General features: G+C 37.4%; 3 protein-coding genes across 4 annotated transcripts in view; 1 reads left to right on the top strand and 2 right to left on the bottom strand.

The window, feature by feature from the left end:
• LOC129275741 (E3 ubiquitin-protein ligase MARCHF8-like) overlaps nucleotides 1–2,852 on the bottom strand; it is a 9,868-nt gene extending 7,016 nt beyond the window's left edge. Inside the window, exon 1 of the mRNA XM_054912230.2 lies at nucleotides 2,840–2,852. Within this exon, the coding sequence (XP_054768205.2) occupies nucleotides 2,840–2,852 (13 nt within the window). The remainder of the gene's footprint in view (nucleotides 1–2,839) is intronic.
• Nucleotides 2,853–29,632: 26,780 nt separating this feature from the next.
• On the bottom strand, nucleotides 29,633–30,763 carry LOC129275744 (octopamine receptor beta-2R-like). Its single transcript, XM_054912231.2, has one exon. The coding sequence runs from the start codon at nucleotides 30,761–30,763 to the stop codon at nucleotides 29,633–29,635; it is 1,131 nt and encodes a 376-aa protein (XP_054768206.2).
• Nucleotides 30,764–35,414: 4,651 nt separating this feature from the next.
• LOC129276515 (DNA repair protein REV1-like) lies at nucleotides 35,415–60,479 on the top strand. 2 transcript variants are annotated; one of them, XM_064109357.1, is made up of 15 exons: nucleotides 35,415–35,741; nucleotides 40,250–40,418; nucleotides 40,862–41,926; nucleotides 42,643–42,797; nucleotides 43,152–43,271; nucleotides 45,039–45,259; nucleotides 50,757–50,858; nucleotides 51,199–51,372; nucleotides 51,880–52,278; nucleotides 52,639–52,730; nucleotides 53,167–53,335; nucleotides 55,057–55,262; nucleotides 55,546–55,856; nucleotides 58,138–58,240; nucleotides 60,295–60,479. In XM_064109357.1, the coding sequence occupies exons 1-15, from the start codon at nucleotides 35,549–35,551 to the stop codon at nucleotides 60,410–60,412; spliced, it is 3,597 nt and encodes a 1,198-aa protein (XP_063965427.1). In that variant the 5' UTR covers nucleotides 35,415–35,548; the 3' UTR covers nucleotides 60,413–60,479. The 2 variants fall into 2 exon arrangements, with proteins under 2 accessions (XP_063965427.1, XP_063965426.1); XM_064109356.1 differs by having other exon boundaries at nucleotides 53,164–53,335.
• The last annotated feature ends 10,136 nt before the right edge of the window (nucleotides 60,480–70,615 follow it).

Here is a 70,615-nt window from a genome sequence, read left to right as displayed (position 1 = left end):
AAAGACATCCCCCACTGTAGTTCCGAAGTATCTTGCCTGGAAGAAAAACAAAAATGTAAAATTCCTATAACCCAGAAGTTAATCCTTCTATTTCGAAGTAAGACCGTTAGCGTCTTCTTGTCGCACGCTCATTATGTGCTAAATTGACGCTTGATTGTTTTGCGTTACGGGACCACTTATTAGATTGTTAAATCAGAAAGATTGGGCTTGATCCCTACTGAAAAGAACAAAGGTGTCCCACCAGGCGCGGATCCAGGGGGCACAGGGGCCACGTGCCCCCCCCCCCCCTTGAGAGAAACCGAGATGTGCCCCCTCCCCTTTTGAAATTGAAGACCTTTTTTTCCCTTCTTCTTGCTTGTCAATTTTTTTCGGTACGAAATATCCTTCATTTGTGGTTGAAAACCTTTTTTTGGTGTTTATCAAAATAACTATTTTTGCTACTCGCAGGTCGGCCGCACACGCAGAATCGCACGCAAGTCTGACTTAATTACAAATGTTTTGAACATGCTCAAAACATTCACTCGCAACTCACCCACAAGGCTTGCACGGAAACGAAGTGACAGAGCCTTTAAATTGTAGCCTCTTGTCGAGGCTCTGTCGGCTGCTTCCCGAGCGAAGCGAGGGATAGAGCGAAGCTCGGGTCAGGCCTAATTCGCTTCGCGAATTAGGAAATCCCTCGCTTCGCTCGGGAAGCAGCCGCCAGGGCCTCGACAAGAGGCTATTAAATTGGGACTTTGTGAGGTGTCAAGTTTTTTTTCTCTCACACGGTAGTAGTCACAATGCGGAACATTGAAATCACATTCACGCTCTTGTATTTTAACATTTAACAGTGTGGATCACTTTTACGATTTAAAATCAATGCAATATGTCTAGGTGTCCACAGTGCGAAATTATTTCCACACTGTTAAATTTGAACATTAAAACAGTCTGAATAACATATTCAAATACTACACACTCTGTGAACAATGCGAAAATTTTCACACTGTTAAATTTTAATATTTAAACCGTGTGAATTAGATTAAAATTTTCAAATAGTCCACTATGTGAACACATTGTCTAGGTGTCCACAGTGCAAAATTATTTTCACACTGTAAAAATGTTAACATTTTAACAGTGTGCATTATAATTACATTTTCAAATAGTCAACTATGTTAACACACTACCGAAATGTCCACAGTGCGAAATTATTTTCACACTGCTAAATGTAAACAATTTAAGTGTGAATCACATATACATTTCCAAATAGTCCAATAAAAACAAACTGTCGAAGTATTCACAGTGTGAAATTATTTTCACACTATAAATTCTAAAATTCAACAGTGTGAATTACATATTCATTTTCAGATAGTACACTCTGTGAAAACAATGCCGAGATGTGCACACTGCGAAATTATCATGATTATGTTCACACTGTTAAATTTTAACATTTAAATCGTGTGAATCACATTAACATTTTGAAATATAGTACACTATGTGAACACACTCTTGAGGTGTCCACATTGCGAAACTATTTTCACACTGGTAAATGTGAACAATTGAAGTGTGAATCTCATGTACATTTTTAAATAGTGCACTATGTGAACACACTCTCGAGGTGTCCACAGTGCCGACTTATTTTCGCACTGTCAAATGTGAACATTTAACAGCTAAAGTGTACATAACATTTACATTTCCAAATAGTCCACTATGTCAACACACTGTGAACGCACTGTGACACCGATTTTTTTTCCAGCAGGAATGTGTGCAAAGAATAGGCCCTCGTCGATTAAAAGAATTACAGCATTCCTAAAATTGTAGTCCAATCTTGTGAAATTCCCGGGAAGTTCCTTTTCCCATTTTCTTTCCCCATTCTTTAAAGGAGAATAAACTCTCAACATGCTAAACCCCTATTTAAAATGTGCATTAAACCTTCATCGATGCGCACCGATAAGTTTGTTTAGCGACTCGTCGTCTTCCCATTATAATACTATTTTCTATACCCCCAAATAAATCAGAAATGTTGGAAAAATTATCTCCCTATGCAAAAAATAGAATGTTCTATTTAGGTCGAATAACAACTTGAAGTCTTGTATTTGTTGGAGTAGTATTGTTTTTGGTGACTGAAAAATAGAGTAATACAATTCTGACATGGCCCTGGGAAGCGGGGTGCTGGGGGTGCTGAAGCACCCAAAAAAAATTTCCTTGGGGGTGCTGCGTGTGTTATTTTCCATAGGCAGTACCCTGGAAATCTGGTTGGTGTGACGAATGTCAGAAATGTAATAAAAATGGACGTAGCTTTGTAGGACCCCCCCCTTCAGAATTTTCCTACAGCTTCGCGCTCGCATCATTGATTTTTCATAATAAAAACATGTATTTAGAATGTCCTATTTCATATCTAAATCTAAACATGCGCACGCATGTTTATTCAGATACGCAGCTTGTTTTTTATTATTAAAACGTACTTAAATTATAAAGTTTCAGATCAGAATATAAAACATTGTGTGTTTGCGCTTCGCGCTCATATTAAATAATGTAAGAAAATCCTCAATTACCCATCCTTTTCCTGATTTATAAGACATGAATAGAGTGTCCCATTTTTAGGTCGGAAATCTCAATTTTGTTTTCCTCGCGCTTCGCGCTCGCATCAATTTTATAGTTATACACCTATCCTGTTTATGATTGGAAAAGTGCTTAGAGTGTCCCGTTTTTAGGTCTGAAATCTCAATTTTGTTTCCGCTCGCGCGAATCGCATCAATTGTATAGTCATATACCTATCCTGTTCATGATTAGAAAAATGCTATGTCCCGTTTTCAGGTCTGAAATCTCACTTCGCGTTCGCATCAATTGTATAGTTATATACCTATCCTGTTCATGATTACGAAAAGTGCTTAGAATGTCAAATTTTTAGGTAACTGCAAACATTCCTTATAACAAATCCCTTTTCGATCAGACCAGAACGTTAAAAATATCTGCTCGCGCTGATCTCACTAGCAGTAATTATTTGTTACATACGCATCTTGTTCAGGATCACAAACATTGCTTTAAAAAATGTTAAATTTTCAGGACAAAATACACGAAATTTCCAAAAATGTGAGCTCGCGCTTCGCGCTCGCACTATTTAACATCTATGTTCTTTTAAAAGAATCAAGATAAGAAGTGGCTGTATAAATGTGTAGGGGTGTGCCCTTGCATGTGTGTGTGCGTATAAAAGAACAATGGAAAACTCATTTGTGTCCTCATACCATCTTTTAGGAGAGATTCCAGCCCATGTCAACACTCCCACTGAAAAAAAAAATCGTTCCCATGGCCTTCAATTCTGACATTTTTAATCGAAGTTAAGAATATACATACGATTTCTTTGCCAGAAAACTTGAGAGAAGCCTTAGAAAGCTCAAGAACTTTTGTTCTGCTATGTTTACCTTTGTACAATTAGTTTGTTCGGCAAACAAACAATGACTGCATGAACTCACAACCCATACATAATGTATGCTCATACTCTATTGTAATGGCTCTCGCAAATATGCTCGAAAAACATTAAGTTATTCTAACGACTTTTGTTTTATTTTTTCCGTACTCGTTTTCTCGTTGGAACCGGTGGAATGTATACAAGCGATTCTGATACAGAACAGTAACTCATATCTAACCTATAATTAAAGGTTTCATTAAAAAAAAAGAGATCCATATAGATAATATCATGCTGGGTCGACGAGATTAAAAAGAGATGTATAATATATAGAGAGAGAGAGGGGGGGGAGGAGAGAACGGGAATTGGAAGATTTATGGCTATTCAGACCCCCCCCCCCCCTCCTGTTACACCAACAACGGTTTAAAAAAAAGGTCCACGAATGTAAGTATACTCTACCCACAGATGTAAAAAGTTCACCTAGAAATGTAAAAATAAAATAATCACGATTTTTTTTTTGTACATTAAGTTTGTGGGTCAAAATCATGCTTATGTATTTCTTTTTTTTTCTGACGAGTTAAAGGTCAAGTCCACCCCAGAAAAAAGTTGATTTAAATAAATTGAGAAAAATTCAACATGAATAATGCTGAAAACTTCATCAAAATCGGATGTAAAATAAGAAAGTTATGAAATTTTAAAGTATCGCTTATTTTTCACAAAACAGTTCTGCTCAACTCAGTGATATGCAAATGAAAGAGTTGATGATGTCACTCACTCACATTTCTTTTGTTTTTTATTGTTCGAATTAAACAAAATTTTTACAATTTTGACAATTAGGACCCACTTGCTTGAACCACGAATTTTTTAAATAATGGAATTCCACGTGTTCAGGGAGGAATGAAACTATGTTTCACATGACAATGACAAGAAAATCAAAATATTTCATATTTCATATAATACAAAAGAAATAGTGAATGGGTGATGTCATCGGTCCCCTTATTTGCATACCGAACAGGATGTGCATATAACTGTTTTGAGAAATTAGGCGAAACTTTAAAATGTTATAACTTTCCTATTTTACATCCGATTTTGATTAAATGTTCAGTGTCATACTTGTTTGATTTTTCTCTTTCTATTCAAATCAACTTTTTGTTGGGGTGGACTTGTCCTTTAAGGAATCTATAGGACTGGATTGTACATGATGAACATACCGGGTACTTACATCTCACCCACCTGTAGTGTTAATCTTTCTATTTTTACTGTTTAATTGTTGTGATTGTTTAAATTGCATTTGTGTTGCCCGTGTTATACACTTGTTCTATCTGCAAAAACAATGTGAATGACATAACTGACACTGTTGACTGTAATATATATGCGACTCCATTGCACACATCTTGTCTGAATAAAGTAGGACTCAAGATCAATACATATTCACCATGTCCATCTTTCTATAACATTGAAAATAAGCAAGAATTTGTATGTGCAGTCTCATGTTCCTCATGCCTACCTTAATAAAAACGACATTTTGAGGATCTAGAGATGTCTTCTTCTTCTCTACTTGACGAGTCGAATTTTGATGAAGCTTTCAGAGATGATTATAGCTGTAAATAATACTCAATTGACTCTTTTAATAATAGTACATCTAACTTGAACACTTCACCCTTTTCTATATTTTATATGAATGTCCAGAACTTAGCCAAGAAATTTCCATATTGCATGAATTTAGTTTATCACACAATTTTCAAATCTATGGTTTCACAGAAACCTGGTTCAAGAACTCTGTTTCCACTTTGTACAATATTCCTCATTAATAATAATAATCATAACATTTGTAGGGCGCTTAATACAGGTGTTTCTAAGCGCTCAGTTTTCTGCCTATCAACTAAATTACCGGGAAAAAAAAAAAAATTTCCAATCTTAAAAATACCAAAGGAGGCAGACTTACAAATATTCTAAACATGCTGTTGAAATGTGAGATTCTTGTCAATTGTCACCCCAAGATCCCTTACCAACCCATTACACATCAAAATACTATCGCTAGTGCTACTTGTGGTTGAGAGCATTGGGAAGGACTCTGTGTTTCTAAATTACTAGTTTTTACAAAAAATATAGACCACAAAGGAGAGGCGAAGGGGTTTGTTTATATGTATCTGATCAATTCGTGTACAGCACACGCGACGATCTGAATTTTAGTACTGAAAAATTAATACTTCATTGAAATATTATCAGGTACACGTGAAGAGACTTTGTGTATTATAGGGATCATAATCGCGCCCCGACTGTAACCCAGATGTCTCTATTAATGCTATACAACAATGTCTAGCCGTATAACCCTAGAACATAAAACAACCCATATCATGGGTGATTTTAATTTCAACTTACTCAGACCTCATCATGCATCCACTCAAGGTTTTACTGATACACTTGCATCTTTCTCATTCAGACCGCTTATTACGAAACCAACAAGTGTATCAGCTACTTCAAATTTCATGGATTGACAATATTTTTGGCCCGTTTTTTTTTTCTTTTATACGTGAATGATATTAAAAATTCTCTAACACATTGCAAAAACCGTTTTATATGCTGACGACACAAACTTAATATTTAGTAACAAAGACTGCAAAACTCATAGAAGATATCAACAGCAATCTTGCCAATTTAATAAAATGGTTTCAAGATTAATAAACTCTCAATTAATATTGAAAAACATAATTCATGAATTTTGGCCTTAATCGAGAATTAAAAAAAGTATACATCTTAATTCGAATCCTATTGAGAGTCAGTTGTATTAAATTTCTTGGTGTGGTTATTGACCAGAACTTAAATTGGAAAAGTCACATATTAGACGGGTCAATATATGGTTTGACCCGGAACAAATTGCAATAAATGATTTTTCAACTGTTTCTGGCAGTATTTGACCTCAGGAATAACATACTAAAAATCTACCAAAATCCGCACGTGGGAAACTAGTTATTTTTAAGATGGCGTCCACGATGGCCGCCATTCACTGAAAATAACTCACTCATTATCCACCCTAGAATCCTATTTGGATTCATATTCCATGGTCCAGTGGGTAAAGAATATATTGATACAAGTTAGAGTGAATATTAGCACTCCAGGGTACCAGGAAAATCCAAGATGGCGCCCATAATGGCTGCCGCGTAGGCAAACAAATCAAAAATTTATCTATTACTTACTTAAAAGGCTTTAATTTGGTTTTTATTCAATGGTTTCAACGGTGAAGTAGTGCATCAGGACAAGTTACAAGGACGGCCAGTGGTTTGGTGTGTCAAAAAATCCAAGATGGCTTCAAAAAATTGAGTTTAAAATGGCCTTTAATACTTAAAATTGACATAGCTCATATCATATCCACCTGGGAGATATGATTTTGGTGTTCAGACCATGGTTTCAATGGTCGAATATTACATTGGGACAAGTTACAAGGACAGTCAGTGGTCCAATACGTTCAAAAATCCAAGATGGCTTCCAAAAATGGAGTAAAAAATGCTGTTGCTACTTAAAAAAAAAAAAACCTAGGTTGTTCAATATCCGGGAATATGATTGTTGTGCCTATTCCATGGTTAAATGGGTCAAATAATACATTGGGATAAGTTACAAGGACGATGGGTGGTCAAGTATGTCCAAAAGTCCACAGTGGCTTAAAAAAATAGTATAAGTTAGCCGCTGGTATTTACAAATTGGCATAGTTCATTTAATATCCGTCAAGGGAATATGATTTTGATGTCTGTACCATGGTTTTAAAAGTCAGAAAGTCAGTCACAAGGACAGTCAGTTGTCCAGTACGTCGAAAATCCAAGATGGCTTCCAAAAGATCGGAGTCTAAAATGACTGCTGTTACTTTAAAAATGGACATAGTTCATTTAAAATCCACCAAGGAGATATGATTTTGGTGTCCACACTATGGTTCATGGTTAAAAGAATACGTTTGGACTGGTTACATTTATATGCAGTTGTCCATTTCATTTGCCTAAAAATCCAAGAGGGTTTTCAAAAAAAGGCATCTAAAACGACTCATATCACTCAATAATGGTCAGAGTTCTACAACATCTATCTGTAAGAAATAATGTTGGTGACTAGATTGTGGTATGAAGGGTCAAATAATACATTCGGACAAGTAACAAGGATGGTTAGTATTCCATTTTGTCAAAAAAATCCATGGCGGATTCTAAAATTTCATCAAAATGGGTGCTGTTACCAGCTCATGAAACAATATGATAACTTATCCCCATGCATTTAAGTGTAGGCACCAATATTATTTCTTACAGGTGGATATTGTATGAACTATGTCAATTTTTAAGTAACAGCAGTCACTTTAGAACCCCTTTTTTTAAGGCAACTTGGATTTTAAGGCAAATTGGATAATTGCATATCATGGTAATCAGTCACAAAGTGTTTTTTTACCCTTGAAGCCCTAGTGTAGACACCAAAATAATATTTCAAAGTTTATTTTTAATGTTCTTTATCCACTTTTAAGTAACAACAGTCATTTAAGACCCCTATTTTTAAAGCCATCTTCGATTTTTGGACATATATGACACCTGACTGTCCTTTCAACTTAACCCAATGTATTACTTAACCCTTTAAAGTCTAGTGTAGACAGCAAAATCATACCTCCAATGTATATTTCTAATGAACAATGTAACAAAAGTCAATTTACACCCCATTTTTGAAGTCATCTTGAATTTTTTAAACATACAGACAACTGACTGGTCTTGCAACTTACCCTAGTGTATTACTTGACCCTTTAAACCATGATTTAGACACCAAACTCATATTCCCCAGACATATATTGAACAAACTATGTCCTTTATAAGTAACATCAAACATTTTTAAATCCATTTTTGGAAGCCATCTTGGAAATTTGGACATAATAGATCACTGACTCTCATTGTAACTTGTTCTAATATATAATTTGACCCTTGAAACCATAGTTCAGACCCCTTAAATCATATCTCACAGGCGGATATAAAATGAGCTTTGCCACTTTTAAGTATCAGCAGCCATTTTAGAATCAATTTTTGGAAGCCATATTGCATTATTGGTCATACCAGACCACTGACTGTCCTTAAAACTTGTTCTAATATATAATTTGTCCCTTGAAACCATAGTTCAGACCCCTTAAATCATATCTCACAGGCGGATATAAAATGAGCATTGCCACTTTTAAGTATCAGCAGTCATTTTAGAATCAATTTTTGGAAGCCATATTGCATTATTGGTCATACCAGACCACTGACTGTCCTTAAAACTTGTCCTAATGTATATTATTTGACCCTTGAAACCAGTGGTTTAGACATCAAATCACTTCTCCCAGGCCAAAATGGAATGAGCTATGTCCGCTTTAAGTATTAGCAGCCATTTCAGAATATATTTTTGGAATCCATCGCGAATTCTTGCACATACCAGACCACTGGCTTTCCTTGTAATTTGTCCCAATTTATTATTTGACCCATTTAACCCGCCATGGTATAGACACAGAAATCATATTTCTAGATATTGAGCAAACTATGTCGGGGTTTTTTAAGTAGCAACAGCAATTTTAGACTCCATTTTTGGAAGCCATCTTGGATTTGTTAACATATTGGACCACTGGCTGTCCTTGTAACTTGTCCCAATGTCTTATTTGACCACTGAAAACATGGTCTTGACAGCAAAATCATTATGTCCCAGGCGGATATGAAATGAAAAATGTCCCTTTTAATTATCAACAGCCATTTTAAACTCCATTTTTGGAAGCCATCTTGGAGTTTTGGACACCATCTTGGATTTCTGGACACACCAGACCACTAGCTGTCCTTGTAACTTGTTCCAATGTACTACTTCACCGTTAAAAGCATGAATAAAAGCCAAATTAAAGCCACTTAGATGAATTGTGGATTTTCAGCCTACGGCAGCCATCAACAATTTTAACCCCCTAGACCATTGAATATGAACCGAAATATGATTCAAGGGTGGATAATGAGTCAGTTGTATCCATTTACAGTGAATGGCGGCCATCTTGGACGCCATCTTGAAAATAACCACTTTCCCGGATGCGGATTTTGGTAGATTTTTAGTATGTTATTCGTGAGGTCAAATAGTACAAAATACCGTTGAAAAATCATTTGTTGCAATTTGTCCGGGTAAGGGTATTTTTGTTCGTATATTGACCCGTCTATATACAGTCTTAATCAAGTTTAATCAAGAAAATGAAGAAATTCTGGTATTATCTATAAATTGTCGCATGTGTTACCTGAAAAAAACTTCATCCGCTATATAATATTTTGTTCTTGCCATACTTAAATTATGGAAACATATTATGGGGCAGAGCATCTTCCACAGCTTTGAACCATATACACTGATCCTCCAAAACTAGGTCATCCGCACTCTGGCATGCAGATTTCCATGCGCACACACCCCCTCGATCTAGATCTATTTAAGCAGCTGAATATTTTATGACTTCCAGACATTTTTTAAGACCAAACGGCTTTATTCATGCACAAATACCAAAAAAAATCTACCTCATATTTGTTTACATGTTTTCTAGAGCAGACTCCTTTCATTCTTACTGCACTAGACGTAACAAAAAATCTCCGCACCCCATTCCTGAAATCAAACATGCTCTCTTCAAACTCGATAATACGCTTTCCTACTTAAAGAACTCACCCTTCTTTAAATATATTTAAGACATATTACAAGTCCTTTCTACAAGCTCACATTGATAATTAGCATAATACATCAGGGTATATATGTATGTCTGTATGTAGTTGTTTTTGTGTTGGGGGCCCGGGTTTTTCTTGATTAAGGAATGTCTCCTTTAATTATATAGTTGTATATTTTTTCCAGTCTCTCTTGCTCATCTTTTCTACTCTGGAGCTGATCTTATTCTTCACTTCTTTCCTATCTTTCACTTTTCTTTCCTTTTACCTCTTCTCTCTTCTCTTTACTTGACCCCTTTTTTCAGCCTCTTGCTCCAAACCTGTGTTCTTCTCTTTTATCTATAGCTATCTTCTCTTATTTAGGCTCCCTTGCCTGCAGGCCTCTATAGGCCTTTTTATGTTTGCCTCACAAGCCTTTCAATGTTTTTAAAACACATTTTTGTATTTTTTCTTTCCACTGTAATGTTAAGTTCACATGTATTTTGTTTGCAATGCATTATGGAACATGTATATAGTTTTGTGTGATGAGCTGCTCTACATTTTGTTATCTTTGTATTGTTTATTGTATATTGTTTTAAAGAGCCTTTTTAATCGTTTTGTGAAATAAAAAAGAAATTGAATTGAATTGAAATGAACATGTCCTTTTGTGTGTATAGAGCAATTCTGTTATCAAAGAGAAACTTTCATACATTGAAATGTTTACACATTCCAAACTCCCCCCCAAAAAAAAAAAAAAAAAAACTATTAAATGAATTAGAATTAAAATCCACTGAGCGTGAACAAAATGATTTCACCCAAGACATATTTAGAAATAAATGTGTTTTAGATTATTCATTGTTTTTAAAACATGCTAGATATATTTTACATGAAACCTACTTCATGTGTAGAGGCCCCCACCCCTGCATTCTGTAACATGTATTGGGTTTACACCAATTACGTGCATGGTTTTGTGTGACAAACTTGTGAATTTTAAGTACAAAGTTTGTGTATTTCACCATCTGAGCCAATTTAGCTGAAATCAAACAGTTGATGTAATAGCCTATACCAATAACCAGGTGCGTGACCTAAAGAATATAGTATTAGCCACTAAGTTTTATTCATATCACAGTTGTCTTTAAATCACATCGAAATTAACTTTGTTTGGCTACTTCATTATAAAAAAAAAATGTGGTTGGTATGACGGTGTATAAAGAAACAATTGATATGAAACATTGCGATTTTTTTTCTCTTTCTGAAATTTATTTTGCTTATGATATGTTACTGATGTATGAATAATTGGTCACATGGGGCCCACTGAAAATCATATTTGAAACGTTTAGGACCTAACCGTGTAATAATACAATAAAAGTAGCTATCGATCTATCTATATGTCTGTATTTAGATTGAAAACTTTTCGCACATGGTTTGCGATAGAGTTACAGTTACACTTATGTGAGCACAGTATATATTTATTCAACATTTATACTGTACAGTGCGTCCCAGAAAAAACAAAACCGAGATTTAGCGATGATTTATCATAACTTAATCATAAATAAAATAGACAAATGACCTACCAATGTAAAGCTCAGAATCTCCTCTTTCATCTGGTATTACTTAGATTATTCCTCATTCACGCATGATTGAGCAAAAACAATTCGAAGAAAGGATGCCAAAACTCATTTGGCGGGGGGTATCTGAATTTCAAAAAGAAAATCACATGACTAAAAAGTTCAATATCTTCTCTTTTCTTTGATACCTAAATCACAGAAAATGGTCAAGTAATAAAAAAGTTATGATCCTCGAAAACATGCTTGTATTTCCATAATTCATTAAATAAACGTGTTTTCACCGGTTTCCCACTGAAGCTAGCGCACGGTAACAAAAGACTTAATGCATGGCTGATCGTCAATAAAACCAAGGAGCCTCCTTGATAAGCGGAGTGTCGAGTAAGTTTGAACGCTATAGCCTGTAAAACCTCTTCATTTTATGAAATTATTGAAATTCAAGCCTTATTTCAAATAACCAGAACTTTGTTATTTCTTGACCATTTTCTGTAATTGAGGTATCAAATTAAAGAGCAGATATTGAACTTTTTAAAAATGTGGCTTTCTTTTTAAAACCCAGATACGGCCCGCCAAGTGACTTTTTGGTATCCCCTTTTCAAATTGTTTTTGCCCACTCATGCGTGAATGAGAAATAATTTAAGTAATTTCAGATGAAAGAGGAGATTCTAAGCTTTAAAATGGTAGATAATTTGTCTATTGTATTTGTGATTAAGTTATGATAAATCATCGATAAATCTCGGTTTCGTTTTTTGTGGGACGCACTGTATATACAAAACTCTCTTCTTGAAAACCGGGAAGCTTGCCAGAGGTTTGCAAGACGTAGCAAAACTCAATTCCATGTAGCCCTACTGATAGTCTTTTTCAATAGACACAGATTGATGGAACACCTCACCCGTCGGGTTCCACAGGAAGAAAAACCACGTTGCAGGGATCTTGACCTTTTTATTTGTTCAATAATCTTTTATTCTCTTCTCTAATTAATTTGATACCAAATTTGCGACAAACACTTCACGCATTAATGAGCAAGATGAGTTTAAAATTTTAATGTCAAAACCATGTTGCGCAGAAAGTTGGACAAGATTGGTTCGTGATACGACGATGGTGCTTATTCGACAATTGGTCATGAACACTTCTTTTTATTCTTGATCTCTGAAATGAGAGTGGATTCAGATTCTTTATTACCTTTATTACCGGATGTACTGGAAAAATGCAGAAAGCTGCAGCCAAGTTTCCAGGTCTAGCTTTCGTCCAAGTTTAATCTTCTTCCACATGTATAATATGTGTGACAGTGTCCAGTGTACATGGTGCATTTGCAATCATTTTTGTCAAATCAAATCAAATCATTCCCAAGGGTGACTGTACCATTCTTTATTCCAGAACTTATCAAGCCTGGCTTTGAAGGAATTTACAGATGGAGCAGAGACAACCTCATTTGGTAGCGAGTTCCAGTCACACACTATTCTGGCTCCGAAGGCATTTGCTCTTACATCCAGTCTATTTCTTTTCTTGAAGAGTTTATATGGGTGACCTCGGGTTGCCTCAACAGTAATTGACGAGAAGAACATATCCTTGTCAAGCCAGTCAATTCCATGCATTATTTTATAAGTCTGGATCATGTCACCTCTTCTCATTCTGTATTGCAGGGATGGTAGTTTTAGGGCTCGAAGTCTGTCTCCATAGTCAAGCATTGCCAAGGATGGTATGAGTTTTGTTGCTCTTCTTTGTACTTTCTCAATCTCTTTCATGTCTGTCTTGTGTCTTGGGTGCCAAACTGCATTCCCATATTCGAGGATTGGTCGTACAAGACCCTTGAATAGTTTTGGAATTGTATCCCTATCCCTGGTGAGGAAGGTTCTCTTGATGATTGCAAGTACTCGGCTAGCTTTCATGACAGCTGAAGCAACATGTGTGTGGAATTTCAGTTCTGAATCCACGATAATGCCCAGATCTCTTTCTTCTGAAACTTCCTCAAGAGCAGTTCCATCAAGGCTGTAGTTGTAATGCAGGCTGTTTTTCCCAATATGTAAGAATTTGCATTTTGCTATGTTAAATTGAAGCTGCCATTCTTCAGACCATTTGATAAGGTTATCTAGATCAGCTTGCAGGATTTCACAATCAGCATTTGTTACAATTTCTCTGAAGATTTTGGTATCATCTGCATATATTCGGACTAGACTTGTAACTATCTCTGGCAGGTCATTGATAAAAATCAAAAATACTGTTGGCCCGAGGACACTTCCTTGCGGTATTCCACTCTTTACTCTACTCCACTTTGACATCTGGCCATTGATAACAACTCTCTGTCTACGCTCCGTCAGAAAAGCACGGAACCAGTCCTCTAGCTTGCCAGATATTCCATATGCTTTGAGTTTGCTTAAAAGACGTTCATGAGGCACAGAGTCAAAAGCTTTGCGAAAGTCTAGATATATTGTGTCAACTTCATGTCCACTGTCTAATGCTGATGTCCAGAGCTCCATAACTTCCAACAACTGAGTTACACATGACCGGCCAGGAAGAAACCCATGCTGAGCATGACAGAGCATATCATTCTCGCACAAGTATTGGATTACAATGCCTCGAATAACAGATTCTAGAATCTTGCTGATAACAGACGTGAGACTAATTGGGCGATAATTTTCAACAGCATTTCGATTTCCCTTCTTATGCACAGGAGTGATGTTTGCATCTTTCCATGATTGCGGGAGTGCACCTTCCCTCACAGATTTTCTGAAGATGATAGTCAAGGGAGTACATATTGTGTCAGCAGTTTCTTTTAGTATTCTTGGATGAAATCCATCTGGTCCTCCAGATTTAGAACTCCTCAACATTTTGAGTTTATTCTTCACAGTGCTGAAGGTGATGTCAATGTCAGCCAGAGAACTTCCATTGTGTCTTTCCGTCAGATCAGGAATATGATTGATGTTTTCTTCAGTGAAAACACTACAAAAATAACTGTTGAGGAGCTCAGCACGTTGTTTGTCAGTGTTGGCAGTAACACCTTGTTCATTCCTTAAGACTCCCAAGCTTCTACGAGACTTAAGTGAACTATTGGCATAATTCCAGAATGCTTTTGGGTTGGTCTTGATGTTTCTTGTAACATCTTTCTCAAAGTCTCGTCTTAGTTTTCTGAGCATTTTCCGAAGTTTTTTTGCTTCACACTTTGATCTCTCTAAATCTCTCCTGGTATCATTATTTCTGTATGACCTCCAGGCTCTACACTTGAGTTTGTGTTGTCTCATTGCAGTTCTTGTCATCCATATCTTTTTCTTTCTTCTCATTCTAGAGTCTGCCTTAGGAATGTTTTTGTCTATTTCTTTCTGAAGTTTGGATGAGAAGAGGTCCCATGCTTGATGTACATTCATATCCTCGAGCTCTTCCTCCCAGTCAACATCTAGTATGGCTCTGTTTATAGCTGCATAGTCTCCTCTATGGTACCTATATCCTGTTTGTTTTCTGGTTGAAGTATTGGCATAAAGATCTACAGTGAACAGCAAGCACACATGGTCACTTAATCCTAGGTTTGGGAGATAAGTCAAATCACTGATCATTTCCTCCTTGTTTGTGATCAGTAGATCAAGGGTGCTAGGATGCTGCCCATCCCTACTCCGGGTGCTTTCTGTGATATGCTGGTGCAAGAAACAATCACGTAGACAGTCAATAAATTTCCTTTCATCAGGAGAACGGGAGGACCAAAGGTTCCAACAGATGGTGGGGTAATTGAAATCTCCTACAACAAGCAAGTATGATGGGTTGCTGCTTACAGCTTCATGCAGAATTTGGCATACTTTATCAGCACCAGAGTTTGCTCGCATTATAGAGGGGCTGCGATATATACCACCAATTGTCAGAGTGTCATTGTTTTTAAGACGCATATGTATCCATACACTTTCATCAAAATCAGTTTCAAAAAAGATTTCATTGACGGTGGACGCAATCCCTTCTTGTACATATATCATTATGCCTCGTATTCCATTTTTCTCAATGTTTGTATAGGTTACATAGTTGTCTACCTTGTAATTTTCCTCAATAGGTTTCACATTGCAGTTTTTTGGTAACACTTCACAAACAATCATAACATCTGGTTCATATTTATCAGCAAGCAAAGCTAACTCATCCAACTTGTTAAGTAAGCTGTCACTATTTGTATATAGGACTCTCATCCCGTCATTAGTAATGTTTCTATAGGGGGGTCTTTTTCCAGTCTGACATACATCAGCTTCACATTCTTCATCTGAAGTACATGTAGATGAATAGTCTGTATCATTTTCTGATTCACAGCTAGAAACGTCTGACTCATTCCAACTGGATGCATCTTCAGTCAATGAAATGTTTTCTTCTGAAGCATGAACATTTATTGCACTGTCAAGCTCATTTTGAGTCCTATTTTCAAATTCTATTGCACATCCTCCTTTACCACTCACATTTACTACAGATTCACACGTGAGTTTCTGCGCAAATCGTTTCTGATATGTCTCAATACTTATTGTTTTATATCTGACATGCGTGGACGATTTGCAAAACCGTTGGTTACAAATTAAAGATGAGATTCCACTCTTATACCACGAGTATTAAATTTATAGAATAAACCTTGTGAAATCTATATCTGAAAACGGGTTTCCTTTTTTGTGGGACGCACTGTACGTTGGGGACCTAAACTGTTCTCTTAATGTGTACTTCGTTTTGTGTTTCTTTATTAAGTTCACATGTGTTTTGTCGGGGACTTTATTTCCTTTACCCCCAAAAAAAATACTGAAAAGAAGATTTGTAGCAAATAAAGGAGGCAGTGGGGCAAGTACTAGGTGATAATGACTTCTGAAGAATCATGATGCTAGTCAAAGACATAAAGTATTTTTGTGGAAAATGAATAATTATAACAGAAATGAAGAGTATGTGTGAATTGTAAAGGGAAATGGAAATCTGTGTAAATGTATAAAGGTGGAAAAGGCGTCGGTCTTTCTGCATACGAAGGTGCATATATTACTGCCACCATCTAAAATATACCTGACCTGGGGCAAGGATAAAAAAAAACAGACATCAAGGGAACATTTTATCAACATTTTCATCCGACAAGTTGTCAGATCTGACAGTTTTCTTTGATTCAGATTGACTGAGTACCGTTACTATGGCAACTGTCGGAAAATACGTCCTCCAAGTCCTTTAAAGGAGAATGAAACTCTTGGAGCAAGTAAGCTTTTGTGAAAGCAGAAATATCAAAGGATAAGATCAACAAAAGTTTGAGTAAAATAGGACTAGAAATAGAAGAGTTATGAGCATTTGAATGTCGAGATCACTAATGCTATGGAGATCCTCCCATTGGCAATGCGACCAAGATCTATGATGTCACAGATGAACAACTCTCCCCTTTTGGACACTGAAAATATACCCCAAAACATCTCTTTTTGCGTCATTCTAATCATATGACAAACGATTCATCAATGATATAATGTTGTGAAACCTCTGTACTTGTCCTCTCATAAAGAGAACACCTCACCTTGTGATAGACTTTATAAAAGTGAGAATATAAGTGAAATAAGTACTAATAACGTAATGAGGGAGTTGTACGTGTGTGACATCACAAATCTTGGTCGCATTGCCAATGGGAGGATCTACATGGCATTAGTGATCTCAATATTCAAATGCTCATAACTTTCTTATTATTCATTCAATCTTCCTCAAACTTTCAACAATATGTTTCTTTGATTTTTCTCTTTGATATGGATTCAGCTGGTTTCAAGGGTTTCATTCTCCTTTAATGATGCGCTCTCCTTAATAAGTTTGTCACTCCATGTAGGTTAAAAAAAAGTACCTTCGGTACCTCGCAAAGTAGAGCCATAATTTACAGGTGAACCAGTGGACCGAAGACTAAGATTAGAATTTACAGAAAATCAGTCAATAGGTGACTGATCTCTTTTTCAATGTAGAAGTGGTCACTGTGAATAAAATAAGTCTATTGTAAGCCTTTGATAAAAGGTTAAAAGGTTGTTTTCCCATGTTGACTGAACTCTAAATTCAGGAGGCCATACAATACTGGCGAGCGAGTTTTGTACGCTCAAAGAAAATATGGGATGTCACTATTTTACCACTTGATCCTACAGTTGTGCTCAAAAGTAAGTGAGTAAACCCCACCACGAAATGCACTTCTTCGTGCTGAGTATTGAATATACGAAAGTATTTGCCCCCGGGGATTTGCCCTCGGAATTTGGAATACCCTTTTAAACGCATTGTATAGTACATAATCTCACCTTTGCTATCCCACAGGCTTTTGCAGTATTTGCATACGTTCGGGTAGGTAAACTTTCCAAAGTTCTTGATTCGTGGGGAGAATTTTTCGGAGATGACCGAGTTGGCATCGTCCGCACCATCACCTTCAAATGCATGGTTATCGAAAGTTATTGATGGCGTCGCGGTGTTGTTCTTTCCCTTTCCTTTCATTTCCAAACGTTATAGTTTCAGTCTCATACCAGTATCACCTCCAAACCTGGAAGATCCGCTTCACACTGAAACAAACCTCTAAGTATTCGTCGGTTCCAATCGGCGACAATCAATGATCCACAGTATTGGCGCTGATTAAAATCGTGTTTTGGTCTGTTCAGTATTATTCTTTAACAATATATATTGAAACAACCAGTCAGTAATCATGCTGTTGCGACCTCGAAGCTTTTAAGAAGTGATGTTCTGACGCTGGAACGAAGCTATTGATCTAGCACAAATCAGCAGTTAACGTGAAATAAATTTGTTATTTTCAAAAGGAAAGAGTCCCACGGAAAAAAAAGCCGACACACTTCAAAAGCATACATCTCCACTATTAAAAAAAAAACTACGTGCAGACACAAGTGCCTGTTAAATTCAGGTAACAAACGGACTAAACTCACTCGAGTGTAAAGTTTGTATAGGAGTGGCTTAACATACAAATGATTACTCGTGCAGAGATTGAGCAAAAAAAACTCAGAATATTGAGGACAATGTGGGCGATGTTCCGTAAATTGCATAAGCATACTCAGGATTCGTAATGAGACGATTATGAAAGCCTTTCAATTTTCTTAATTCATGCTATCAAGCAACTATTTCGACTAATCTCGTGTGTGTTCTCTCTCTTTCTTTCTCGTGCTCTCTCTTTCCCTCTCTCACATACACACGTGTATGCATCCCACACACACACCCTCACACACACACTTAAAAAAAAAACAATTGTACAAATAGTTACCATGAATGCTTATATCATTTCCATTAAACGCCTTGCTCCCGGAATATGCCAGTCGGTCACGGCACCTCCCCCAAACATGTCACACACAGCCACACCCTCCCTCACACACCCACACACACACCCTCTCCCTCACACACACACACCCTCACACAAACCCAAATTTAGGTCCATGCCAAAACAAGAGGAAAGAAGAAACTGAAAAATATCTGGGAGCTTTTCATCAGATCAGGGCCCCGTTGCATAAAAGTTACCATTATGGTAACCTGGCCATACAAGAATCCTTGATTCTGATTGGCTGCTCATATCAGCGTTACCATGGTAGCTACCATTGGAGGGAAAAGTTACTATAATAGTAATTTTATGCAACATGGCCCTGAGAACATTGAACTTGATTTCGATTTGCTGAGATCATGCTTAATGGATATAATAGTACATGTGATTATCGAATAACATACTTTGTCGAATAATTTCCAGTCCATTAAAGTGGCACGTCAGAATCTGACGTTGCCCATCAAAATTTGTTCCCCTCTTTCCTGACATCGGCGGAAGATGTCAAATGGGCTGTATGCCAGTAGCATCACTGAGCCAAGAGAGGAATGTCAAGCGCCCCACGTGCTCTCTTTCTTTCTATAGCACCAGCGAGTGCCACTATCTCTAACGCGTTCCGAATATCTCAAAACTTTGTTGAAATAATTATAATTATTGTAAATTTCTTATTTTCCCGTGCTCTTTCGGATGTTATAATGGCGAGGAAAACTAATTCACTTAAATACCAGACAGTTACTACGTTACCCATGAGATGACAATTCAAACCTGCACTATGGTTGCACGGGCCTATCAACAATGGGAAGGCAAAATATATTCGTTAGAGTCAAAACATTCTCATTTCTTTTAATTTTGATATAGGTGATTGACAAATTGTATGAATATGATTGTCTATCTAACACTGAATCAATGGAGGGTAACTACTGAACTTCCTGTTCCCATATTGGGAAGAAATATCACCAACTTTGGAACTATACTTTGACTGGCTGAAGGATTAGGGCTATTTTACTGTTTCAGGTAAATGTCGATTTATTTTAGTCAGATATGGATCATCAGGTATATATCCTAGGCCTATCCACTGGGAATAGACATTCGACCCCCGAATTTTGTCCTTGGTTGTTTTTTTAAATGATATTTTAAAGGTCCAGTTCAATACACGAGTCTATGGTATCACAATATTTCTGGTTATTTTCATAAGTGGGCGAGACACAAAATCGCTTATGCCTTCTGTTTGTATCCAACTAATTCTTTCTCTTCTTGCTTGCATGGTCTCCTTCATCTATCTCTTAGTTAATTCTCAGCCGTTTCTCACTCTTTGTCTTTAATTGGTATGACATCTCCCTTCTATGTTGTATTGCAATATATGTTTGAATTGTTTATGTATATTTTCTTTCAATATATTCGCCCAATGTATATGTCGTTTGTGTTTGTATATATACTTTATATCATTTGTATGTACAGCCAGTGGAGGCCAATTTCTTTGTATTTTATCATGGATCAACAATAAATGAATCTGAATCTGATGAAATGTTCTTGGTCCGTGAGACCCTATTCGAGATTTGTGTCACAAATGGATATCCATTTTCAACTTTATTTTTGTTTAATAAACTTGAATTTTAGTTAGTTTATATTAAACCTAAGGTGAGAATACGGGCATTTCTTTTTTATGAAAAAAGTCAGATATATATCAACAAAGAGCATATGTCATGATATAGGTTGTAACAATGCCATGGTTGATGAGTGAACATAATAAAAAGCCAAATGTTAATATATTATTTTGGAATACTCACCTTCTTGACTTTGGAAAAATGATTATTGGCAAATCGGGGAGGAGGATTCCATATCAGATCATCAAATTATATTTTATTAAGCAACATTATATTTTGTTCCATTTTGATTTCATTTCACTCCTAACTAGTTTCTCAACTTGTTCTTTAAGAAAAAAATATGAAAACGCTCAAACCTTTCTGATCGCTGACCATGTGACAGAGTTTGCAAAGGTTGGGGGGAATGAACGGCTGGAAGTGAGAATATTTCCTGGGTTTGAACGACGAGACGAACTTCTCGATGTCGACGTGAGACACATCTTCACCAGTATCCTCAAGCAAATCAGTGATGGTTCGACTTCCAGATCGTCCTGCAGATCGACTACCAGTTCGTCCTCCCTGACCGTATTGTCGATCACGGTAACTTGAATTGGAAATCACGCTGCTTTTCTTCCGTGGAAGGGATGTGAGGGTGATGGGTTCCGTTGATTGGTCTTGACCCATAATGCAACAGTGATCTGTGCATTCATGACAATCAGACAATCATCATTTTGACAGCTTCATTGAAGATCAAAATGTCAAATAAATATATAGATATCAAATATTTATAAATCTTTCTCACGAATATTTCCTCATTTAACGCGACAAAAATACATAGGTGCCATGGGGGGCGTCGAAGATTGCAATACACTGTTTATTGTTCATGATGATGTGGATTGGGGGCACGCAAAAAAATGGTAAATCTATGTCTGAAGAAACAATGCAAACATCCTGAAAATTAAGATGTGGCTGATCAAATATCATTTATTCTCGTTGTTTCAACATGTCATCATAATTATGAACGATTTGAGGCAAAAAGGGGGACATTTAATGGTTGCAGGGACCTTAAATGTAACCCTCAGAACTTAAAAAGGGAATCCTACCTTGGTCATACAAATATTGTATGAGGGAGGAGAAAAATAAGAAAAAAAAGAATGACGAAAGTTCGAAAGAAATTGTAGAAGCAATAAGAAAGTTATGACTGTTTTAATATTTGGATCCGAACAAATATATGTAACTTTTAAAGGTAATTAAATCATGACAAGTGGTAGAGACAACTTTCCCATGCATGGGTCATGTACTCAATTACCCCGGGGGAGGGGGCAGTCAAATGCGTGAACAAATTATTTCCGAACACCCCCTAAACGGGTTTTTTTCTCTGTGTGCAAAAAAAAACCCTAAACAAGTTTTTCGCGGGCTTTATTTACACATTTTGGCTCCTTAACAATTTTTCGCCAGAATATGACCCCAATTAAAAAGCTTGGGGGAAGAAACATACCATAAACACGTTTGGCTAGTGTGTAAAAAAGGCTTTTGAAAAGAAATATACCCAATTACGTTTGACCCCGCGATTGACCATTGACCAGTTTTTCAAAACCACCCTTTTTTCTTGAAAATCGGTGTTTTTTATACCCTTAACAGGGGCGGATCCAGCTCCCGCCAATAGGGGTGGCCGAAATTTTTTTTCACCCAAATTTTCCCCGATCGGCTGCTCATAGATGATTTTTGTTTGTTTCATTGAAGGGGTTGTCTCAGTCGCGTAATGAGCCAAAAATTTTGAAGGGGCTTGATACGGCATATCGCGTAAAATTCATAAGAAGTTGCGAGCGAGTGAAGCGAGCGAGCAAAAATTTTGACATTTTAATTACAAAAATCAAAGTTTGTGATAGATTTTAACATAACATCAAAAAAAGGTATAGGCCTATATTTCACACTTATCTTTTTCCTTTTCTCCCCATTTTCTTGGTCGTGAAAAATGGGGGGATGCATATGTCCTAACAGTCATTTCTTAGCTTTATTCTTATAAAACAACATAAACAATTTAATAATATCATAAACCCTATTTGAATAGTGCGAGCACGAAGCGCGAGCTGAAAATTTTTGGATTTTCATGTATTTTGTCCTGAAATTGAATATTCTGGGCAATGTTTGTGAACCTTAAGTTGCGTATGTAACTAGATAATTACTGCGAGCGCGAGCAGAAATATTTTATATGGGTTCTGGCTTGATCGAAAAGGGACCTGTTAAGGACGATTTGCAGTTAGCCATTAAGACGATCCATATTTCAACTTTTAGATAATGCGAGTGCGAAGCGCGAGCAGAAAATGTTTTGACATTCCGACCTAAAAAAATGAAATTCTTAGCACTTTTTGAAATAAACGGTATATACAACTAAACATTTGATGCGAGCGCGAAGCGCCAGCAGAAAAAAAGAGATTTCAGACCTAAAAATGGGACACTCTATTCATGTCTTGTAAATCATGAAAAAAGGAAGTTCCTACATTAATAATGCGAGCGAAAACTGGATGATTTAAACACGTTTTGAATAAAGATCAAGCTGCGAATCTCAATAAACATGACTGTGCGCGTGTTTTAGAGTTAGACAGAATCTGGGCATTCTGAATGCATTTCATTTTTAATCATGAAAATCAATAATACGAGCGCGAAGCGCGTGCGGAAAATATTAGATATTCCGGTATGAAAAGGGTGAATAAATAGAAACACTATGTGGCGAAATTGTGAAGTGTATGTGGATAGCACTTAATAAATGATGCTAGTGCGAAGCGCGAGCTGATATTTTTATCATTATTTTGACCTAGGACCTGGACATTCTAGGCCTAAGGACATTTTGTCATCATATGAAAATGATGACTATCTTCCTATTCCTCTTCCTAAGCGCGATATGAAACTTGTCGATATTCCTTTCTGAAAAAGGGACAATTTAGTTATTAGGCCTTCATGAAAATTTATCATCACATTTAATTATGTAATAAGCATATTGAGTGAGTGAAATTTGTTGACATTTGAGGCCTGAAAACTGGCGTTGTGGCGTGCGCCTGTAATCCAAGCTATGTGGGGAAGTTACAAATTGATGCAGAGGTTCGAGGTTCGAGCCTTGGTCACGTCTTTCGGATGGTGACGTAAATAATCATATCTGATTGATACACGTCTGACAAAACTCAATACTGGATATTTTAAGCACTTTTGTAATCATGAATAGGATTTATGTGTTGATATATTTTTAACTATTAATGCGAGCGCAAATCGCAAGACGAAATTTTTGATAAACTGTCAAAAGGGGGATTTCAAGTAGTTTTTTTTTAATAGAATTAATATATAAAGAATCTTATGGAATAAACAAAGACAATATGTAGGCCTACAAATAATGCGAGCACACAGCGCAAAAAAGCTGCAAATGATATAAACACCAAAAACGGACATTTTACAGAGCACTTAAAACAAATCAATTTGTCAATCGAACAAAATAATAAAAGCTCGATGTCCGAGCTGAAATGTGTTTGGTATATTGACTTCAAAAACTTGATATTTTAAAAGCTACATATTGATATTAGCTTATTGAGCAAGATATGTATCCCATCGAACAGGCTATGCGAGCGCGAAGCGCGAGCGAAAATTCAATAAAGTGACATGAAACATATATTTTAAAATCAGTTCCAAGTCTTCCCCTGACCTTTTTTTATTCACTCGTCTCCCTCCTCTTATTTTGCTCTTCTTTTTTTTTTCCTCCTTTCTTTCCCCTTCTTTTTCTTTTTTTTTTCTTTCTTTCCCCCTTTTTTCTTTTTTTGATCCGCCAATAGGGGGGGGGGGCGGGCCCCTCGGGCCCCCTGGATCCGCCTATGCCTGTAAACGCGTTTTTTTTTGTCGCGCATATGTACAGTATTATGTTTGACTGCCCCCCCCCCCCTCCCAGGTCAATTACTACCTATTCACCGGAGCAGTAATCAAATTATAACAAAAAGTAGCGCACTGTTTTAGGTTTTCATGAAAGAAAAATCGAGTTTGAAGTAGGCCTATATTTTCCTTTTTTGAAAAGTGACACGTTGGTCATTTTATGTATTGGAGTAAATGGAAGAGTACTTTTTGCTTTACACTAAGACATCACCGTGACAAATGCAGCCAATTTAAAGTCTCCATGAGTAAAGTGATTACCATTTTTTTTTTCAGTTTAAACAAAAAATCATAACTTTCTTATTGTTCGTGACTTAATTTGCCCGATATTATTAAAACTTTCACTCACCTACTTGTCTGATTTTTCTTTTCCCTCTAAAAACGAGTTTTTGGTCTGGTTGGATTCCCCTATACGGTTAAGCTCCACAAAGACAAATAAGCCAAATACAAAGATGTTTAAAAATGATGTTCCCGCATTTTTTTTCCTAGGGAAGAATGAATTTATAAGAATATTTATTTATTTTTTCACCGTACAATCAGGGAGTTATCCACAAGCAGACAAGAGTTCAATAAGTTGATCCGTCAAATTGACCCAGTATAACCATATCGAATAAAAATGAATTATTAAGTTCAGAATTCAAAAGAATATCTAACTTACCCAAACGTGAGAATAAAATAAAGACGATGAAATATATTCTCCACAACATGCACTGCCTTATCTGCATCAGCATAAACACCTAAATATTCCTCGTCGGGTTAAAGTCTGTCACGTTCCTCGATATCGTTTCCCATAGTTGGGACAATTCTTTTTTTCTCTCTCTCTCTCCTTCTTCTTTCCTTTCTTTTCAAGGTCGAAAAATATTGTGTTAGGAACAAAGAATCGCAATGGATCGTTCATTGTTTGCATTACAATTTCATTATGCATTATAAAAATAATCGCTACCTGCCCTGTTGAACAAAGTGAAAACATGTACAGATATTGACAAAGGGCTTGACAATTGAACCTGTCTTTCTCAAAAATATTGTTGACCATGATTATTTCCTCAAATCACTTTTAAGAAACTTTATCGCGGAATATAATATAGAAATGAATTGCAAAGAGATTTTAAATAGAACCCATCTTTATTTGTTTGCGCGTCTAATTTATCAAAAAAAAGTTGTTCCGGATTTTCGCTACAACTGTTATTTATTTTTTTTTTCGGTTCTGAATTTGGTATATATTATGTATAGATGTTATCGGAAGTTTTCAATTAACTCTTATTGTAATGGTAAAAAATTCATGTTTATACAAGTGTGTATTTCGTGTATCTAACATCCCCACGCACATGGATAACTTTTAGTTAATAAAGTCACAGTAAAGCATGGGCTTGGGGCCATGCTCCCTTCCCCTTCCCCAAAAAAGTTTCACGAACAGGAAAAAATAGAATCAAAATAGTGTGGAATATATTTTGTTCTGGATGCTATATGACAGAATCTGTCATAAAATTCAATCATTGTTACAGTATCAATAAAGGTCAAGATTTGGCTCGCTTGCTTCGCTCGTCCGGACCTTCGGACAAATTTCCCCCAAACACGTCTGGCCCCTCGGAATTTTTATACAGTATGCTACTCTTGAGAGGTTTTTAGGCTCAGTGGATAAGCTTCCTGACTTTGAACCCCAAGGTCTGGGGTTCGAATCCCTCATCACAGTAAAAACGCTGTTTAAGATTTTATACAACGCTGTTTACTATATGAACCTTACATTAGTTGTTTAACAGTTAAAAACATTCATGTTTAATTTATTGAAGATTAGATATTGAAAATTAAACTTTGTTGTTTAAGATTTTAAACACTTGTTTAAACTGTTTAAACAATAACTGTAAGGGTCATATAGTAAACAGCGTTGTATAAAAATTTTAAACAGCGTTTTTACTGTGCTCCAGCACCCACTGGCCAGCCTGGAAAGCTCTGTCAGGGATCGGGATGATGGGAGGGGTCAAGAGACCCCCTCCCCCTCCCTCTATCTCTCTCTCTCTCTCTCCCTCTATCTATCTATCTATCTAACTTTTTTTTCATCTGGATCGGGGGTATAGAGTTGGGATAAGTTGACATTCACGATGTGGTTTACCTCCCTCCCAATGTAAATATACCCATTGACGTGTTTCAGTTTAAAATCAACAACAAATTGTTCATGTCTTTGGACCATTTTCAAATTTGAATGAATTTCAAATTTGGTATTTACGTTGGTTACTCTAAATTCTTGTGTAGCAAAAATTCTAGCGTCTTTCTCAAACCACATAGCTCATAATACAAAGAGATGGCAGGAAGCATCGATTACATCGTTGGTAAATTACGTTACAATTACAAATGGACACAGGATAGATCCTTGTAGGACACCACCAAGAAAATGTTTGAGGGTGAACAAGAAAAAAGTATATTAAACTCATGTTTTATTAGCGCCTGATAATTATTTTGTTACAGGCCCGCAAATGTATTTTTTTAAGTTCTCATTCAATAACAATGAATAATATCAATAAATTAGGGCAAAATAAATAACTCAAAACACCCGACTGCAATCCATTACTGATACTATCCTTTCTTACATTGAAATGTTAATGCAATGCCTCATTTTAATTTTCACACTTTTCAATTAAACTTTTCCTTTAAAAATGGTTTGCAACGCCGCCGTAAAACTCACACGTCCTAATGGATATTTCATTGAAGTGCCGTCGTTTTGGAAGCGAGTTTCTCTATTCATGTCATGGTAATGATCCATTAACAATTATCTTTTTCAGGAGTTTGTTGAGAGTTCTTGATTGCTAAACCTTTATTGATATACCTCACGGCACAAGGCTCTCCAGGCAAACTGGCAATTGAATAATTTATTTTATCTTTATCATGCCATTTGACGAAATGGAATCACGTTGTGACAAGTTCAAAGATCGTCAATTGTTAAATCATTCTGAAAAGAAGTCTCATTTTGCCTCGTTTCGTGACTTTGAAATCGTTAAACATATCTCGGTATGTGCCCCTGCTCTCTGACATAATAACCCTGTCCACATTCAGATTTCATCCACAGTCGATGTATTTAACCCAAAAAATCTTTTCAATCAACAAAACAAGTATGCTGTTGCAATGACCAGTTATCTGTTATCACCTTGGTATTTCGTTTATTGATTTGTTGTTATAAAAGATTGATAATCTCTTTATGTTGTACAATTACAATTCATAATTTGGATCTATTTGAATTTATTATGTTGTACTAGTTTCATTTACCTTCAATTTAACTTGGAAAGCGCTTAGAAACTGTATTGTATTAAGCGCTATATATATATAAAAGCTCTATAGTGTTATTATTATTGTTATCATTATTATTGTTATTATTATTTATTATTATCTTAAGATATACATATATGATTTAATGCTCCCCGTTGCAAGCATTTCTCATTGTGATGTCTTATTCTCTTGTATTTCTTTTGAACCAACCCACAACCCACACCCATCCCCTTTATCTGGAGCGTCGTGGCCCAGTGGATTAGTCTCCGGACTTTGAAACAGAGGGTCGTGGGTTCGAATCCCAGCCATGGCGTAATTACCTTCGGCAAGAAATTTATCCACATTGTGCTGCACTCGACCCAGGTGAGGTGAATGGGTACCTGGTAGGATTTATTCCTTGAACGATTTAGCGCCTATTAATATGGCGGCTCAGCTACGGCCGGGGTAATAATAATTATGATACCAAGTATCAAAGCGCATTTGAGTATATGCACATAGTAACTGCGCTATATAAATGGACATATTATTATTATTATCTCTCTTTATCACGTCTATCTCCCCCTATCTCTATCTATATCTGTCTCTCTATCTCTTTATTAGTTTTGTATGTCAAAAAGTCCTTCCCATGACATCTTAAAGGGATGGTCCGGGCTGAAACTATTTTATAGATTAATAAATAGAGTAGAATTCACTGACGAAAATGCCAAAAATTTCATCAAAATCAGATGAAAAATAACAAAGTTATTGAATTTCAAAGTTTAGCAATATTTTGTGAAAACAGTCGTCATGAATATTGATATATAGGTGGGCAGATGATGTCACATCCCCACTTGTTCTTTTGTATTCAATTTATTCAATTTTTATTCAATTTTTTTTCCTCCAAGAACTAGAAAAAAATGGATTGACAACTGATTTAGTGCATTATATATTTATTGCTGCAACTTATTTTATTATAAGGGAGACATGTTATTCACACAAGTATGAAATAATAAAAAGATTATGAATTTATGTAATAACATAAGAAAACGGAAAGCGGGGATGTGACATCATCAGCCCACCCAATGAATATTCATGACGACTGTTTTCACAAAATATTGCTAAGGTTTAAACTTCAATAACTTTATTATTTGTCATCCGATTTTGATGAAATTTTCGGCATTTTGCTCAGTGAATGAAACTATAAGAACAGCTGACAGCAACAGATATTTACAAAATGACAAAAGAGGCAGTTTTGTCAGATATAAAAATGAATTATTAAAGAGGGGTTTTTAGTAGATACCACCTCTTTTCGACTCACTTGAGTTGAAAGGAATATTGTATCTGTATACAATGTACATGAATTGTAATTTTGATTTCATTGTTTTCCTCAATCAGTTCAATCGATAAGTTACATATTATGTACATAACAGCCCTACGCAGAATACAAGACAATGTTACACCAGAATACAAATAATTACATAATAACTTCATCTATACAAATTGCTGTCTTCTATTCACAAAAGGTTGCCTTTATATATCTTCTTGTCTATTCACAATTGCGTTTGAAACAATATTACTTATCTGAGATGTAAACGCAATGACTTAAAATACGGTGAAAATGAGCATTAACAAAAATAATGTATAATCAACATCGATTTTGACAAATTAAGACAAATGCAAGAAATATTTCAATGTCTCATCAGAAAATAATCATAAATAAATATATCTTTTCATTCTTACTGGATAAAACATTTTCATAAATTCATAGCATAATACAAGCGAATGAGTATACATGGTATAGGGAACAACACAGATTAACGATTTCGTTGGGCACAAATTCGACAAGTCCCCCTGCCGTCCTTTAGTTCAAAACCTTCAAAGAATCCCCGAATTTCTATAAAGAGCCCCTGCCTTGGGAAGATGATAACTTTTCTCATTTCTAGACAGAAAATCATGCAGTTGTCAACTCCCTATTCGAGGTGAAAACATTTGCTCGTATTCTCCCTTAAACAAAATCTTTATGAGTGGCATTAATACTTTAGTTACATTTTAGCTGGTAGATTCTTGATCTACTTCACGAATGTCTTGCAGAAGACCTTACGAAAGGCCTTTCTGTACTCTTTTCTTCCAAAGGCGTACACAAACATGTTGATGCTGCAGTTTGAGGCAGCCAAGACGGCCGAAGTCCACCATGTCGTGTCACCAAATGTGGCGCCAGTCGCGGACGCAAAGGTAAACAACACCGTAAGTGGCAACCAAGACACAAGAAAGCATCCGGTGATGATAAGGGGTATGCACATGCTGCGGATGTTTCGTTGAATTCCTTCATGGTCACGCCTCGCTTTGCGGACATTGTCTCTTTTTCGACAAGCCACACTGTTCAGGTTGACATCCAGCTGATTGATGACGTCTCCCATCCTCGAGGCTCCATGTTCCAGGCCGTCAATATGATCAACCACGTCGTTGCCTTGAGCGGCCAATACGTCCCTCAGACGAGCAGTGCTGTTTATCTGAGCCCTTATCTTCTCCGAATGGCGAATGGCAATTTGGAAAATCCTAGCATACATGACGAGGAGCAGGAAGGCGATTAGCCAGACGCTCACGGAAAAACTTCCAATCGTGCTCGGCAGAAATTCAGGAGCGGAAAAAGAGACGAGACACAACGAAAATCCAAGATGATAAGCGATATGGTCAATGGAGTCATCAGCTATTCCTACGAAGAATGAAAGAAATATCAAGATATAGAATGCTGATATTGCCACGGCTACAATGGCCCTCCTTCTGGTGACAAGAACTTGATAGGTTAACGGTCGGGTGATTTGTATGTAACGATCAAGGTTAATCAGGAAAAGAAAAGAAGCACTGGTTGCCGGAGCCAAAGTCGTGATGAAACCCGTTATGTCACAGTACGTGTTACCATCCTTCGAGAGCCATTCGTAGGTGAATATCGACAAGGGTCCATTCAAAAGCATGATCGCACCGATGAGATCGGCTATGGCCAGGGCTGTGAGGACCACCTTGCTCGCAGGACCAAGAGTTGTATCAGGAACTCTTGGGATGACGATTGTGTTGGTGATATTACCTACGATTCCAGTCAATGCCACTAAGGTCACAAACGCTGCTTTAACCACCTTGAAAATGAAGTCCACCGGCTTTTCATCAACGGAGTTGGAACTGCTGCTTCCGTTGAAACTTTCCATGGTGATGTCATCATCCTTTAGGCTTAAATCTGAGTCTAAATTTCTGAAGCATGCGCTTGTATTTTGGGTGATTTTGCAAACTATATTCATTATTTTGAAAGCTAATAATTTCATTCTCCGATTGGAAGCCTTTTTGCGAATCCAGATTCATTGATCAAATCACGTTACCAGACCTGCACGTGACTCGTCCATGGATGTCATAATTATGATGTCTTTGGATAATTTTTTTTATTTACCTGCTCTGTGTACGACTGTTCTTTTTATCATTATTTCTTTATTTGAGTCATTCCGTGTTCATTTAATAGAAAATGGCATCAATTAAAATTGCTGTCAGCAAGAGAGATAGATGTCTTTCATATTTATGCTGGAATTATTCAGGTTCATATATTCCATACCGCACTCTGTCGCACGAATACAACACTTACCATTAACAAAACATTTCAAATTATACGGTTATTTGTATACCGAGTTGAGTGAGAGTCGATACAGGAATCATACAAAGAGTCCTTTACAATTTTTGTTTTCAATTTGATATTTAGCTTTTATTACGAAATCGTTACGAACAGCCCGCCTTTAACAACTCTGCGCCCCCCCCCCCCCTCCTCTCTCTCTCTCTCTGTCCCCCCCCCCCTCTCTCTCTCTCTCTCTCTACCCAACAAGGTATATTGTTGGAATCATATTGCAGACAAATTAAATAATGTTGGTATCGATCCACGGTGTCGCCTTACAATAATCACTATTAAAAAAATATGGGGAAATTAGTAATATAATTAAAGAGTTTTGAGCTCTTAATTATACTAACATCTCCTTCAATCACATACATTTTTTTTCATCGATGATGCATTCTTCCGTCTGATTTATGATTGGCCTACCATTGCACAGCAAGATAGAATTATAATATATTTTGGTAGAGATATATGACTTTTTTCGAGGGAGGGGGGGCATCTCTTGCATCTGAATCAGTGGCATAATGAGCGAGCGTGCGAAATGACCTTTTTTTAACCTTTTTAAAAATTCATTTTTTTGATAGATTTAGAATTGCTATTTACATCAATTTTTTTTACAATTTTTCCTTTTCTCCTCCCCGCTATTTCCTTAGGTTCGTGAAATTTAAGGTAGCCATGGCCCCCGCCCCCCCCCCCTTACGCCAGTCGCGCATGGGACGAGTGCAGACGAACATGGCATATTGGAAGCAATTGTATTCATTGCGAGCGAGCGAAGCGAGGTGGCAATTTGTTTTTACCTGTTTAAAGTAATGATAATTATAAAGGCTGACATAATTATTTTTCATAATAACCTTCTTCGGTTCCTTCTCTTTTTTCTCCCTCCTCTTTTGGTCGCGGAACATTGCTAAAACCAATTACCCTCCCCCCCCAAAAAAAAAAAAATCAATTTTTACGCCAGTGTCGGTGTGACTGTTTGTAAGAGGGTGTGGGTTGCGTGTGTGTATCTGCGCACAGGTCATTTAATTTCACACACACTCAATGTCACATATACTCAAGAAAACATACATAAAATGTTCAAATCATTGTTTTGATGAATCGTGATGTGAGATTATTGTATTTGGTTTGTATCGAAAGTACCCATTTACAACTGCAAGATTTTTATTAATTAATTTTTTTTTTCAAATTTATTTGTACTTTTTTTTCATTTGTATGTATTTTTTCACAATTTTAATTTTGCTCATTTGTAAAGCGCTGTGATACAATCATTATGAAAAGCGTTATATAAATACTCATATTGTATTGTATTGAAATGAAGTTAATCCATGATAACATGCTGATAATAACAAATCATGATGATAATTATAATAGGAACACCAATAAGTTAACATTATCTGCAGAATATCATTACATTTTGGTCTACCTTGAAACCAGAGTGAGGGGTTTGTACATAGCACGGGCCCACACCTGAAAAGAGCACATCACCCCCCCCCCCACGGGTTTCGATCGGTGTTCATTTACTTACTTTGATTTACTTGGATGTATATAGAGACATAAAGCTATAAAGCTTATTTGTCCCTCGTCACGTAGGGTTGTCTCTGGTATGGTGAATATTTTAATGGATGGGATTTCCAGTGCCTCTCGATTGCAGATTTAAATGCATTTAGCAGAAACTGCTACTTCAGGCAAAGCATTCCAGTTATTAATGCTTCTAACTGTAAAAGCATATTGCCGTGTCTGTAATCTACATCTGTATTTCCTGAATTTCATACTATGACCTCTGGTCCTTTTATTATCATCAAGATGGAACAGGCTACTCAGATCTATCCGATCAATACCTCTTGTGATTTTGAAGATTTGAATTAATTCTGCTCTTTGCCTTCTGTATGAAAGAGTAGTATAGGGAGTCCAAAAATTATCAACCTTTCAGGGTAATCTAAATGACGAATGTTGGGAAGTAGTCTCGTCGCTCGTTGCTGTATCTTTTCTAGTTGATCTTCATCTTTTTTTAAGACTGGGGCCCAAGCAGGATTACAATGTTCTAGGGTAGGACGTACAATAGCTTTGTAGAGTTTGAGCCAGCCCTTCTCATTTAGAGCCGTGAAGGATCTCTTAATTATGCCAAGCTTGGTATTGGCTCTTTTTGTAATATCAGCGACATGTTCACTGAAGGAGAGGGATTTGTCGAACACGACTCCTAAACCCGGGGGGCCACTTACATTGACGAGTGGATACCATGCGCGACCAAAAAAACACGTAAAAGGGATGTCTTTTTCACGATAGGGCACGTTACGTACGTAACGTAATAAGGGTGTCAAAAACACAAAAATAATGAAAAAGGGTATCTATTTCGCTCGGAAAATTACGTGTTTAGGGTCGAGTTTGCGGGGATGATAAAACAAAATTAAAATGTTTTTATAAAGGATGTCCTTTTTGCCCCAACACTTCGTGTATAGAGTCCGATTTGCGCGAGGTGTAGTAGGTGGGGTCTTACCGGGGTCTTACTAAACCAAAGAAGGTAAAGCCGACGACCGAAGGACCCGTTACAATAAAACATTCCTGAACTTGTTTAGGGTTTCATTTCAGGGAATATTTGCCAAGATCGAGTATCGATTTGTTTCCAATACTTGTTAAGGGTGGCACACGCCAATACTAATTGTTAAGGGGTGCATTTTCAGAATATGGAAATTACGTGTTTAGGGTGCTTTTCGAGACCCCATGGTCGCGCATGGTATCCACTCGTGAATGGAAGAGCCCCCCCCCCCCCCCCCGGACTCCTAAATCTCTCTCTCTATCTTCTGGTTTGACTTCACATATTCCCTCTTCGGTTGGCATCTGATATTGAAAATTTTTATTCCTACGACCATAATGTACAACCTTGCATTTTGAGTGGTTGAGGGATGACTGGCAAAAATATTGATCACTGTGAATGATTTGTTTTTTCAAGTTTAAGGGGCAGAAGCTTTATGAGTGTAACATTCTAATGACCAGTTTTGGCTTAAAGATCAAAATAGCTGCAAGCGAAGCGAGTGAGCAAACATTTTCGATTTTTTTTTTTTTTTTTTTTTAAATACAAATCTATAGTTTTGTGATACATTTTGGCATACTTTGAAATATTATCATTTCACCGTTATGTTTCCTTTCATTTCCACTTCTTTCTTAGTTTTTTTGGGGGGGCATATGGAACCCTAGCCATATATACGTCTCTCCGACAGTGGGGGTTAGTTTTGAAGACCGAAGTTTCAAGTAAAATATTAGTTTTATTCCTCAATAATCAAGGCTTAGTACTTCAAAGGACTGGATCAATAATGCAAACGCGGAGCGAGCGCTGATCGAAAAACTGACCTGAAAATGAGCCATTTTGAGGACTCATTGCTTCTTCATGAAGACATGCACGTCTATGTGCATAGATCTTACTGTTTGACCGAAATAGTGGAAATTTTAAAATATCATAACTTGCTATTCCTTGTCCGAATTTCTTTAAATCATATTATTACGTCATAAAGTAAAACGCAAGACTTAAGAAAAATTGTCACGGAAGTGCTGCCTATCCCTATTGCCCATTCTTCTCTCTACTGCTTCTGCAAGAGAGACCCCAGCTGTAGGTCCTATGTCATTGTCAACTAGATCCGAGCCGATCGACCACTTTTTCAGGTACGAAATATCCTTAATTTGTGGTTGAAAACCTGTTTTTCCTGTCAAAATTTTCCTCCAAAAATTTGCCCCCCCCCCCTTTGGAAAATCCTGCAATCGACCATTCCACGTCTAGCCTCTAAGAACTGTTTCAGAAAATAAGTTATCACAAAAAAATTGCTATAAGAGTTTAAAGCTAATGAAATCATTCAATTTGATTGGTTGATAGACGGATAGTAAACTTGTTATAGAAGTAATTGTTCTTATAACAATTCTCTTTCAGCGGGAAACGGAACCCTGTCAGGCGAAGAAGTACAGTCAAGCCCATGTAATTAGTATACATCTCTATGGTCAAGCCTCAACAAGTCGCTCGCTCGAATATAGGGAGGCGTGACGTAATACAGCTGACTATGAAGTGCCCAAATATTATTTCCATGATACTTGCGAGGTATGATGAGAGTGTATAGAAAGATTATCTTCAAATAAAGTATTGCATCTTAAGTTACTTTAAAGTAAGATGAGTACAAAAAGTAGTGGATATATTTATAATTTAACTTCAGGAAATGTACTCAAATATTGATGAAAAAAAGAAAATTGGCTTGTCATACATTGATTAAAGATCATTTAATTTTCCGCGCGATATATATACCGATAGAACTCGCTCGAGATCGAGGTAGATAAAAAAAAATCAGAAGGTGGGGCAACCAAAATGCATTCAAGAGGATCTTCAAAGAATAAGTCTAAGTCAGAAAATGAGAATCAAAGTCATGGAGGTTACATGTCTGAGAAAATTCGAAAACTTGAGGAGCAGTTTCGAAGTGATGCACCAACAAATAAGGAGAAGTCAGGAACGTCGACGGACATATTTCGCGGGGTCACCATCCATGTGAACGGTTACACAGGTATGTTCAGCCCGGCGGTTGTCCGAGACTCGAAATAGCTGATCCGTTGGTTGGTGGTCGGTCGCGCACTCTGCAGCTCTGACTCTGTCTCTGACTTAGCTGAGCGCAAGTGTATGCTTGACTGCTTGTGAACTTGTGCCTTGTGGAGGTATTAGATCTAATATTAATAATAGATCTAAAGTCTACCCCGTTAAAAAACCCCAACAAGCTCGAGCTCAAAATCTTTACATAGTCATAGATCCGATTAATTTTCTTAACCGAATCTGAATAGATCTAGGGCCTAACTATTATTATAGTAGGGTGTCTGGAGAAAAAAATTATTTTTCTTATTTCAAGAAAATATCACATTTTCTTTGTGAATTTGAAGAGAAATGACCTTCAGACACATTTTTGAAAAAATTCAAATTATTGGCTGCAAAAAAGAAGAATGAAATTAGGTCAATTTTCAGCATTTCTCTGCCATAGACTAGTTAAGAAATGGACACACACAAATCCAAATTTTCAGCTTCCGAGAGCTGTTATAAATTTATTATTAATGCCAAAAACTTGTCCATAAAGAGTCCAATAGGATTTTTTATGCTCTATCTGATGGTGTGATTTTTATAAAGATTTGGAAACCAGATCACAATGAAAAATTGCGACAAAGTCACAAAGTGAAAAAAATTGTGCAAAACAGAGATGTCATTTTCCCATAGAAAACGCATGGAGAAATGGCAATCTCAACACACACAAAAATAAGGGTTTGCAATTTATCTCTAAATCCTAATTCAAAATGATCATATAAACTTGTCCTTACTGTCAAAAGAAGCCCCTGAATTTTCTCTTTCCATACATGCCAAACACAAGTTAATAATCAATTCAGATCACATTTTTCTAGTAGCCTGAACTTCCCCGAAAAAATGTGCCATATTTCCCCCTAAATCAGCCTGTTTTATGCTGACACTTCTGAACAGTTTTGTTGAGCATCAAATGGCAAAGGTAAAAAATACTAGTTGCAGAGGCAAAAATGGTATTGTAAATATACTAAAAATGGCCATGGCTATAATACTTAATTAGAAGCAGAAATGGCTGAGGCAAAACTGGTAGAGGAGATGAAAAATGGCAGAGAATAATAAGAGGAAATCTTTTGAAATTTGAATTCATTTCCTAAGTAAGATTACTTTTTATTTTATGTGTTATGATAACACATAAAGTAAAAAGTAATCTTACTTAGGAAATGAATTCAAATTTCAAAAGATTTCCTCTTATTATTCACTTCTTCTACTTGAGGTATACTTCCCAACGCCCCAAATAAGAGCCAACACTAAACAGGGCAGTAGACTGTAGGCCATCACTTTTTTTTTTACAAATCTTGGTATAGAGATGACATTTTTTGTAAATAAAAGACTGAAGAAGTTAGGTTTTACTCAGAAAATCTAACTTTTGAAATTAATACCAATAGACATTTCTTAAGTTCTCTTTCATCTTTGCCTTCTTTCTTAATCAGAATAAGGATAGCTTGCCTTTGTGATGTTGACAATTCTCCTATTTCAAAACTGTATAATATCGATTCCATAAAAAAGCTTCTAAATCATTCCAAAAACATAAATAAAATTCCACTGGGATACCATCATTTCCCGGGCTCTTGTTTTTGGCCAAATCATTCAGTACTTCTCTACATTCTTTTTTAGAAATTGGTTTTTCCAACTTTTCCCTTTCTTCAATATTTAACATGGGAACACAAATTTTTTGTAGAAACGAATTACATTGTTCTCCAGCTCCAAACCTTACTTTTGAAGTGTATAACTGTTCATAATACTGCTTTTGAGCAGATAAAATATCTTTACAATTTGTAATTAACTGGCCTTCTACATATATTCCGTAACACAGCTGCTTTACATTATTCCTCTTTTCTAATCCTAGAAAGTACTCATTACTCTTTTCTCCCTTTTCGTACCATCGACTCCTTGACCTAACCATTAGCCCGGCTACTCTTTTATTGTCTATTTCTATCAATTCTTCCTTTATCTTTTCTATCTGATTAATAATACCCTCTTCTTCGCTGATGGCAAGTCTATTTTCAAGTAAATTCAATTTACTTCTTAATTGTTGTTCAATATCAGATATCTGCTTTTGTACGTTACTAGAATACTTCACACTAAAACATCGTATCTTATACTTGATCCAATCCCACTTTATTTTTGGTTCCATGGACGAATACTCTATTTTCCTTCATAACCTTAATATATTCTTCATCTAGGAGAAGTGAGGTATTTAGCTTCCAATAGCCTTTCCCTCGCATGTTTTTATTCAAACGTATTTCTAGGTTCACACCTGAATGGTCTGTGCGTAATGCACTAACAATATTCACCTTTTGAACTTTATGTTTCAAATCTCTGTTAATTAAAAAATAATCCAGCCGGCACTGAATAAGAGGTGTGTTTTGTCTCCAAGTGAATTGTCTGCGATTAATATTTCTGCTGCGCCAAATGTCGAACAATTCAAAAGGGACTATAATGTCTTTAATCCTTTGCACAACCTTTTTCTTGACCAAATGTGTCCCACCTTTTTTGTCTAGTTGTGCATCTAAAATACAATTAAAATCTCCACCAATGATAATGTTTTCCTTTCCATCCCATTCTGTTTCTAATATTTTTAATAAATCTCTATAAAACTGTACTTGTAAATTTTCCACATTTGGAGCATATAAATTTAAAATAAGAAAACTGTTATTTTCAATATTCACATGAACACATATAACTCTCCCTGATTCATCTCTAAATACTCTATGTATTTTCAGATTTACTCTACTATTAAACAAAATTAACACCCCTTTACTGTTTGTTGAACCATGGGAGAACAACATTTTGTTACCCCATTCACTTGTCCATAATACTTCATCTTTTGAAGAGCTGTGACTTTCTTGTAACATAACAATATCCATCTTCATATTCCTAAACCAATTAAAAATACTTCGCCTTTTAACTGCATTTTGCAACCCTCTTACGTTCAGAGACATCATATTCATTGTAATATCATTCTCCATTCTGACCATCTAAGGGCAGCTTTGCTTCATAACATTTTCTAACATGTAGCACCAAGCTATAAAAATGTAAAACAAAAAATTCTTCAAAAAATACAAATAAAGAATACATAAGAATAAGACCAAAAGTGTTCATAGACCTTGGCATATTGTTCATATCCAAAAAGTCTTGCATAAATGTCTGCATGGTATCTTCAGCTCAGACTCCACAGCTGATTCATCAAAAATTTTAACTAGCTCTGAAACTTTCCTACTGATGCAAGATGTAGTAGTTAATTCTTGAATGTTAAACATCTTTGACAAAAATCTTCTTGAAGTTTCCCTCGTTTGACTTGTACAGAACATATGCTGGTACGCTGTATGGAATGACTGCAAATAGACCTTCTGCTCTCAACCTATTCTTTGTTGGTATCAACTTTTTGCGGTCTGCACGGATGGATTTTGAGACATCATCTGTGACAAACACAACTTTGCCGTTGATATTCTTCCCTTTCAACGCCTTTGCAGCTGATCGAAGAATCCGCTCTCTGTCTTGAAATCATAGGCAGGCAATGTGTATGGGTCTGGGTGCTGTCTGCTCAAATTGCGCTCTAGCTTTCTTTCCTGATGGGGTTCTATGTGCACGCTCAATTTCGATCTCATCTGCTCTCTCTATCTTCATTATATTTTTTAGCATCTCCTCAACAACAAATTCAGCACAATTCTCAAAATGATCCTCACTTCCTTCAGGGATGCCCCAGAACACCAAATTGTTTCTTTTAGAACGATTTCCTGAGTCATCACATCTCCTTTCCAGAGCTCCCCTAATGTTGTCTTGCTCCTGGGTACACTTCTCTTTCAGATCCTCAACTTCATTTAAAACAAACTCTAGACTGTGCTCTACTGAATCTATTTTCCCCTTACTCACATTGTATTCTGCTTCCAGTCTGCTGACCAACAACTCCTTCCAGCATAATCATTATTCGGTCCAACTTCTCATGTACGCTACCCTGCTTCCCTTCTCCGTCTGTGCCGCTGGTGCGGTCGTGCTCCGCGCCGTTATCCTCCAGTGCACGGCCCCGTGCCTCCAGTGTAGATCCACCTCTCACACGTGAACCTTCTTCCCTTTCCGTGGATTCAGTTGATTCAGTCCCATCTATTACGTTCTGTGATGAGCTCATGTTTTCGGGGGTTGACAGTTTCTTTTCCTGAATTCTGGTTGATTTACGTTTAGCAAGAGAGTCCCCAGTGTTCTTACCTGCGCCTGGCTTCACCAAATACTTCTCCATTTTGTAAAATATTCCTGTTCAGTAGGTTTTTAATAGTAAAAATATCAATTTTGCTGTGAAATCCGGCGACTTAGATCTACATAGTCTCATGCATGCGCACCTATTTTTTGTACACAATTTGCTAGAGAATTTAAAGCTACAAATATTTCAACATTCAAGTGTATCTTTTATGTTACAGCACAGTGCACTTTAATCTTCATTTTAATCTTTTTGTGCAGATCCCTCGTCAGATGAACTGAAGCGACTGATGACAGTGCATGGTGGGTTGTATCAGCACTACTACTCTGTATCAAGGGTCACACATATCATTGCAACAAACCTACCCTATGCCAAGTTGAGGCAGTTAAAGAATGAGAAGATCGTGAAACCAGACTGGATAACAGACAGGTAAGTCATTGAGCACTTCTCGTAGAAATCTAAATCCAATTGATGCTGCAATTGCAACCAATCTTGGATAATAGATGCACTTGAGGTTTATCCATGTTGGTATGCTTTCAGGGGTCACATTGGTAAGATCAATGGTCATTTCCGGTCAAAAGTAGACTTTACCCTGCAAACCCTGTTTATGACAAATAACTTTGTATAAACCATCGCTCCCTTTTCAACCAAACTTGGGGTCATGTGGCCCTTCTCAAATTTTATTGGCTGCTTCATTCTGCGGCAGATATGTCATAATGGGTACATTTCTGTTGTGTTGGTACAGATCCATGATGTCTCTTGTTAATTTAACAATAGCGTGAACCACAATATCGCTAATGACTTCTTATTACTTTGTGTTTGTTTAGTGATTGGAAACAAAATCATTTCATATTTTTTCTCTATCTTTGCAGCATCAAGGCTGGTCGCTTGCTTCCATCCTTGCCCTATGAACTGTACACCGACCGGTCTTCTCGTCAAAACCAAGCCATTCTGACGTATCCCAAGGGACCGAAAAACAAATCTGACGCTTCAAGTGTTCCTTCAACAGCAACCAAAGCAGCTCAAGATGAAGAAGCAAGTGATAATGTTCCTAAAAAACAGGACACACGTTCTGCTCTTTCTGAGGCAGACAAGAGTTTGGATACACCTAACACAAACACCTATGGGAAAGGCAGACCAATTGGTATGGCCACTGCAGGAGACTCTAACTTCCTGTCAGAGTTCTACAACAACTCTCGACTGCATCACATATCAACATGGGGAGCGGAGTGCAAGGCGTATGTGAATGAACTCCAAAGCAACGGGGATGCCACTTTTCCAGGAAAGCAGAGGCTCCTTGCCATCATGAAAGAAAAAAGGCAAGGTCCAGCCGGGAAATGTGAGCTTAGAGCGGGTGGGACACAGGATGATGAAGAGCAAGAGTGGATTGAGGATTCCACGGTAGATACCAAAGGAAGGGAAGGTCGAACTACAAGATCAAATAAGAAGGCTGTAAAAAAGGAGACTACGAGAAGGATTATGCACATTGACATGGACTGTTTCTTTGTATCCGTTAGTCTAATCAAACGACCAGACCTCGTTGACAAGCCTGTAGCAGTGACACACTCAAAAGGACAGAGCGGCATGTCCGAGTACAGGCAGGAAATCAGTCAGTTCGAGCGGGAGTATTATGAAAAGAAGTATGGTTCTGATGCCGCACGCCAGAACCACAAGGAAGACCAGAGCAACAGTTCTGCAGACTCCGGAGATAGAGGTAACGCGGGAAGCGCAGTGTCTTCATCCAGTAGCAAACCTAAAGACACCTTTCACTCAATGGCTGAGATTGCCTCTTGCAACTATGAAGCTAGGAAAGCTGGTGTAAAGAACGGTATGTTCATGGGGAGAGCCAAGTCGCTGTGCCCTGAACTCCAGACGATTCCCTATGACTTTGACGGCTATAAGAGGGTCTCGCAGAAGCTCTATGATATCGTAGCCAGGTGAGGAGTGACATTAAGTGCAGTTTCATTCCTTTGATAGTTTAATATTGACAGCTGATTGTCCTTAGAACACTTTTAAAGATAAGGATATCATCATCTCGTATAACATGGGAGGTTTGTGTACCACTACAGTTACTATATAATCAAGGAAATAGAAGATGAAAGTATAAATTTGAAAATTTCTGCAAGTCCTAGGAATATATTAATTGAAGTCCAAATTCATTTTTTTTTACACTTTTAGTTCCAAACAATGCTTTAAAATTTTATCATTAATGACTTTCAAGCCAATCATATTATTATAGTCTTTGCCCAGATTCATCATATGAATGACCTTTCCTTGTAATTGGGTCTTGGTAACAACAGAAAATAAATTGCTCACAGAATTTGATAAAACTTAGACAGAATTATATAAACCATTATACTAATAATATCTACCAAACAATATTTCAGGAATATGTATGATTACAGAGTAATGAGCAAATGAAGATCAGAAGAATCGCTAAAAATGCCTGTATTACTTGAGGTCCCATATGTTTTTTTTTTATTTATTTCAATTAACCTTTATTGCTCTGAATAAATATTCTGGCATATGATAAACACTTTAGGATTGTTTCCAACTATGTACCTTTCAAAATTTGATTTCTATACCACGACCCAAACTTAACTTTAAAACAAACAATCCTAACTATGTTTTTTTTTTCCTTGCTTCCTTGCAGCTACACGCATGACATTGAGGCAGTAAGCTGTGATGAGATGTTTGTTGATATCTCAGGGATCTTGAAAGAGACTGGAGCCTCTGCTGATGACTTCACGCAGGTTCTTAGACAAGAGATCAAGGATGAAACACAGTGCAACGCCTCTGCTGGAATTGGTAGGTAACTCATCCATAGGCTAATATGAACATCAAATATTTATTATATTTTTTTTATAAGTTACTGGATTATCAGCAAAATTGCAAAAAAAAAGTGATCGTATTAATCTCACTATAGTCAACGAACAAGAAATGGATGCAAAAATAATCTAATTTTAACATTAACATACAGATCAAAGACTCTGAAAACTGGTATGTAGTGACTGACAATATGAAAAGAATGAACAGGGTTTGAAATGTTCTGAGAGTAATTTGAAGAAATCCGGCATAGGTGGGTTTAGGATTTGGCAACATGTTTACTTGCATATTGTATGCGGTAAGATAATGTTTTGTCAATTATTTTATTTCATTAAGCTTCTAGTATCCTCCTAGCCAGAATGGCCACCAGGGTGGCTAAACCCAATGGACAGTTCATCTTAGAATCTCATGCTGTTGATGACTTCATTAGGACCCAACCAGTCAAAGACTTACCAGGTATTGATTGGACTTCTCTCTCTTTTCTCCCCCCCCCTCCCATTTCTTACATGTTTCTATTTATCTTATCTTTACCTTTTTCCTCTCTATTATTCTTTTTCTGTCTTTTCTTCATTTTCTTTTGTCTCTTTTTCTTTCAACTAATTATCTCCTTTCTCTTTTTCTTTCCTTTTCTTAAATGAATTAATTTCATTAGGCAAGCCTGATCTATTTGTCTCTTTACATGATTCAACCATACCATGATCATAAATTACCTTTTGAAATGTTTTTATGATTGCCTTGATTTTTTTATTTGTTTATTATTCTGCAGCACATTGTCTTGTTTAATCTTATCATGCACATTCTCTCATGTGAATTTAAAAAAAAATATTTTGGTTGGTCCCATTTGTTGTAATTTCTACAGTTTCGTAATGAGTACTGGGATTAATTCTTTAGAATGTTATAATAAATACTAAAATATTACGCTGCTGTGCCGTATTACCTTCCTGTTGATTTCCAACTCATATACATACCCCTAAATTTAAATTATGTTACTTACAAACCACCCCTAAACCAAGAATAAGTCTCCAGGGAAGGTCCCCTGTAGGTAGCCATTATAGTAATTTGGTTGTCAAAAATTAGAAAATTAGCTCATCTGAAAGAGTAATTCTTCTTCATGCTGTCAAAAGAGTTTCTGTTGATGCTCTTGCTGAGTTCCTTCTGCTTTCAATCAAGTAGGGGAAGGCGGGGTAAGTTGAGCATAGGGGCAAGTTGAGCCACCACCCCAGACCAATAATGAATGAGTCAGACATTGTGGTGGTGTCATGTATAGATAACCCATTACATAACCCCCAACCCCACCACATTGTTTTCAACTTTGAAACAAAAAGTACTTTTTTAGAGGGAAATATACAAATTTCAGCCAAAAAAGTAAAAAAAGGGTGGTGTGAAATAGATCAGTGCTTTTTACCCACACATGTCTTTAAATATAATAAAGAAATAAGAACATTATTGTTAGTCCAGGTATGGATTCTCAATCTTATCATAGTCTTTTACATGATAGATGCATAAGAAATGTGTGGATGTGAAAATATCGCATTAAGTTAGGACTGGGGTGTTTTGAGCCAGCCAACATGGGGCAAGTTGAGCCATGGTAATTCTTATGGTAATGTATAATAATAATTGAAAAAAAAACTTTAAAAGCCATTGATATGCAGCCAGAAAGGAGCAAATTCATATGACAGTTTTTTTTTTACTTTTAGAGGATGTTATTATTTACAGAGAATTAGCAAGTGAAAAGACTAAATTAAGAATTGACATGCGGGTTCTTCCCGCATACATTTTGGACATAGTTTTTTGTGGCTCAACTGACCCCAGAATGTGGCACAACTTACCCCACAGATGGTGACAATGGTGACAATGAATTTCAGTGTGAAGATAGAAAGTTATATATAGGTGAAAAATATTTCCCAAGAATCAAATTAAAAGGCAAGGTACTTATTTCTACAATATTATTAGTCATATCAATTCTAACATGCAAAATGCAAAAAGTGTCACAACTTACCCTGCCTTCCCCTACTTAGTGGGTAATTGTTGATCAATTCTTACAAGTTATATATCATTTTAAAGCTTAAGATACATGTGATTTTTGAAGCTCTATGAAAAACTCAAAATTAATTTTTGATGACATATTGTTTAGTTGGTTTTGGGATGGCTGGTCACAAAGGCTATACCCCAATTTTCATTGAAGTAATAAAATGATATGATTATTCCCTTGATGGTCGACAGGGGTCGGGAGGTCCACTACTCGCAAGATGGAAGCACTGGACATCAAGACCTGTGCTGACTTGCAGCAGCTGTCCTTGGGGGCCATACAGAAGGAGTTTGGACAGAAGACCGGTCAGATGCTCTACGGATTCTGCCGAGGGCTGGACGATCGACCGATACGCCAGGAGCAGGAGAGGAAATCGGTTTCGGCGGAGGTGAACTACGGCATCAGATTTAAACAGGTAAAGCTACATGTCTCACTTCTAGCCTAATGGCTATGGTATTCTGGAATAGCCAAACCGTTATCATGGAGATCATGGAGACCACCAGGTTTCCGAAGGCCAAAGATTGTGTCATTGTAAAGAATGTTTGATTCTGCAGATCACCAGTCCAAGCGGTTTGCAAATAAGGAAATGTAATTATACATCATGCTGATTCAGTCTACTTCATTGATTAGATAAAATCGATTCCTCCCCCCCCCCCAAAAAAAAAAAAAAACATAATGAAAATAATAATAATAAATGAATAGATAAATTTATAAATGAAACGATAGATCAGTGATGAATGAAGAAATAAACAAAAATGTGAATAAAATAAATAAATAAAAAGATGAAATTAGAAAATAGATAAATGAATGGATGGATGGTTGGATGGTTGGTTGGATGGATGGAAGGAAGGAAGGAATGAAGGATGGATATTGATGAAATCACAGACTTAATCAATATATAACTGAAAATTAAAATAAATGGGGAAAAAATTAAGAGATAGAATTTTAAAAATCCAACAAGCCAGAAATCTTATGTAAACCTTTGTCAGTGGAGCAACTTCACTCTTTCCCTTTCGACTAGAACCCAATAAAGCATTCTTCATTGGATTATCCGCCATTCTGTTTCTTATCTGGAGCAAATCAGGACGCAATTGCACCCTGTATCATGGTGTCCTGCCTTTTGTGTTCATTCTCAATTGCTTGAAGTCCTGTTCACATGCATTGTCTTTTGCTGTGGTAACATTGGTCAAGCTGTCATGTTAGTCTAGAATATCCTTTGTTCTTTGCGAAAGGTGGGCTTTCAACAAAACAATTCTTTCATCAATTCCAGCAGCGGCAGCAATCCTGTATCATTTTCCACATACCAAGCAAGGCACTCAACACATTTTCTGCATTCTTGGGTTGTGATACACCCAAGGCTAAAAAACCTATTTGGTTTGAGTGTGTCTCTTTTATAGTAGCTCTTTATAAAATGGGAGTTTTAAGAATTTCAAACAAAAGGTACTGACTTAGCAATGCACCCAACTCACTGCACAATGTGATGGTTCTTTTCTTGTTTAGTAGCTTGTATGCCCCCAGCTTTGACTGAAATGATTTATAGTGATTCGAGTTGGGGCGAATCGCTCACATTAACCTCACACAACGAATGTGCTGTGACCAGGGACTTTGGTCCTATGCTAGTCAAAGTACTGTATCACAGAATTGTGATACCCCCATTGGATAAGTGTTTGTGAGAATTGCATACAATGGTTATTGGAATGGCCTCCTGTGTAGATAGGGATATCCATGTCATGGGATCTTGTTATTGTTGCCTGGAGAAAAGCTGGCAAATGCCATTTGTTCCTAAGGAATGGCAAATGCCATTTGTTCCTAAGGAAATGGATTTAGATGGGATTCATCATTCAGAGCTGCCAACCATTACGTTTTTGCCGTAATCATTACGTTTTTTCATTCAAATTACGGCATTATGGTTTTTCTTTTCAAATTACGTTTTTTGACAATTTTGATAATGTGTGTACATAATTGTATGTATGTGGAGTGCGTGTTGAGCCCACTGAACTAGAAATACGTATTTCTAGTTCAGTGGTTGAGCCCGAGATGAGCCTGGTATTTGCGCGTGCGTAGTCGCCCGCCGGCCGGTTTTCCAACGCACTTTAATAATTTGATAGCGTGCACGTACATATACGTTAGTTGAATATGCGAGCGGCATGCATGGTACGAATCGCGATGTATAGCGACTGGTAAATACGTCTGTAAGGATGATGACGTCATCCAAGATGGCAACTTACGATGACAAACGAAAGGATCGAGGATGATTATGTTTTGATCATCATTTGAAAGGAAATAACAGTAACTGCGGTCTAAGGTACGATATTTCTGAATTTTATATATTTTATCTTAAATTTGCATGTAATTTCTTTCCTATAAAGTGATGTTTTATGTACAAAAAAACGATCCGAAAATCAGATTTCAGAATTTAGATCTAACGTTACTGCTAATACGTTGTCTTTACGCACGGGCCAACACTCTTCAGGTGATCGAGCCAACGTTTGTTCTTGCAGCGCAGAGCGAGGAGTACGATGAATTGGGTAGGGTAATTCCCAAATGTAGTAAGAGAAGAGTCCATTTGTAATGGAGGGGGATTTGGAGGTTTGAGGGAAATTATTATTCCATTTGCAAAATTTTACAAAAATACTCATCATATATATTAAAGATTGAATCATCAAAAGATATTTTTCATATACTTTAAAATTAATTGTTGTGATAAAGAAATGAAATTTTGAGGCTATTTTCTTGAATTGATTAATATCAATTCCCTTCGGATAACGGTACTGTCTGGTTAATTTTCATCAACTCGTAATCGTATCAAACACGATGAATTCGGCTTTGAAAAGACCTGGAAAGCTCTTCATTGTCCCTTGAAGTAATAATTCTGGGTGATTTTAACATTTATTGATAGTTTCACATGATTTATACTAGAGAGATGTCCTACTGCCTTTGGAATTCATTAAAAAAGTCGGCACTTTAGCATTCAGTTTAGCAGGAATGGGAAGATTTCTTCCCCGGTTCTGGCGGCCTAGATGTCTGCTCTATAGTGCCGTCACTGCTGGGGATGATTGAGTGTGCGTGCAGTGTGATTGAGGCTGAGCTGTGCACATCGTGAAGTGATTTACGATGGGACTTTTGTGGAATGATTTCAACTTCTTATCTATAGATCTATTTGAATTTGAGATTAGATTGATTTATGAATAATTTTTCTATATTTGTGGAATGTTACATGTACACTTCCATTTTATGACACTTTAATTTTAAAGGGTACTGTTTGGCAAAAACAATGTTACTTGGGAAGAGAAGTCTGAATTGATGTCAACTTTTTTTTTATATTTCTCTTAGTCTACAATTTGGTAGTTTTGTCAGGAAACTCAACATAAAACAATTAATTATTTTAGAAGTGGAAAGGAAGCCCCAGAAAAATGAGGCCCTAAAAATGTTCACCAGAACTGATTTTGGTGCCCCTGAAAGAATTTTTTCTCGACAGATCTTCACTTTGATAAGTGCCGGAGTAGGTTGCACTACAAAATGAAAGGCCTACTTGTCATTTTTAGAAAAATTTGCCTAGGTGCCCATTTGACTAGAATAAAAGTGGCCTTCATGTCCTTTAGAATGGCCTTGATACCCCTTGAAATTTTGGGGCATCCAAGGCCACTTTGCCGGTTGCCCCAAGCTGAAAGTGCCCATTTGAAAATGGCCTTGCCCCTCTCAATTCTTAATTCAAGCCCTGCTACTGACTTAATTAAAATAAGGGTCCAATTTGTAACGCTCCGTTACTTAGCCCAGACTAGGCCTAGAGATTAACTTTTTTTAAATTGTTCACTGCATACATACTTTTTGCATTGGATGTTTGTCGCATGTCGTTTTAAGGTTCGTTTTAACACATTCCTTTTTTTTGTTGGAAATTCCTTTTTTTGGCCATAATGATTCCTTTTTTTGCTTGCACAAGGTTGGCAGCTCTGATCATTCTCCATTTTATCAGAATTTTTCATCCAAGGAACCACGGCTACATCAAGGATCCCGAAAGTAGCAGATTTGGCTTTTATTCCCATCCTTCTTCACATGCTAAGCCAGGAGGCTCCTAGAGAGTAAAAATCATTCACTAATGTGTGCTTACTCTCCACAGTGCTAGGGACTGTGCCCATATCATGTGCGTATAGGATGGTCAAAATTAAAACTTTTGCCCCCAGATTTCTACTTCCCTGTATAAGTTCTAGCCCTAAATCATGTAAATGGGCTAGAACTTCATTTCCGACATTTATACATCAGTAAGTTACGTCCCATCTTCTCATAAAGAATTTTCAGGGGGGGGGTTTGTTAATATTGTTTTAACCCTAACCTAGGCCGGGCTTTTTTGGCTGTTCTGTGGCCGGGGGGGGGTTGATTCAACCCCCCCCCCTGAGATCTCGGCCGCCAATCGCGCGAGCGCCGCAAAAATTTGCACGGTGGTAGTGTGCGATGTAATCTACAAGGCTGTATGGTAAAATTTTCCAAAATAATGAGATTTTATTTTATATGAATTAATTATGCTAATTTATGCATAAATCATACTTTTTGCTCTAATTCACTAAATAAAGCTCCTAGAATGTTAATTTTTGGTAAAAATATTCTTTGTAGCATTCTTAACAATGGCAATTGAAAAAAACTTCGGTTTGGAAATCAATTTCTTATGTATTTTATTGTTTTATGAATTTCTTATGTATTTCTTTGTTTTTCAACCTTTTGTTTTTCTACCTTTTGTTTTTCTTTGTTTTTTTCACCAGATTTATTGCACAACCTTTTTGAAGCATAATTATGCTAAAATCAATTGCTTTCAGCACTTTAAAGTAAAAATAATCATATCTTTATGAATAAGATGAGAAAACTCAATTTGCATTGACTTTGTACACAAAATCAAGTTTTGGAACAATTTATGGTCTGACATGCACTTACAAAATGTTGCGTAATTTCGGAACCGCGTACCCGGGCGTCGTAAATTTGGTCTCAAAAGTATAAACTCTGCGAGTGGCGCGGTCAAAAAATTTCGCACGGAGGAATGATCGCAGAAAATGTTGAGGGGGGGGGGGTTGATTCAACCCCCCCCCCCCCCCCGGCCATTTTAGGGTTAAAAGTGTAATCGAATGTTTAAATGTCGGAAATGTAAACACACACAACAAACAAACTCCATTTTGAATAAGTTGTCAGTAGGAAACATTAAAAACTATATATTTATTCTGGACTTGAATCAGAGACCAAGCGAAACAAATCCAGAGCTATTATTTGATCATTATTTATCTAAATGCTGATTATGGCAAAGTTGCGGGTTAGAACCACAAAATAAAGCTAAGCCCTTTAAAGCTGGGTTATGAGTTCAATGTGAAGTATATAAATATTTTTTATACATTTTCTATGATTTCCATGATACGTTTTCTTGTTTGTTTTGTCTGTTTTGGTCTTTTGGATTGTTTTCTGTAGTGTTTTTTGTGGTTTCTCTGTCCTCTTTTGTCCTGTCTTGTCCTCTGTTCACTGTCTTTGTTTTTTTTCTGTTATTAATATTCCGTCTTGTCTTGTCTAATTTATTTTATAAACACTATCTGAATCGTTGTTTTGTATATTACTTGTATACCATGGGTATGATTAAGTTTTATATAGTGCATAAACATACAAAGCTTTACCCCATTAGTATTTTTCAATTGAATATTGTTAATTTCTATTTGTATTTGATAAATTTTAATCAGTTATTTAATTCAGGGGACTCACATAAACAAGCGATGCTTTCCAGTGAGTTCCCTTTTTGCATTTCTGTTATTCATACTCTGATTTGTTCTTAAATACTTACTTTGTAAATTTGTTTGAAATGAAGAAGAATAAATTCAATCAATCAATTGTACATTGTTTCAGACAGTGTTGAACATTCTGTGTTGGTTTATCATTAATTACAGGAGGCCGACTCTGAGAAGTTTATCACAGAGCTAGCAGCAGAGGTCCACAAGAGACTTACGGCTATCAAGATGCTTGCTCGGACTATCACTATCAAATTAAAGGTATCAGATCTCGCATTCATATCTTCCACTTTCCTGTACTCATCATTTTCATCTGTCTCTCTCTTTTTCATGCTCTCGTTCCCAATCTTGAGAGCAATGTCTTTCTCCTTATCGTTTCCTCTTTTCTTTTCTTTTTTTCTTTTATTTTGGGGGGGGGGGGGTATTGTTCTTGTTCTTTGTCTTATCTTTCCCTTTTTCTAATTCAAGTCATGTGGCTGGAGATGAATCATTTTCAGTTCAAGACAAATTCATCCAGTGATACAGTTCATGTGTGAGGCAGTGTGTTCTCAAGTAATCCCTGCTTTATTTATGCCCCGTTCCTTGGTTGTGCCCCTGTCAGGTTCGCCACCCCGATGCGCCAAAGGAAACTTCAAAGTTCATGGGACACGGCATATGCGAGGACAAGGCTAGGTCCTGTACCCTAGGCCAAGCCACTGACGATGTCCAAGTACTGCAGAGGGAGAGCAAGAAACTCCTGAAGGAATTGCAGGTCCCAGCTGTGGACATGAGAGGGGTGAGTTGTAAAGAAAGGAATGGTCTTTGAAGCTTGTATACTGTCTTGCCCTCGCCTTCCCCTTTCCAAAAAAAAATAAATAAAATAGATAAATAAATACCACTTGTTTCAAATTCTCAGCTCTAGATTTCATAGGGGTAAAATGCGGTACAAAGAAAAATTGTTCATGCTTGTTAAGAAAGTAGTTTTTACATACATCAGGTAAAAAAAAGGTTGGTAATTGAGAAAATCAAAGATTAAGTAAATGCCATGGAAAGTCAAACTGAACTGAAATTTTTTTTTTTCTAACCAATTTTCATACATTTTTCATCACAGGCAAATTATCATTCACAGTCAGGTGCCATAATAGTAGTGCCTCTTTGCCGATCAGAATCAAGAATTTCACAGATATTGTCAGTGAATGACAACTTGCCATTGATTGGTGACCTCGTTGAGATTGTTCTCAGGTTCAAGCTGTGGATAAAAAATTATTCTTGCTATTTCTCTAACTTGCTATGTTTTCCCCAGGTTGGTATTCAGTTGAGTAAGCTCAGCTCATCTACCCAAGCAGGAAGCCTGCCTAGTAAATCCATTGCCGCTTTCATGACGAAACCCAAGCCTGCACACACCGCACCCGACCCTGATCCTCAGAGAGTCACCGATCAGTCCACCAGCCCTTCGGCAGCGGCCGCAGCCTCCACTCCATCGGGTTCCAAATCCAAAGTCAGGACCATGCTGAACTTCGTCTCCAAGCGGCCGGCAGATGCCGAAGCGGTTGCCGAGAAGACGGATGCTGCAGAATCTCCTTCAAAGACACCACGGAAGAAGCGGAAGTCGGTTCTTCCTCCCCTGCCGTTTATGCCAGGTCCTGCAGGGCCGAAGTCCAGTCACCTCTCAAATAACTTAGCACTTCCATCCCCTTCTCAGGTATTGTAATCGATCTATGCTCAAGGGATGAAAAGTGGGTTGTACTCTTATAACTTCACATTTTGACAACATGAATAAGAATTGCTCTTTCAGATAAGCTTAGTCTCTAATTTTTGCTTTTTGAAGACTATATTTCTATTTTGGGTATTTATAAAGAACATCCCCTGGCCACTTTGATGTTTCAGAATGGCAGGTCACATGTACTTGTACAAGGGTTTGATCCTTCTATATGTGGTGCCTTTATTTTTTGGGGGGAGGGGGATGCTCACAAGAGCTTTCTACATAATCAAGATTATTATATGCATATTTTTCTTATCATAATTCTATCATTTTCTTCCATCTATTTTGGTTCCTCAACAGATTGATATGTCAGTACTACAAGAACTTCCAAAAGATATACAGGAGCAGATCCTGGAGAGCTACAAGGGACAGAAACCAAGTTATTCTGCAAGGTAGGTTTTAGTGTTTCTTGATTCACCCCCCCCCCCACTATGATAAAATAGATTGGTATATGATGCACCATATCCGCTCTTAACCCTATCTAGGCTGGGGTATTTTGGGAGATCATATGGCCGGGGTAGGGGGCCTCAGAGACGTGAAAGTAATAGTGAGCGGCACGGTCAAAAAAAAATTCGCCGTGAAAATATTGCGTGAATCTTTGAGGGGGGCATGGTCCCCCCCCCCTGCCTAGATAGGGTTAAGAGTGCTCAAGGCGCAATGAATGACAGAAGACACAAATATGTATACACCAAGAAATGAAAGACAAGGAGGCAAGGACAATACAAAGAGCTGTTCGTAAAGGAACGACTTTATAAAATAGATTTCAGATTACCATTTAATAATATGCAGTAATTGAAAACTGATGATCTTCATGTTTTGTTACAGCAGAGACGCATCTGAACCCAGCACTTCATCTGGCATCACAGATTCGAGCAGGTGGGACCATGGTGTGATCGGGTCTGTGCCTCCGCATATCTTAGAAGAACTGATCCAGGATGATCCCAACCAGGGAATGTCGTCACTGGGTGTGGTCGAAGCTCTTCCATCATTCTCTCAGGTAATAAGCCCACTGATCATCTTATCAACATGGTCCCATCTTTAATACAAAGAGTTGCAATTGATCCACTCAACAAACAACTGTGGAAAGACATCAAGGTCAATACCTAGGGTCCCATCTTACAAAGAGTTACGATTGATCCGATCATTCGCAACTATGGATGGCCAGCAAAGTCAACATATGAATTGCATGTTTGTCTTAAAATAATTCTCTACATATGAACGTATATCCATAAATTCATTGAGTTCGTGACAATTTGGTTTATTCTCCTTTGTTTACAAAGGACATTGTGCAAGTTTCCTGTAGAAAAAAATCATGACATTGATGGATTTCCATAGAGATATGATTGATTGGATCACGGGGCCCTGAAATGCATATTTCTTCAATTTGTTTTCTAGAAAGTATGTATACTCATAAATCCATCCCTTGTCTTGACAATTCAGAGTGCTCTCCCTTGTTTACAAAGGACATTGTACAAAATTTCCTGTTGGAAAAATTATTACATTGATGGATTTCCATATAGTTGAGGTTGAAAGGATCAATCGCAACTCTTTGAAAAATGGGGCACTGGACTTGCATGTATGCATTTCTCATTCTTGGGTGAGCTTCCGACATTTTCTTCTGCATTGAATTAACTTGTGTTGGCTATTGATGATTTTGACAGAGTTATCAGGTCGAGCTTAGAATCTGCTTTGTCAAACAATGTAACAAAGTCTCTTTAAGCTGACTTGTAGGTTCTTATAGTCGTTGATTCTGAATTGTGGATGAAGTCTTTAAGATGAGGAATTTTTAGAAAGGGAGGAGGAAGTGCATTTTAAGAGTACCTTTGAGTAAGGGTGTATGTATGGATGGATTGATGGATGTGTAATTGACTTCTTTCAGATTTCCTTCTCTTGTGCATACCAGTATGGGGGTGTATATATGTGAGACTAGTATGTGTGACCGATACGTGTGAGTTTATATGAGACCGACCTCACTTTTCAACTTCCCCATCATCCAAGTGGTTTATGGTACACCATGTGAATATCCTAAAAAGGACGAAGAAAAGTAGATAAAGGTAGAAGTGAAACGGAGAAGCTAAGAAGTGGGGGTTTTATAGAAAGTAAAGTATCTTTCAGAAAGGAGTGTCGCCCTTGAAAGGACTGTGAACCAGGAAGAGTTGAGAAGCAGTAGTAGTCGGAGAGATGAGAGAAGACTGGCGTGAGTCAGCAAATGGAGTTGTAGAGCAGGAGCATGAGAGAAGACTTGACATTTCTAGGACTATCCATATGCAGACCTGCCAGACCTTTAGCTGTTTTTAGTACGTTTTTTTTTTTTTTTACTAAATCGTAATTTATTGAGATAAATAATCTCTATATGTCTCTATTTCATAAAACATGCACAAATATGGTTATTAGATCAATGTAATTTCAGGTAACTTGTTTTTTTTTTCAATCATTTTGTTCAAACCAGGGTGAAGATATACACATGTTTTAATGGTTTTTTTTCATCTGGAAGAGCAGTGCGCATTTTAGCTTGCATGCAGCTTGAGCGCCGCGATGAGCGAGTGCGCCAAGCATTTTATTATGAAATACACTTTTTGGGGGAAAAATTAATTTTTTTAAATCACAGAATACAGTTTTTCATTCCCAGAGGTTGGCAGGTCTGCATGTGACTATCCACTTCCAAGAATGTCCATACTGCCATGCAAACCTTCAAACATGAAATATCTCTTCGTTCAGATTGATCCGTCATGTCTCGAGGCTCTCCCTGCCGATCTTCAAGAGGAGCTTAGATCCGCTTATCGTGGGAAGCAGGCAACTGGTCGGCCCGAACCAGAGCCAGAAAGAGAAGTCGGGAAGATAGAAACTAGATCCCAGAACAGATCACCTGCTAAGCCCAGCCCGGCCAAGAGCCCTTTCAAGATCAGGAAAAGGGGAAGGCCAAAGTAAGATATTCCTAGTATCTTGTTTTTTTCATGTGTACAAAAACCCTCTATAAATCCCTGAAATTGCTTCCATTTATAGTTGTGATTAATCTTTGCTTGTAAGTTTGGAGGTGGACCTGTCTGTTTTATATGACATGATTTGTAGATTTTGTACACAAGACATATTAGGGATCAGGGTCATGAAGCAGAAGAATAAATTCCTGAATGTTTAAGAATTTATTTTTCTTGTGACAGTCTTGGCAAAACTCTGTAATAAACAATGTACTGTACTTTAAATTTTCAGGAAAGGAAGTCCTTTTGGCAAAGCTAACAACCCCAAGCGACCTCGAGGGCAGATGGACATCCAACAGATGATAACTCGAAACCAGACTCCGCCCAAGCCATCAGCCGAAGATCAGCGACAGGAGGCAATGTCGCCTAGCAACAGCGGTCCTCGGCCTCAAATGAATGAAGAGAGGAATCTCAAAGATGAGAATAGGATGGAGGAGGAGAAAGTGGAGAGAAATATTGAAGATTCGGAAGTCAATCTTTGTGGTGCCGTGGAATTATGGGATGTGAAAGTACTTCTGAAGGAATGGATAGCATCAACCAGCGGTAAGTGACAGAAAGTTGTTTCTTGATCAGATAAAAAGGTTAGAATGACAAGAGGATGAGGGGATAAGTTTTGAATATGTAGAAGTCAGTCTTTGTGGGGATGTGGAGCTATGGGATGTTAAAGTACTTTTGCAGGAATGGATAGTATCAACCAACGGTAATTGATGGAAAGTTGTTCTGTTTTTTCTGTTTTCTGTTTTCTGTTTATGGTAACTCCCGTAGGAACTCGGCAGGACAGCATTTTTGCTGGTAAACGCCAAGCTGGTATATAACCAATTACCTAGGAAACATTTTACGTCTAGGTTAATCAGTCATAGTGGCTGACGTTATAGACGACAGATATCACTCTCGGGCCTTTTTATCAAAGTGGAGACAATGGCAGAGTTGGGATTCGAACTCACAACCTTGCGATTATGAGTCCAATGCTCTAACCACTGGACCACACGACCCTTAATCAAATAAGAGGTATTATGTTGTTTCTTGTGGAATATTGAAGATGAGATCTGAGAGGAATTTTCATCCCTCTTACGAGGCAGCAACACAATTTTAGCCAGGTCCCAGTTGCTACCATTTAACCCTATCTAGGCCGGGGTATTTTGGGAGTTCATATGGCCGGGGGGGGGGGGGGGGGCCTCTAAGGCCCCCCTTGAGATTTCGACCGCGCGATCGCGCCGAAAATTGGCACGCAGGTTGTCTGGGATATAATCTACAAAAGTGTATAGTAATTTATTTCATGCGAATTGTTATTAAGTAATTATGCTACTTTATGCGTAATTAGTATGCGAAATCATACTTTTTCCTTTAAATAAATATAGCTCCAAATGTTCTAATTTTTGGCATAGAAACTCTTTGTGGTGTTCTGAGTAAGTTTACATGAAAAAAATTGTGATATCAGATCAATTTCTTATGTATTATACTGTTTTTTGCAATTTCTTATGTATTTCTTGTTTTTTCAATGAAATTCGTTGGGGACTCTTCTAAGATCATAAACAGCATTAAATACATACATTTAGACCAGCAAAACTAAAAATAATCATACATTTATGATTTTTGGTTGAAAACACAATTTACATTGACTTTGTACACGAAATCACGTTTTTGAGCAATTTTTGGTCTGACATGCACTTACCTGACGTTGCGTAATTTCGGAACGGTGAACACAGGTGACACAAAATTGGTCTCAAAAGTTGCGCAAGACTTGAAAGTAAATGTCTACGAGCAGCGCGGTAAAAAAAATTTGCGCGACTCGTTGAGGGGGGGCCTCCGAGGCCTAGATAGGGTTAAAGTATAGTAAATTTGCCATCTAATGGTAACTACCATGGTAACAATGCTAAGCAGCCAATCAGAATCAAGGATTTCAGGGAAGTTACCATGGGATGGCAAAGTTTAACTTTTATACCATGGGCCTCAGGAATGCTCCACAAAAAATAAAGAGATGAATAAAGAAAAGAGCTATTATTTATAATAATAATAGGCATTAATATAGCACCATCTATCAAGAAATATTCTATTCCGAGGCGCGTTTATTATTATTTGTATTGTTATTACCCCGGCTTTAGCTGGAGCTGCGTTTCAGCGCTCATGCATTCAAGGAATTAATCCTGCGGGGTACCCATTTACCTCACCTGGCTTGAGTGCAGCACAATGTGGATGAACTTCTTGCTGAAGGAAATTAGGCCATGGCTGGGATTCGAACCCACGACCCTCTGTTTCAAAGTCAGAAGACTAATCCACTGGGCCACAACACTCCACATTGATGCACTATCTTTTCTTTTTATGATAGATCCAGTGGATGAAGATATAGGATTCATAGTTCATTATTTGAGGGAGCTGATCGTATTTAGGACAATATCAATTGTAACATGTCAGGATGTGTATTGTGAAAATGGGTCCCTTTACCTGTTCTTGCTGTTATTGATGGATTTTCTCTCTCCTATTTTTAGATCCAGTGGATGAAGATATATGATTCATTGTTCATTATTTGTGGGAGCTGATCTTATTTAGGACCATATCAATTGTAACTTGTCAGGATGTGTATTGTGAAAATGGGTCCCTTTACCTGTCCTTGCTGTTATTGATGGATTTTCTCTTTTTTTTTCTCCTATTTTTAGATCCAATGGATGAAGATGTAGGATTCATAGTTCAGTATTTGAGGGAGCTGATCTTATTTAGGACCATATCAATTGTAACATGTCAGGATGTGTATTGTGAAAATGGGTCCCTTTACCTGTCCTTGCTGTTATTGATGGATTTTCCTCTTTTTTTTCTCTCCTATTTTTAGATCCAGTGGATGAGGATATAGGATTCATAGTTCAGTATTTGAGGGAGCTGATCTTGGACAGGAACCTGGAAATGGTCGACCATGTCATGAGAAGTCTCTTTAGGTAAGAAATATATATTTTTCATTGGAAGATCAGGGGCCCATTTCATGAAGAGTTACAACTGTTGTAAATTTGCCATTATGGCAACTACCATGGCAACAGGGCTCAGCAGCCAATCAAAATCAAGGTTACCATGGTAGTTGCCATAATGGTAAAGTTACAACAGTTGTAACTCTTTATGAAACAGGCCCCAGGGCAGCAAGACTAGTAGTTAACTATTTGTTTTATTTTTTCTATTGTCAAGGCAGCTTTATCATGAACAGTCGGCATTCATTAATCTTTTTCTTTATTGAAAGCGCTTGGGTTTGCTTTGTATGCTGAATTGTAATACTGAATGATGATGGTGATGATGATAGTCAATGAAGAAGAAAATTATGAAAGAAGGAGGAGAAAAGGGGATAGAATAAGAAAGAGGAAGGAGAAAGAAGAAATAGATTGAGGAAGTGGGAAGAAGAAAAGGAGGAAAAAAGATGAAAGAAGAAAAAGAATGAAGGGGGAAGAAAAAGAAAATATAGAGAAAAAAGGGAAATAAAAACAATGAATTTAAGAAAGAAGAGGGAATGAAAAAGATTTTTTGAGAAAGGAGGAAAGAAAAGAAAAGAGGAAGGAAAGGGGGAACAAAAACAAAACAAAAAAGGAGGAAGGGAGAAAGAAGAAGAAAAGTGAGAAGTACAATGGGAAGAAGACAAATAAGGGGAAGGAGTTAGACAAAGAGAGAGAGAGAGGTAATAAAATTGTAATTCTTACACATATACAGAGTAAAGAAAAAAAAGAGTGAGGGAGACCGATAGTTAACAACATTAGGGATTGATTAGAACAAGTTTAGGGGGGTTTGTCTGGAAACGTAAGAAAAATGTTTTGATTTGTATATTTCTTGAAGAACAGTGCCTATGATTATGCTTTAAAAATATCAATCAATACAAATTTGAAATCGTGTGATTTGTTTCAGGCAAAATATAAACAAAGGGAAGAAAATGTTAAAAAAGAGAGAGTGGGAAAAGAGAAAGAGACAAAAATAGCAAACCGATATGTCTATAAAACAAGATGGGATGAGAGAGAAGAAAAGAACATGAATGCTGACTAATTAAATGAGGACAAGTGGGAGAGAGAGAACGAGAGTGGGAATTGGAGGATTGGGAAAGAACCGAGGCACTTATCGACTTCAAGTGATGGCGAAACACAAGACACCAATATTAGGGGAAATTTTGTAGACGACCTGGTCTATTTCCTGCTACTCCATCTTGTCCCCTAAGGATGTAGCAAAGCAAAACAGAATGCAATAATAATAGCACCGCTTAAAGACGAGAGACACGTGATGACCAAATGTCACTTTCGCCCTCGAGCAGGAAAACTGTGCAGTTGTGTTACATGTAGCTGTATGATTCTGTCTGCCTATGTCTGAGTGGTCTGGTGATATTAATTTTCCAATATATTTTGGGCAGTGAAATCAGAGATTGAGTTATTCTAAAGCCATTTTGAAAATTAAATCTAGGGTCGGTAGAGCTGCCTTTAGAAAGGTAGGTGACTTGAGTTTTTTTTTTTTTAAATCTGTTTTCCCCCCTCCATCTTATTGTTCCTCACACACCGGATGAATGGCATTTCATTGGATTATGTGTATTATTTGGTGCCAATCAGTGATGATGAAGGGAAACTGGAAGAGTGATATTTTTTTTGCCATGACTATGTGTTTGAACCCCATTCACCAGTGTATAGACCCTACACACATGATACCCCATGGCCTAAGAGACCAAAGCGTGCCTCACTCAGAGGACAAGTGATGTTTGCTAGAGGATATTCATTCACATGCGATAATGTGTGATTTTGATCGAGTTCAGACTTTGCAAGGGGTACCTTTGTAAGGTGATTGTTTATTTTTACATATTCTTTATTACACAACATTCCTGTACTTTTTGTTATATACATTACTATGAAAAATGTATAACAAAATTATTGTATGCTCATATTGATTTGTACTTATGTATTGTAAGGAAAGTATAAATAAAAATGTAATTGAAATATAATAAAGATCAAGTTGTCAGTTTGCCTATCCATTTCAGATCGGTGAAACGGCAAGGATCTGGCCCGTGGCAGGAGGCAGTCGACGAGGTGGTATCTCGGATACAGCACACAATGGGTCAAATATACAACGTTCGTCTCAAGATTGCCCCATCATGAAACATCCCGTCATAGAGAGGACTTGGACCTACCTCAGCTAGGCAAGAATTCCACTCCTGGTAAGCTTTTCTTTCGATGAAACATGATGCTACTTCAGGGGCCTGTACCACAAAGCTTAGCAATGATCGTAGAACATTTTTCTACGATTGATTCCATTGACTACAATGTACAATCAATCGTAAAAATCAAGCGTACGATCAATCGCTAACCTTTGTGTTACGGGACCCAGGTCAAGTTAATGCCATACTAAGGCTTTGTAAGCCTAATATGGCATTATTTTTTTGAGTGGTGGTTTTAAGTACTCGCGTAATTCCACGCTTCGGCTATCTGAGCTTAGTATGGTAATTTGTTTAGAGTGGGCATTCAAACCACATGTCTGATCAAGTTAAAGCAGTTTACGAACCAGCAGCTTTAATCGCACCAGCTCGAGTCCTCAGCTACTGACATCTGGCCAGTACAATGCAACATTCTGAGTCGGGTAGACTTGTAATATAGGGAGGCCCACTTGAATTATAACACACTAAATTCACGACTCTATACATTCATACCATAATAATTATGTTGCCAAAAACAAGTACTTTCCTTTCAAAAACATTTTAGTTTCCTGATATGAATTACATTATAGGCTAATTCATTCTCTGTACTATTGATGGTTATCTCAAAATGTATATTTTTTGGATTATTCAATAAACATCATACAGTTTATATACATCAGTAATAAACGTGGCAGGTTCACCAATAGTGCAAGATTAAGGTCACAGAAAGGCCTTTGTTATTAAAGCAATATTGACTGGCCTCGGGGCGATACGACATATATCGCCCAAACTAGATTTATATCGCCCGAGTCGTAGACGAGGATGATATCAATTTAGTGAGGGCGATATATGTCCTTTCGCCCCCAGGCCAGTCAATATTGCTATTATTAACCAAATCAGACATCTAGAGCAAAAATCGTTAAAATTAAGATATTTTAGAGTTTGATAATGGGAATCTATTTTTTTTTCATGTTGAGCAGACTGGGCCTCTGAACTTTACCGTTGTGATGTAATTGAAATGACGCGTCCCCATCCTGGGGACGCAGTATCCAGCGTTGTCTCAACTTGATTAGCATTGTGACGTATCATACTGCGCGACTCAAGGACTCGTACAAAAACGTGTAGAATACGTGGATGTTAGCTCTCTGCCTTATTGCCCGCTACATTTCCACACATTTTTTCATAGACTTTCCTGAGCGGGCAATAAATTTGTCCGTGGTTAAACAAGTGGAAACTTGACCGACCACGATCACAGTCTAAAGCAGGCAACAATGTATCAAAGTTGCTCAGATGTCTGATACGGTTAAAATGCGAACTGATACGGTTAAAATGTGTATTGTTAAAGGCAATAAAAATAATGTCTTGCCAGTAATTTTTTTTTTTTACAATACTTAATTCATGGGATGGTGTATTTGATGGTTGTGATACTAAATGAAGCAGTACTGTGAACTTGTTGACTATTATATGAGATGCCAGATATCTGTGTGTATGTTTGCAGAATTATTTCTACTTATCTTTTTTGTTTTAAAAGCATAGAAAATAAGTGTTAGTGCTATTCAATCAAACACCAATTGCACATGTATGTTCAGTTCGTATTTGGAATTACTGAAATGCTTTTTGTTGTATATCTAGGTGTACACCTACCAATTTTAAAGGACAAGTCCACCCCCACCAAAAAGTTAATTTTAATAAAAGGAGAAAAATCCAACAAGCAAAACACTGAAAATTTCATCAAAATCGGATGTAAAATAAGAAAGTTATGTCATTTTAAAATTTTGCTTAATTTCACAAAAACAGTTACATGTATATACTGTACACATCCTGGACGGTATGCAAATTGGCAGACTGATGTCTTGACGTCACCCACTCACTATTTCTTTTGTATTTTATTATATGAAATATGAAAAATTCTAATTTTCTCCCCATTGTCTTGTGAAACAAAATTGTAATTACTCCCTGAACATGTGGAATTACCATTATTTTAACAGTTTATGGTTAAGTCAAGTTGGTCCTTATTGTCAAATATGTAAAAATTGAAATATTGTATAATTCAAACAATAAAAAACAAAAGAAATAGTGAGTGATGGACATCATCGACTCTCTCATTTGCATATCGCCGAGTTGTGCGTTTAACTGTTTTGTGAAAAATAAGCGAAACTTAAAAACGTCATAACTTTCGTATTTTACATCCGATTTTGATGAAATTTGCAGCGTTATGTTTGTTTTATTTTTCTATATCGATTCAAATCAACAATTTTCTGGGGTGGACTTGGCTTTTAATGTTCTTTCCTATTCAATCCAATACAATGGACATTTGATATAGTGCATTTTCCTATTGGTTACAAAGCGTTGCGCACACACTACTCCTTGTTTGGGCCACTAAAACAATAATTCAACACCTTCGAATGATTAGTTTAGTCCATGCAACGCCATGGGATAGTAAGGACCAACTCATTAATAAAAGGAAAAAAATATACCATTTGTCAACCATGGCCAAAAGGCCAACACTTGGCTCATTCAACATAAAATCATCATCTTGATGATTAAAACAACAAACTGGTGCAATCCATTCTTTTGTTTTGTTCTGACCCTTGACAAGATTTCTTTTTTATGAAAAAGTTTATTATATGTCGAGCTGCAGTATAGCATTAAGGCAAATTTTGTGTGACAGGATAACTGATCATTCCATCCAGGCTTTGATTTTGATGAGACTTGTAAAGATGGTTTGAATCTGACAGATCATGCAAGGTCACCCTCGTCTTCCACCGGTACTCTCTTCTAGAACATGCTCTTGCCACAAAACAGGGGACGTTGAATACACTGTTCTGCATAGATATTTGTCTCCTCAGTCATCACAGTGAATAAGTGTTCCGGAAAGTACTGGTAGAAATAATGAAGAGGGTCCATGTTCTCTCTAATATCGAATAGAAGTTTTGCTTCTTCCAAGTACTTGCAGTCTTCATTCCATGAAGGAGACCATTCCTCCCCCTCACCAATCTCAATCCAATTAGTCTCATCACGATCATCCCTATCATTCTGTTCTTGTTCATCATCATCCTAAATCTCACTGTCCGAATCTTGAGTAAACTGTTCATCTTCATCGATATCCAACTCACCACCTGTATTACTATGGGTGGGACTGCGTTGAGATGACATGGGCTCATCATGCTCCGACTCCGAATCCATGACAAAAGCAGGTGACTCCGAAGAGCCGGCCAGTATAAGTTTGCGAGCTTCATCTACGGAAAATAACCTCCTCGGAGCCATGATGGCAATACTAAAAGAGCTGGAAAATATGTGTATTTCTCCAAAATTTGCAATGTAAATCTATAGTGAAAACGACCCCATACGAAAGCCTTGTGGATAATAAAAGCTGAACGAAAACTGCCACCTCCGGGGAAATCAACACAATCGCACAAATACAATGGACTGAATGTTTGAGCGTGAAATTCGAAGTTCGCGCGGCACCGATCGTGCATCGGTGCGAAGTACGTGTTGAAAGAGTTAATAAATAATAACTAGAATCTAATTTTCATGCAGTACATGTGTATGCAGAAATTAGCAAAAATTAAATATATCATATTTTTTTGGGGAAAACCATATCAACAATACCCTTTACATGTGCAGTGAAATATGTACAAAATTTCATGGTCATTAGACCATCCTCGGCCAAGATATCGGGGGGGGGGTCAAAATGCCCCCCCCCCCCCCCTTCCGTCAAAATCTCTTGTCTAGCCCAGTCAGAATAGGGTTAAATATCAAATGAATGAATAACATCTAGCCTTTAATAGCACTTACTAAATCTACCCAGTATGTTAAGGGTTAAAAGGTATCCTTAACTTAGTTCAAACAAAATTGTGTGTGTGTGTAATCTAGTGAATTCATACAATCTCATTACCAACTTACTGTATTTCTCCTTTATTGACAACGGATAGATGTATTAAGACATGTGGGAGCTATAAGAGATAGGAAGGAAAATATATGATGGAGGATTATTATGAGGATGAATGTGATTTTAATTACATTCACATTAAATCTAGCCTAATATTGTCCACCTATCAATAATACTTTGCTAAAGATGAGCACTTAAATATTCTTTTATTTGTTGTCTTGTATGGGAGACTCATTGTTATTAATACTTGGAGTATCATGCCAATGTTTTTTCTTCAAATATCCATCATGCAAAATCCAGTAATAACTGTGGCTTACATAGTACATGTACGTACATGTACTGTGGACTGTTAACCAATTGTCTGTCATAGGTAGTAAAATAAAAAATGGATAAAAAAACAGCAAATTCTGAAAGCAAATATTGCCTTTAACATAAACTGTATAAAAATTAACTTAATATTGTAATGGTATAAAAAACTTTCTTACGTGATGTTTCCAGCTTGCCTTAGGTGCTTCGGATGGTGTTTTTTTGCTGTAAAAAAAACAGATTTTGGCCATGCACACAAACCTTCACTTGCACTTAATATTTACACGAACATAATGCAAAGAGAAGCAGACAATATTTAAGGGTTGCATGTACAATTTTATAATGAAAAAATAATCAATAACATTGAATTATTGACATAAATATAACATACTTAATTACACTTTTTACAAATTAATGATTGAACTGAACCCATCAACAATGCACGACGACTCCCTACTGCAGGTAGTCTCTTGACCAGGCTGGCTGCCTGCGTGGTCTTCTCTTGCCCTTGGCCGGCGAGAACGTCTTCGAAGCAGTTGGTGTAACTTCCGTGTAGTACCACCATTGTCCTGCCGTATTGGTCATGTAGCTTGTAACATCATCTGAGGGTGGGGATGGGGGTGTCTGCAGGATATCCTCTGGCTCTGTGATATGTCACGTAGATACGACTGGTCGCAGCCCTCAGAAACACTAGCCTGAGGAGACGGGGACGCCTGCAGCTTTTCTTCTTCGTTGGGAGGTGGAATGAAAGGCGGGACGCTGCCTGTGGGGTTCTGGCCGGGCGATTGTGGCTGGTCCATCTGTGGTGGCAGAGGTAACGACGTGATGGCAGGGAGTGACGTCACTAGGCACACTGGAGTTCTCCAGTATACGAGAGAAGGGGGACAGGAGGAAAAAAATATATAGTCCTAAATTCGGGCACCTGAATTTTATATCAATAATGAAACAACTAGTTTAAGAACATACATGCACAATCTATTTGCTTATTTCACCACAAAATTAAAAATGTAAGAATTTCAGAAATACCAACAAAGAACCTTTTTTAACCACATACCCTTTCATCTAAACTAATTTCGCGGGAACATTCTGTTTTTGTCTCACCTGCATAGCAGAGTGAGACTATAGGCGCCGCTTTTCCGACGGCGGCGGCGGCGGCGTCAACACCAAATCTTAACCTGAGGTTAAGTTTTTGAAATGACAGCATAACTTAGAAAGTATATGGACCTAGTTCATGAAACTTGGCCATAAGGTTAATCAAGTATTACTGAACATCCTGCCTGAGTTTCATGTCACATGACCAAGGTCAAAGGTCATTTAGGGTCAATGAACTTAGACCATGTTGGGGGAATCAACATCAAAATCTTAACCTAAGGTTAAGTTTTTGAAATGTCATCATAACTTAGAAAATATATGGACCTAGTTCATGAAACTTATACATAAGGTTAATCAAGTATCACTGAACATCCTGCATGAGTTTCACGTCACATGACCAAGGTCAAAGGTCATTTAGGGTCAATGAACTTTGGCCGAATTGGGGGTATCTGTTGAATTACCATCATAACTTTGAAAGTTTATGGATCTGATTCATGAAACTTGGACATAATAGTAATCAAGTATTACTGAACATCCTGTGCAAGTTTCAGGTCACATGATCAAGGTCAAAGGTCATTTAGGGTCAATGAACTTTGGCCAAATTGGGGTATTTGTTGAATTACAGCCATAAATTTGAAAGTGTGTTGGTCTAGTTCATAAAACTTGGACATAATAGTAATCAAGTATCACTGAACATCCTGTGCGAGTTTCAGGTCACATGATCAAGGTCAAAGGTCATGTAAGGTCAAAGAACTTTGGCCACGTTGGGGGTATTTGTTGAATTGCCATCATATCTCTATAAGTGTATTGGTCTAGTTCATAAAACGTGGAAATAAGAGTAACCAAGTATCACTGAACATCTTGTGCGAGTTATAGTAATTTTCAAAATCAGCACTGCTGCTATATTGAATCGCGTGATGCAGGTGAGACGGCCAGAGGCATTCCACTTGTGTAATGTTACGTTCCTTTTCGTTGTAATTGAATTTTAGACTAATATTAATTAAAAGACAGCTAGCTCACCTTTTATTCATCAAAAGTGCTCTTTGTTTAATATACATGTAGCTGGCAGTGTCCCTTTTCAGTCTGTCCTTATCCGCTTGTGTTGGCATAAAGAGTAGCTCTAATAGAAAGATAACAGATACCAGGTGGCTATTTCATAAAGCTGTTCTTTAGGTTACCGTTGACTTTACGAATGACCAGATTTTCATAGGTATTGACGTAATTCCTAAGAAAGGATCACAGGTTGTTTGTAATGTCACTTGTGACTTACGAACAGCTTTATGAAAGATCCGTTATTCTGAATTTTGGTCCATAAGTTTGTGACTTGGGATTTCCATTTCCAAAGCCAGTTTGTGTGCAATTTCTGGGGCAATTGCTGGTCCTGATGGTTCCTCATCTCGGCCTAGGTCTTGTGGAGAATATGTTGGTGGATGAGGAATGGCCCAAATTTAATTTTGTGCCATATACCTCTTCCTTTTCCTGGCATTGTCCCTATTAACTTGAACAAGGCTTGACAGATACGATTGCCACCACTCATACTCTTCATCGCTAGAGAAAAGAAGAGTCCAGTCTTTGGTCTTTCAAGAGCAGTCTCTCCAGTGGGATGTTGGTGAAATTGGGCTCAAGAAGTGCTGGTTTCCCAGTGGGACATACGGTTTTACCTTGTTGAGTACGCTTCAAGAATCCACCCATGAGAGGTTGCCATCCTGGACTTTCAATCCTTCGAAGTGACCAATTACTGTGTCACGGTCCATCATAAATCTGAAGTGGCGTGGTTGTGAATGGCCAGTCACTCGAGTGAGATTCCTCTTCTCTGTTCATGTTTTTTTCTTTATAAATATATTTAGACCCTTCATGAACAAGTGATTCAGAAATGTCTCAGTCCTAGTTTCACATAAACATACAATGTCAAAATTAAAGTTATTTCTTGAGAATAGCATCAGATAATTTTTTTTTGAAGACCAAAAACAGTTGAATTCATTAATGTACATGTACAGCGAAGTATGTATAGAATTTCATGGTCATCAGATCAGGGGGGGGTCCCCCCCCCCCCCATCAGTATCTCCTCTTGATTCGCCCAGCCAGAATAGGGTGAAATATCGAATGAATGAACAACATCTAGCCTTAGCAATTACCAAATCTTCCTAGTAGGTTAAGGGTTTATAGGTATCCTTAATTTAGTTTCATCAACAAAATTACGTGTGTGTGTGTGTAATCTAGTGAATTCATAAATCTTCACAGTATGAAAGCGGATAAAGCAGTCCTCGCACATTGGTAGCTGACATTCGCGACATTGACGAGAGGTCTGCTTCCTTGACCTCGAAGTCGAGCAGACAACACAGTTCGATTGATAGTTGCAGGCTGGAATCTTCACACAAAAGTGTCGTTCGTTGAGCCATTTCCACTCAATGTCTTGGCGATTCTCCTGCAGGATTCGTGGTCTTCCCTTCTCTGGTCCAGGGTAAGTATCCCAGAGCGCATTGATCCCTTCCTGTCGAAACTTCCTTGTCGTCTTGTTGTCACCGGTTACTATGCGATATGAGAGAAACAAGTTTACATTTCATGGTCATCAGACCATCCTCGGCCAAGATATCGGGGGGGGGGGGGGGAATTGCCCCCCCCCCGTCAAAATCTCTTGTATAGCCCAGTCAGAATAGGGTTAAGTATCAAATGAATGAACATCTAGCCTTAGCAATTACCCAATCTACCCAGTATGTTAAGGGTTAAAAGGTATCCTTAATTATTAAAGTTACATCAACAAATTTACGTGTGTGTGTGTGTAATCTAGTGAATTCATACAATCTCATTACCAACTTACTGTATTTCTCCTTTATTGACAGTGATGACAGCGGATAGATGTTTTAAGACATGTGGGAGCTATAAGAGATAGGAAGGAAAATATATGATGGAGGATGAATGTGATTTTGTTAAGTCTAAGATACACAATTCTAAATAAGTTTTTTGGTTCATACATGTAGATGCAATACTGTTTATATTTCATATTCTTCTGGCCCTACTTCAACTTCTCCTTCCTGTACAAAGCGAAATTCAACATAACGTCCATCAGCTGCAGGGAAAGTGTCTCTAATCAGTTGGACAGAGCAAGCTGAATCACTCTCCTCACATGTCGCCCTAGAACTCCATGAGGCCAATAGGTGAACATTCTGTAACCACAATACCTATACAACCTGTAGATGGGGGGGGGGGGGTGGTAAGAGAAAAAGACATTTCAATAAATAAGAAGTCAGCCTACATCTACATGTACAGCTTAATACTTGAAGCCAAAGGCAGAATAAATTTTTATTTGCTGCAACCAAAGAAAAAAAATGCAACTAAAATCATATCATGTATGGGAATATCCTAGGTTGATAGTGTACATGTACTGATTTATATTAAAAAATTACAATTGTATGCAATTTACCTCCTATTTTTGCGTTAACCGCAACACAAACACTGATTAATTCCACAGTTAATGTGGTTCCTGGCACTTTTCAATACTTTATTTCCTTGCTTTTCCTTTTTATTTCCTTGCACTTTTCCTTTGGAAAAAAAAACCCAAACAAAAAAAAAACAAATACACACACATTGTTTCAAACAATGCAGATAGCATTTCCAACTATTATAAGGTATGATAAAAGAACACAGTTAAATAAATGCTTTGTTCGAGGGCATTAGTGTGGCCGGGGATCGAACTCCAGACCTTCATGTGCTAGTCCGGCGCCTTAGATCACTCGGCCATGTCACCTCCACATATGACCAAAACAATTTGAATCACTGAAGAAATCATTCATTACTAATATGTGAATTCAATGATCTGATCCACAATCAATAATAGATCTCTTAGAGTCTAGATCTACATGTACATTCATGTAGACTCTACCCCATTTGACAAGTTTTTATATCTAGCTCAGTAGCTGGCATCACCCAAACATTGCCATTTGCCTACAAACCCTAGAATACATGTTGAAAAAAAGATTGAGAAGTTAACAGTTAGACCTACTCATTTTCAAGCTCAGCCGGTATGTTCCTGACATCAAGCCCTCTCGTATCAAGACGAGCAACCGGTGCTGTTCGCAGGACCGCCTTTTCAAGGCAAACTTTCACGAAGTCCGGGTGGGCTGTAATGCATGGTATGCTTTCAAATGTTTTCGACAGTTTACAGGCTCCACACAACATCGAGATTGCAACACAGTTTCCATTGGTGTGCATTCATCACAAAAACACCAGTCGTTATTGGCAAGTCGATCACCCTCTGGATCTGGAGCTGGTGGGGATGGTGGTGCACTGCCATTACCACTGCCGTCATTTTGCCGTCGGCGTCGCCTCTCTAGAATTTCTTCTGCCGTGTATTTCTGTTCAAAAGAGTAGGGTTTTACACCTTCCCCTTCCATCGTGTCCATACCCATAACTGAGTTAAACTGACCTTAACTTTTAAACAATGTAGATCTATTTCGAGATATTATGCCCACTCAACAACGATTCAGCGAATGTTTACAGAAGTATGTATAGCACTGCACTAGTAGTAGTTGAACGGCCGGCTGCTCAATCCCACGTATTCTAAAGATGAGCACTTACTATTCTTTTCTTTGTTGTTGTCTTGTATGGGAGACCCATTGTTATTAATACTTGGATTATCATGCCAATTTTTTTTTCTCAAATATCCATCATGCAAAATCCAGTAATAACTGGTTTTACATAGTACGTCCCACTGGCTTCCCAGTGGGACATACGGTTTTTCCTTGTTGAGTACGCTTAAAGAATCCACCCATGAGAGCTTGCCATTCCTGGCCCTTCAATCCTTTGAAATGACCAATTACTGAAGTGCTGGCTTCCCAGTGGGACATACGGCTTTACCTTGTTGAGTACGCTTCAAGAATC

This window comes from Lytechinus pictus, chromosome 14 (assembly GCF_037042905.1).
Source record: "Lytechinus pictus isolate F3 Inbred chromosome 14, Lp3.0, whole genome shotgun sequence".
Lineage (NCBI taxonomy): Eukaryota > Metazoa > Echinodermata > Echinoidea > Temnopleuroida > Toxopneustidae > Lytechinus > Lytechinus pictus.
This window is presented reverse-complemented; position numbering and strand designations above follow the sequence as displayed.

What these genes read in the sequence shown, in the direction of transcription:
- LOC129276515 (XM_064109356.1), top strand. Translation starts at nt 35,549, where the DNA reads ATGCATTCAAGAGGATCTTCAAAGAATAAGTCTAAGTCAGAAAATGAG. An exon ending in CACTTCCATCCCCTTCTCAG is followed by an intron (nt 52,279 to 52,638) that starts GTATTGTAATCG and finishes GTTCCTCAACAG; the next exon opens with ATTGATATGTCAGTACTACA. An exon ending in CTCTTCCATCATTCTCTCAG is followed by an intron (nt 53,336 to 55,056) that starts GTAATAAGCCCA and finishes CTCTTCGTTCAG; the next exon opens with ATTGATCCGTCATGTCTCGA.
- LOC129275744 (XM_054912231.2), bottom strand. Translation starts at nt 30,763, where the DNA reads ATGGAAAGTTTCAACGGAAGCAGCAGTTCCAACTCCGTTGATGAAAAG.